General features: G+C 38.6%; 2 protein-coding genes across 2 annotated transcripts; one reads left to right on the top strand and one right to left on the bottom strand.

The window, feature by feature from the left end:
- Positions 1-548: 548 nt before the first annotated feature.
- Positions 549-31070, top strand: LOC139722027 (GATOR2 complex protein MIOS-like; the record flags this gene model as incomplete). Its single annotated transcript, XM_071633351.1, has 20 exons — positions 549-740; positions 1840-1909; positions 4052-4117; positions 4915-5016; positions 5753-5889; positions 6921-7044; positions 9265-9300; positions 9969-10093; positions 11467-11607; positions 12671-12746; positions 13457-13688; positions 14792-14863; positions 16252-16367; positions 17545-17708; positions 19410-19595; positions 22671-22804; positions 24666-24834; positions 27988-28135; positions 29172-29271; positions 30665-31070. Coding segments are annotated over 20 exons (2490 nt in total), but the record flags the coding sequence as incomplete, so codon positions are not given.
- Positions 31071-37161: 6091 nt separating this feature from the next.
- On the bottom strand, positions 37162-49605 carry LOC139722026 (uncharacterized). Its single transcript, XM_071633350.1, has 7 exons — positions 49479-49605; positions 48608-48702; positions 47522-47658; positions 44919-45064; positions 43927-44181; positions 42192-42275; positions 37162-38823 (listed from the first exon to the last, which is right to left on the bottom strand). Exons 1-7 carry the CDS (start codon positions 49603-49605, stop codon positions 38774-38776), a joined length of 894 nt encoding a protein of 297 aa, XP_071489451.1. The 3' UTR covers positions 37162-38773.
- Positions 49606-51330: the final 1725 nt, after the last annotated feature.

Below are 51330 nucleotides of genomic sequence, written 5' to 3'. Positions count from 1 at the left end.
AGACACTTAAAGAATGTCTTAGAGATGAGTGAATTCTTATAAGGTCAAGTATAAAATTTCTGACATCTGCAGACCTTTTGATCGGGACTGGGGCAGTGCATACAAATTAGTTCAATTTTTCGGATTAAAAGTTGTTGTGAAATCTTGCAGATGCGTCAAGATGACAGTGTCCTAGTCGTTATGGAAATAAAACACTAAGCTCATAAATCAAATGATTTACTACCTTTCTCGAATAGATGTCAGTTCAATTGTAATGTGTCTACTTATGGTTCACTGCAATTAGTTATGCATAAGTGAGTAGAATGTTCCTACCTCCAAAATGAAGGAAAGTTATTGAGAGGATATTTTGCATTTCATGTCTTTGTTATATGGCTGATGCAGTATGACTTGCCATGAGACACTCTCTTTAGTTGTGACTCATGGGCAAAACAGATGGAGCGTCATGGTTATGTATGATCCTGTCATCCCCATTGCCAAATTGTTTGTATACTGTATCAATGGGAAATTTAGGTGGTGGTTCCTAAAGGGTTAATGTCCTTGTTCCCCAGTGCTTCGCTGTCTACCCCAAGGAGATGCCAGAGAATCTACTGGCGGTGGGTCTGTCCACAGGAAAGGTCATGCTGACGTCCTTCGTGTCGGACCCACATAATGACCCCGGGAACCTGATCGGGGCTGCCTTCCCTCCTAAACACTCCAGACTGTGCACAAACCTGGCATGGAATGCAATGGACCCAAAACTGGTAAGATAACTTTCCTTTAGCACTTTAAGAAAACACCTTGATATGATTTGTTATCAAACAGTTTAGATAGTTTATAGCAATGTAGGGTATTTATCTGATGAAAAAGAAAGAGAGAATAATTGCTCCTAGAGTATTGACAATACAAGTCATTTGTGAACCCCAACTTTATTCGATGCTTTACTTTATCTTCCCTCAAGGAGATATATGGAGTTGATGTTTCATGTGTTTACATTCTAGTTGCTGCTGTTGTGAAGTTTTTCCTTTTTTTTTTCTTTAAATCACAATACTCAACCAAAGCCATGCATATTAGTTAAGTCAATAGAGAAAGGAATGTTGTAGTATGTAAAACTAGATAGAGAAAGAGGCGATTTTGTTTTTTTAGGAAAATGTGCACCACTTGTAATTCAACTGTGAGTAGTGAAGTATGCAAATTCAACATCAATAGTATTGACTGCCATTTTATACTTGCAATTTTATACCATGCCTGGCCATGCATTGTAGATTCTGTTTGACGTATGGGAGATAGAATGAGGGGGAAAGTCATTAACATAAACCTATTAATCAGGATCATATTAAGCAGACCGCCCAACCATTCTGAATTTGGAGGGGGAAAAAATCTGAATTTGACCATTCCTAGCTCTTGTTTCAATAGGAGTTTCGTATTTTTCTTGATGAATTCTCTAAATACTATTATGGGAACTGCTCTTTACTTTCTTTGCTACGTTTTGAGCTAAGTCATCCCTATTTTTCAGTCAGAAAAGTTGGGAGGTCTGTATCAAGGTTTGATGCATGCTTCCTCACAAAGTTTTTCATGGCAGTTGTAATTTCTTACCAAGGCTTTCTTTAGTCCTACTCTTACCTGTCTGAAAATATATTAGCTGAAGTGAATAGTAGAGCAACAAGGATTTAAAAAAAAAAAATCCACCAACTTTGATGAATTCTGATGACATTTTTTTATTATTAACATGCCTGACTTTGAATCATTAACAAATTGGTCCATCACAGATCATTAGAAATTGAATCTTTGTCATATTTTATGCTGATTCTAAGCTATTTTGTGTATCAGTTAGTATTTATTCTCCTTTGATTATGATCACAGTTGGCCGTCAGCTTTGACAAGTACCGCACTGACTGCAGTTTGTTAATATACGACGTCAACGCAAGACTAGGTATGTATTCTTTGCCTATGCTTTAATTCTCCACAATACTTAGTCATCATCATGTTTGGCATGTATTCAAGTAGCTAGTGACCATGACTGGTAATTAGTTATGCACAAGATATCTGACTCCTACTCATCAGTCTCACACTATTACACAGCAAGTATATTGATAGGTGTTGGAATCACTTTCTATCTGCATGTCTACAGTGCATGTGTCCAAGCTACCTTTTTAACCCTCAATGAGAGTATTTGTCAGAGACTCCAAACCCAAGCATCTCTTGTATGGGAGATACTCCCCCTTGGACCTCTTTAGCAACCTGGAGACTGTGATCATATGAACATGTGCATAATATTATGACGTACATGTTTAGCTAGAGTTACAAAATTCGAACTCCAGTTGGAGAGCTGGAGATTTTTGTGAAAATGACCTCAGAGGAGGAGATTTGGAGTCTCTGATTTGTGTATTTGTTTGAATGGAATTATTGTTGAAATATTTTAAAAAGGGTTATCATGTGAATGGATAGGAATATGGCTGTTTTCAAAAGACATTGGTGACTGTGCACTTCAAAACGAACATAAAGTCGCACACACTGATTTTGCGTGAGGACTGAAAATAAGTGAAATGGGTCAACCTAGCTGAACTTGACTTTTTCATATTTTCTGAAAGAGCGGGTCTTTTACATTATGCTAAAATTTGGTATCATAAAACGGGCAGGAAAGTGTGTTTTTTAGCAGTTTATCTCGAACATTTTTGATAGAATAGTGTGATTAGGTGTGTCTTTAGAATCCCTTTTTCATTTCTGAAAAACCTTGTCCACACTCTTCACTTTCAACTCTAATAACTTTTGAAAGGATAGTGCTACTGCTTTGAAAGTTGGCATTAATTATGGACAGAATGTGTTAATGAGGCATGCTTAATTTCAGTTTAATCTGATAATCCCTTCATTGTTGTTACTCTGGCGGTTTACTTCCTGTTTTTTGTCCCATTCATCGCACAGCCAGCACGGTTTGAATAGACACTGTACTTCAGAGCCTCTTTTCTCAGTTCACACTTTTCCTGAGTTTGTGCTTTCTTTCCAATATTTAGATAGCTTAGGAGAGTCCATTTGATTTGAGTTATACATCATTTTAAAGCTTAAAGTCTGCTCTTTCAGAATATGGTCTTAACTAAAAATTAATGTCTGATGACTTTTTGTTTGTTTTTAGGTGCAGGGTCACATATAGTACCGAGTAAATGAAAAGAAAACACATGAATTTTTTATGTAAAATGGAGTCAAAAGGGGCCTGAGCTTTCGTCAGAGGCAAAATGACAAACAAGCAGGGAAAGCAATCACATATAAGGACTTCACACAACAAGATCAGTCAGGGACAGGCTGGGTACACAGAACAAAGGAAACAAAGAAGAGGGTGGGAGGTCACAGGCAAGGAGCCCAACAGGTAAAGAGAGGGGGATTAGAACAGGAGGGTGGACAGACAAAAGGCAGAGGAGGGTCAGTAATGATCATGAGGATCATGGGGGCAACCACTGAAGGTAAAGGATGAATAGGGAGGCAACATCGAAGAAGATGAGGAACACCAGAAGGATAAAGAGAGGGAAAGAGTGATAAAGCAACAGCAAGGGGAAGGGGGTGGGGGCAGTGGGGGGCTGAGCAAACAGTGAGCCCCCAAAGGTGTACCAGGAGGAGGCAACAAAATGAAAGTAATCAAACATATCAAAGTATACACACACAGTAATGATAATAATGATAATTTTTGATGTATCGTTACTTTTACTATGCAGCTCCCAAGTAGCACAGAAAAAAAAAAAATTGGCAGAAGATTGCAGGAGAGGGAAAACATAATTAGTAAAGTGATGAGTGACCCGTAGATAGAGCCTTCCTATGTAACTGCCATGACATTAAGTATTTAATTATCTTCCATGAAAGTGTTTTTAAATGATCTGACCGTGAATAAATCTGTTTATAATGTCCAATCTCTTGAGCGTTATGATGCTGCCCATGAAAATGTAAATGCAACAGATTTGTTGTTGTCGGCGTACGTAATGCTTCAGTTCCGATGTCCATCCATGTGACTGCGTAGTTATTCTGTAGAGTTTGCAATCAAGGGTGTCTGTGGCAATTTAGTCTCACGTTTTCTCTCTTCTTCCTTCAGGAGCTGGTCAGTCGAGACCTCTTTCAGTTGGCAGTGAGCGCGACAAGAGGGCTGTTTCAGAACTAGGTATGCTCCTCTATCTCTGACTTGTCTGCTCTTACTCTTCATTTCATTGTTGTGGTGGGAAGGTCACTGATTCAGTGGCGGATCCAAGCGGGGGAGCACCGAACGTACCCTCCCCTTTAATTTTTGTTCAAACAAAAGAAATAAAAATGAAAAAATGGGGGCGCGTGCACACCCCCTTTCACAGAATTCCTTGATCTGCCCCTGCTGATTTGACTGAGGGACTGTTCTCTGCAAGAAGTCTATGAGATGAAAGATAACACAATCTTGATACAAGATGAATGAAATGTCAGAGAAACATACACATTAAAAATGTACTCTATTTGATGATTTCCCTGTCTTCTTGAGAATGCCAGACAAGCTAGTTACATTTTTGTAGATCACTCTATGAGGGGGTCATTAAAAAGAAAGAATGTAATGAATCAAACTTTAAGCTGGTACATCTTATATTAGCTGGGAAATAGTATAAATATCACCAAGTGTCATGACCCACTTTTACCGCATCATTTATAGTATATTACTTTTGCATATTTGATCTGCAAGATGAGTGATCAACTGTGAGTTAAAGAAACCAATAACTATTCATGGTATGCCCATGACAAAGAATGACCCAGTGAAAACCTTTTGCCATTACCTTTGTACCTCATTCACAGTAATGCATGTTTGATACACGGAAAGGACTATAAAAGATATAACAGTGATACCCAGCGTAGAAATTGGTCGATCAATACAAAGACGAGCCAACTGTAAGCTAAACCAAGGCTTCATGCACGGTGTTGTACACTTGTCTTCCAAACCAGTGAACAGTGATGCCCTTCACTCCATGTCTTGGATACCACACCAACACCACAGCATCATTGTTGGAGTGGGCCAGAAAAACCTCAGGCTTTATGACATAAGGGGTAGGTATCTCCTTCGTTTATGTACTTTGAACAGAATGTTATTTTAAAGTTAGATGCATCGCTCTCATGTTCTCACATTCTACCAGTTGACAAAAAGAACAAAGAAAAGAAGAGAAAAAAGATATGATAATGGTTTAGTTGTAAGAGAAACTGAATGTGATATTTAAGACTTCCTGCCTATACCTGTGGCATTTACTTCTTTGAGTACCAATGAAATAATATAGTTGTAACATTACAACCTGCATAATCCACCAGTTACATTGTAGTTGATTGAAGAAAAGTGCTGTCAAATTCTAATGGCACATATATATTTGCTATAGTTTGTGTAATATTTTGTAACATGGAAATGTTCAATAAAGTTTGTATGCCATTATTGTTACACCGATGGTATTGATAGTCAAAATGGTAATAATTTTGATCCGGTATACTTGTGTACTTTAAAAGGCTTATCTTTATGGTAAAGACCACTGCCTCAGTTTCTGCACTAAATAGAGAGAGAGAAAAAAAGATATCAAGCACATTGGTGGTCTATGAATTCACTTTTGCATACTGAATTGAAGTAGAAGTACATGTACTGGTAACCACAAATCACTTATCATGTACAAGATGATGTCTTGATCAGATAATTTGTTATCTGTATATGTATGTATTTGTAATGCAAGCATACCCTTAAAAAACTTGCATTAAAGCTATTTATATAGTAGATCATCTGTGTGTGTGTACACTTGACTTTCAGATGCATCAAAGTACAAGAGCAGCACCATCACCAAGGCAGTGTATGGAATATCCGTGGACCCCCTGTTTGAGCATCGCCTTGCCTCTTTTTACGAGGACCAGACCAGTATTTGGGATCTCAGGCACTTTGAAAAACCAGTATGTCCTTGCTTTATTATTGATAAATGAAATAAGAAAAATTCGAGCATTGAGAATTTAGGGTTTCTGGGACGAACACTGAACTAGGGCTTTCTAAAGCTCAGTCGGTAGAGCACCGGGCTAGCATCTGGAGGTCTTGGGTTTGAATCCCGATGGAATCCCATTTTCTTTGCTCAATTTTCCACTAAAATAAATATTGATGGATATATTTTGGTGTTTGTCAAATTCAGTTTAACACTGATATTCTTATCTAAATACAATGCGTACACTGTATATCTCTGAATGATAATTATGTAGAAGCAGAATGTGCCAAGTAATACTTTGGGTACTGTAACTAATGTAGCATATAGGAAGCAAGATTTGAGAAGAGGTGTTGAAACTGGCTCTGACATCAATGTTGAAACTGGCACCAATATCATTGCCTGATTCTCAATGAGTCTACAATGTTGCACAGTGCACACATGCAACTGATGAATGTGGAAATATGAGATATGTGACCGTGATATGCATGTTAAATCTTAGGGACCAGTATGGTTAACATAAAATCAAGTGTGGCAGGGAAAAGTAGTTAGTTTATCAGGTGGCAAAAGAAAATTTATGGCCAAGTATTCACAAATTGTGACCATGTGAGATACCCTTTGCATGAACATTTATGCCTTCTACCTCTGATGCTTCTATTTAGTCTCCTTTTCATTTTTTTTTTCTTTTTAAAACTAAAGAACCTGTATAGGTATAAGTATTAACAGTTTCTGATCATAAGATTAGGATGAGGGTTGTTGCATTTTTGTGACCTTTCTGAAATGCAGTTCAGATTGATTTGTATTTTTCAGATAGATTACAAGGGTTAAGATCCATCAGTTACACTGACTGTACTCCTTTGAAGATCAACATGCAATGATTCAGCATGTAATGACAATGCCAGTTGGCTAGCTATCCAAAATCTGCAGAGTTATAGAATATGATATCGCAGTGTAGTCATAGCAGAAACAGGAATGAAATGTTATTACTTGACTCAATTGTTGACTCTGTAGGTACTCAGCTTTAAGGAAGCCAGGCCGGTAGTCAAGCTTGGTTGGTGTCCGACACGCTATGGAACGCTGGCATGTTTGACAAAGCAAAGCAGTGTCATCAAGCTCTACAACATTCAGCATGTTGGTGAGTCCTTGTGTACACCACATATTGTTTTCTACCTTTTGCATGTCAGGGGAAGTCTTCCAACACCAGTTGACATATGTGGGACTGAAATGAAATGCATAACTATATTACATAGCTACTTTCCTTTGATGGAAACAGATGTGATGTCACAAATACTTTATTTGTGTGTGTACATGCATGTGTGTGTGTGTGTCTGTCTGTCTGTCTGTCTGTCTGTTTTGCATAGATGCCAAGTTCAAAAAATATTTATGAGTGAGATTTTCATGACTCAGCATCTCTGCGCGCGGGCATATGTGCGTGAGCGAGGGAGCGAGGGGAGGGTGTGGGAGGGGGTGTCCGCCCTCCCACGTTATGGAGCTTTTTCAATTTTTAGCTCTTAATGGTGCAAGCTGGTGCATACTTAAGTGATTATTTTTCACTTATTTTGGAAGACAAAAGGGAAATATGCCTTCAATTGCAACTTTCACTTTAATCCTTAAAGGGGGTATCTCACTGAGCGGCGAACGTTTGCGAACGTAGCGAATTTCGGAATTCGCCAGGGTTCGTAAACGGTTGCAAAAGGTTCGTTAACATTCGCAAGAAAGTTCGCAAACGGTTTTTATTGTCGCAAACAGTTTTTCTTGTCGCAAAGAAATTTTGAACATGTTCAAAATTTCTTTGCGAACCTTTGCGAATTTTTATTTTCGTTAACAGTTGCAAACGTTCGCAAACATTCGCAAAAACTCGTAAGAATTCGCAAACGGTCGTAATACGGTGTCGCTAACATTTTTATATGATTCGCCACTGCTAGCGAACAAGTAACAACATGGTTCCTATATAAAAGCTTCTGAAACAGACAAGGTTCCACTCTAAGAAAGTTCTTGAAGCTCTTGACATATCCATCATGATTGTAATTGCTTCAAAAGCTTTTCATATAGACTAAAGTCTGTCCTCTGCAACCAGCACTCTCTGACTCTCTTTCTTTTCTTCTTCCTTTCTTGTTTTTCTTTATTTTATTTCTCTTATATGCTGCACTATTATAGCTGTAGCAGCAGCCTGACAAAGCAGCTCTTCAAGGATAGCAACACCTTGAGCCTCTTCTCGGCAGAAATTTATTTCCATATCCTGGAATTCCATCTTGAACGGTTGTCAAAAGAGATCTGAATTCAGTGGAAGGTTTTATGTCGTTTTATGGGTCTTACTATACACAATCGCCTGGTACTTTTCTAGGTCCAAGAACATTCGCAAAATTGTCGCAAAGGATTTGCAAACAGTTGCTAATATTTGCAAAACTGTCGCTAACATTTGCAAAATTGTCGCTAACATTTGCTAACATTCGCTAATAGTCGCCACCTGTGTTCGCAAACACTTTCGCAAACATTCGCTAAAGTGTTGCTAATTGTCGCTAAACATCGCTAAAAGTCGCTAACTGTCGCTAATGGCAGAAGCGAACTTTGATTTTTCGCAAACATTCGTCAGAAAAGTTGGCGAATCTCAAATTCGCTACATTCGCAAACGTTCGCCGCTCAGTGAGATACCAGCTTAAAGCTATGCTCCCAATGCATGAGAAAAATGGGTGTCATGCGTGAGATTGTGAGACAGACCCTAAATGTTTGAGTCTCACCCACAATGCGTGAGACTTGGTAGCTCTGGTTTTGTTCCTTCAATCAGAAAAAGAGAGAATTACAAAATACCATATTGCCCAGAGGCTGTTATCTAGTCAAGCTAACTGCTTGTTGATGACAGTCTCTGATATGATGTATGTTCATATGTACACATAACTACAGCTATTCCTAGTAGTCTTATTTCTATTCTTGAATGATAATGTTTTTGATTTGTCCTAATTATTTCATATGTACAAGTAAAGAAATAAAATAGACTGAAACTGAAACCGTTTTTAAATACCAGTGTGGTATAAAAAGGAACTCCTTTCTAGCATATTATTCATAATGCTGTTTTTCGCATTTCTAGTTAAGTCACACTTATGGTGCCTGACATTCCCAAAAGGGACAATCTGCTTTGTTTATAATGCATATTTTGCATACAGAAATGATCACTTGAAGATTTTTGTTGTCACTTTCAGATTTTTATATAGATTGGTGATATGAAGGTGCATGTCAACGTTCAATTTGTTGTGCTTAGGAACCTGAAGGAGCAAAGAATTGATCTGTTTTATTAAATGTTTAGGAGACAGGTGATCACCTTGAAAGTCTTACATCTATTGATTGTTCACAATTTCAGGTCAAGATTTGGAGTACACAGAGAAGCATGTGAGACGTAAGTCAAAATTTTCAATTATTCCAGTCTTGTTTTATTTAAATCAAGTGCTGTGTCACACTCTCTTACTATGCAACAAATTCTTGTTGTATCCATCATCATTCTTGTCAGTTCTACTCAATATCATTGTCATGTTACCCAAAAATCTTCTTGTTTCTCGTTCAATTTTTTTTTCAAGAAATAAAGCCTTTTGCTACTACATTATACATGTTTGTATGGCAGTACAGTGTATGTGCAAGGTCAGATAACCTTTATTTGGAAAGTTATGTGTAAAATATAATTAAAAGTTATGGTGAAATGTCAGCAGTAGAAAATATACAATAAGTGCCAGGCTTTTTCATCACAATTATTGTGTGTGATGGAGAGATGCAATACATGTAGACCACAGAGACACAACAGACACGAAAGACACATGCATACACACATACACACCCTTGGAATACAATGTACAGTCATATTTTTTAGTTGATATATTCATATGTGAAGTATCCGTAGTGCTCGAGTATCTGTTGCATGACTGCTGATGAATTATGGCACCTGCTTGAACATCACTCTCTTGAACATGTTGAAGACTATTCCAGAGTACACTCGGGCAGGTGTCTATGGCAAACGTATGATATAGCAAAATCAACTCGTCCTCAATGTGTTGATATTTTTCTTCCCTGCAGCCAAGCACTTGAACCAGCACCAAGTAGCAATGTTTTCATGGCATCCTAACCAGGAAAACAGAATGCTTGCCCTGTCACCAGGTGGCGCTATGCATGACATCACCATCTACGATGCAATATCACTGGTTAGTATTGTAGAGATGCGTTTAGACGTAATCTGTATAGGGTGAACTTTTTCGGTTGAGATGAGGCTTCAGGTTTCTAAAGTCTTTGGTGGGATAATGAGAAACCTCATACGAAATATGAAAGCGCATGTAATTCTAAGAAGGATTTGAAGTTGATTTGATGAAAATTGGTTTTAAAATAGCTGAGATATCCAAAAGAAAGGGATACTTTCAAGGGTGTGACTCACCTTTAATTAAGATTGCTTTGTTTTAGTCTTTTTTTTGTTGGATATCTCAGCCTTTAAAAAACGGTTGGCGTCAAATAAACTTTGAATTCCTCTTAGATTGTATGCTCTGTGACATTTCATACGTGATTTCTTAGTATCTTGCAATAAGTTAAAAGCTCAATCCTCATCTCAACCAGTACTATTTCATCCCTTTAAGCTACTGGTCACTTCTACAAACTTGCTTCATCTCAGTATGTGATGCTACTGCCTGGCAAACAGTGAATGATAAATGAATATACCAGGTGGGTTCCTTCTTTTCATATGACTGTTATACAAATCAACCAATACAATCATATGTGACCCTGCATCACAAAACCATCAAAAACTCGCCAGACATGGATTTTAGTTAAGGGCAGATTCTGCAAGAGCAGACTATAAGCTTTAAGATTATGTTTACCTCAATCCAAATGGACTGTCCTAACCCATCGATATATTGGAAAGAGTGCACGAACTCTGGAAAAGTGTGAACTGAGAAAAGAGGCTCTGCAGTAGAGGGGCTATTCAAGGGCTTAATCTTTACCAAACCATGCTGGCTGTGCTGTGAATGGGACAAAAAACAGGATGTAAACCACTGTAGCAACAACAATGAAGAGATTATTGGATTCAACTGAAATTGAGCAGGCTCTGTTAACACATTCTGTGGATGATTAATGCCAACTTTCAAGGCGGTAGCACTATCCTTTCAAAAGTTATTAGAGTTGAAATGAAGGATGTGCAAAGGATTTTCAAGAAATGAAAAGGAACCTCTAAGACATACCTGTTCACACTACTCTGCAAAAAAAAAAAAATTAAAGGTTGAAGAAAAACTGCTGAAAACACACTTTCCCATTCATTTTATGACCTAAGACCTAAGAATAATGTAAAAGAAGAGTAGCTCTTTCAGAAAATATGAAAAACTCTAGATTGACTTTGTTGATCCATTTCACCTTTTTGGAGTCCTCACATAAAATCAAGGGTTGGGACTTTTTGTTAGTTTTGTGATGCACAGTCACATGATGTACTTTGACGCCGTGCATCAGTGATTAGACGATCTCTTTGTGAATGTAATTTCTTTATGATCTGTATTGTTGTTTGAATGAGGACAATGTGCTGATGTGTGTTTTCTAGGATTGGTCCCCGCACACTGTGTGTGCTGTGGCATCAGGGAGGCAGCTTTTCTATTGTAAGTCAACCACCGAGTCATCAGACACTGATGAGGACATATCAGCTGTCATGAAGAGGAGGGCAGGCAACGGCTATGGCATGGAGGTGGGTGGAATACAGCTAGCAATAGGTCTACACACAAATGATTGATGAGTATTGATATGAGCCTATACAAAATTGTGTTATATTTCCTTTCAAATTAACATCTTGTCGTAAAATGGTACATGAGAAATATGCGTTCGTTGAAGTCTTGTTATAATGCGTACACGTTGCCTCTAGCATCATTTTCTGTTAACTCATGATATGACACTTGAAGAATTGTCAGCTTTATATACATGTATGTATAGAAAAATCTGTTTATCTCCACCAATAAGGTTGCACTTTGTGCCTAAAGCAGGGCTCGACATTAACAGTGGCCCGGTGGCCCAGGGCCCCAAAAAACGCACATCGGGCCACCAAAATTTCAGAAATGAAGAATTTGGTGGCCTGATCGGGCCACCAAAAAAGGTCGGATGTTTGCCTTTGGGCCACCAAAAATAAAAGTTAGTGTGGATCCCTGCCTAAAGTATAACCATACTTATTTAAGCCGCACCTATCTGATGTACAACATAATATATGCTGCCTTACGAACTGTACAGGAGCAAAATTATGTGTGAAAGAGACCTTGCAGATTGCTGCCAATTGTTTAATTGACATTTATCGCCGAGACACAGCAGTTTAGCAGTGCGCCTTACAGCTTGTACTGAAATTTTGTACCAGAGACAAATATGTGCTGTGTACTATATATATTTATGTAATAAACACAAATCAAGTCATCAGTCTGTCTATAGTAGGTACCTGTTTTTACAGTTCACCTTTGAAGTTTACCTTTAGTAACCACTGTAGGCAGGGTTGACTGCACTTTCACACAAGAATTAAAACAGAGTGCTAGTTTTGGTCATTGTAGCAGACACATTATGAGGAGAGTGGTTTTGTGCCATATAACTGCTCAATTGACAATTTGTTAACATCAGCATGATTGTAAACTGATTATTTCTCATATTTTTGGAGAAGCAGGTAACTGGAGTATTTTGTTGATATTTGTTTGTTGTTTTAGTCTTGCTTTGACAGAAGTCTAAATGTGTTCTTTTGCATGGGGGTTTCACTTGTGTAATTTGTCTCGTTTCAGTCAGCTGATTTGAGTAAAAATGCTGCCCTCGCTGGTGACGACCCACATGTACAGAAGCTGTGGCACTGGTTACATCATATCCTTTGGAACTCATTTGAATGCCATTTCACTCTGCATGGTTATGGGGTTTTTCATTTAGGGCATTTAGGATTTGAAGTTGTGTGAAAACAGTTATTTTTTTCTATCAGTTGAGATATAAATGTCAGTTTGTGTCGTTAAGTCCTCAAATTATATTGTGCTTGGTTCAAAGTTCCAATAGTGACCTTTGCTGTGATAATTTTCATAATGTGTACTTTCATCTTTGGTATCATCATTGAATATTGATAATACATTGTTCAATTCTGTTTAATTGATGTTCCTTGTCACGTTAGTGCTAACAGTCTGGAAAAAACAATACAAACTTGGGCATTTTACTAAGACCTAAGCTAAACGTAATCTTATTTCATGAATATTTAAGTTTTTTGTTTGTTTGTTTGTTTGTTGTTGTTGTTTTTTTTTGTGTGTATGTGCATTGTGAAACCCTAAGTATGTTCAACATGTAATCCTAGATAACCATAATATGATTTTACATAATGTATTAAGTACATTCATATACTTTTTACTGGTATTCATAGTTATACTTCAACAGACATTTATACTCACACTACATATACAATGTGTGTATGGATGTGTGTGCATATGTGTCTATGTATTTTTATCAATCCATCTGCATGTATCTGTTGTGGCAATGTAAATTAGATGAAAGCAACTCCTAGTACTTACTTTTCCTTGACACCCTGGTCGTACGAATCAAAGCGCTGTGCCTCGTCAACCGCTCTACCTCCTCGCTGAAGTCGTCGTCCAGCTCGCTCTCCTCCTCAACGTCCTCCTCCGGGGTGCTGGATTTCTCCGGGGTGAAGCACCTGATGTGCAAGGAGGGGCCAGACGGCGTGGGGGGACTGAGGAGCAAGGTGGAGCCCCTGGCCTGGGAAGGGGTGGACGGTATCATGGAGTCTAACGTGTACAGGAACAAGGAGAGGTGAGTGTGTAAAGAGAGAGAGAAGAGCCAGACTGGGTAGTCATTGCAATAAGCTAATTCATATTTCCACTTTGCAGCAGAAAACAGTCAACAGGAGAGGTTGATACAGAAAGAAACCTGTGGTGGCTAATGGTCAAATCAGGGCTCCACATAAGCGGTGGCCCGAGCCAAAAAAAAAATTGATGTCGGGCCACCAAAGTTTAAAAAAGGCTTTAATTTGCAGGCCTGATTGGGCAACTAAGATTCAAAATGAATTGTTACTTTTGCTTTTGTTTCGGGCCACATGCACATATCTTTTCAGACCACTAAACTTTCAGATTTAAAAATTTTAGTGGCTTGAACAGGCCCCCAGAGGGGAAAAAAAAATGTAATGTCATTATTGTCAAGCCTTGGTTGAATATGTTTAAAGACATGAAATTTATTGTCTGCTGTGATGCAACTGTTATATACCGGTATACATGTATATTTCTCCCAAAGTTTATTACTCTTGATTAAAACCAGAGTAGAGAATATTGAACACAAAACAAAACAAAAAGTGGAGAGTATGATTGCACATGTTTTGTGATGCAGCATACATGATGGTTCCACTTTTAACTAGTAGGGAATCCTGTCTGGCATTAGTCCTCCAAAGAACTGAGCAGAAGAAATTGATTATCTGTAATATTGAGACTCTTTCATGACTTCCACATGTAATTTATTACATGATATTCAATTCAATTCAAATTCAAATGATTTTATTTCCATATAAAGTAATTCAAAGTAATATACACAACACCTATATGAGTTTACATGTAAATCTACAATTCAGTCTGACAGGGCAAACTTATAAAATCAATAAAGTATGCATTAACAATGCAAGAATTATGAACTTTCCTATGATGCATACAGGGTATGCACGACATTGACCTTTATTCTTTTTCCTTGAGTGTGCTTATTGTTTTTTTCTCCAATATTGTATTCCTTCATGCTCTTTGTTAAGTTGCTGAAGTGGCTGAAGCTGGTACTGTTGTTGAGTAAATTTGTCAGATACGATGATGCAGTATTGAAAATATTGATGTTTTAATATTGTGTTGGCATATTTTGTATGTCTCACTGTCAACTAGGTCTCAGGCTCTTGCACTGTGTGGTTGGGACTTTGATGGGGATCCAAACAGATTAAGAGAGTTTACACAAAGGTAGGTAACACAATTTTGTTGTTTTATCAAAATCACGAACACTGTTGCTTCATTCAGATTATTTTAGACGAAAAACAACAACAACAAAAAAACCATTGAATAAAATCACTATGGTGTTGCTTATGATGATGATTTTCATCATGATCATACTCATAAAAATAGAAATATTATTATCGTCACCATTATCACAATCTTTTTTATGATCATTCATTTAGAAGGATGGAAAGAATTAGTTAAAAATCTGTGCAAATAAAACTAAGTTGAAGAATTGCTGTGGTACAGTACTCTCCGCGTAATCGGGTATCGCTTAAACGGGTACTCTGTTTAATTGGGTAGTAATTTCAAAATCAGTTCCAATGCACATTAAAATTACCTGATAATCGGGTTGCCTCTCCGCATAAATGGGTAAAAAAATTTTTTCTAATCTAATTTCTACCCACATATTATCGCAGATATAACACTTCAAGAAATCATGAATGTCAAAATTTCCACGGCTAATCGCATTCTCTGTTTAATTTGCAAAGAAGACCTATCATTTGGGGAGTGATTAAACATGAAAACACATGTGCCAGTACAGACTTGCCACAAGTAAACGAACATTACACATGTAGGTGGCACTCACAATTACTTAGACAGACATGAGTTGAACAAACTTGCGCTCCTCCCTTGCTCCGCAACAAAATTCACAATACGAGATGTTTGCAAAGAAAATCAGGCCATGCACCAGCTCCAAAATTTTGCTTTAATTTCCCCAGTCACTTCTCGAAAAGTAACCCGACGTTCTACATGACTAATGCACGCAAAGAGACGTGTTCATTTCGGAAAACGCCTGCGTGTTAGCGAGGAGTCCATAGTCAAGCGACAAAGTTTTCTGAAGACACATTGTCCATAAAAAGAGTGTAAATTATTGCTCGTAACTGAGCAGGTGTAAGGTATGATTAATGTGCCGTGCAAGCACACGTGTTAAGCATACAGTGTAGATGTTTGGTGCACTGTACAATGCATGTACATACACATTGTGTGTGTCAATTGTGAACGAGACGTGTTCTTCTGTTAATTGGGTACTCCGCTTTATCGGGTAAGAAAAGCTCTGCTCGAGCCTACCCGATTATGCGGAGAGTACTGTATTATTTCTTCTGTGTGCATTTCAAACTTCACAAAGTTTAATAGACAGGTGTAACTAGTCCCTTGGTATTGCATGACTCAAATATTTTGATTGCTGCATTTATATCATGTAATTTCTTGCTTTGAAGTTTAATTTTTCGGGACTCCAGATGCTATTCATGTAAGAGTGAAATAGACATCAGAATATGCAAAATCAACATGAGTCCTTCATTATTGATAGGTGAGCATTAAATTGTGAACATGTTTTTGGTGCCTTCTCAAAGGTTGGAGACTGAGGGCAAATTTGAGCGAGCCGCAGCAATCAGCATCTTCCATCTCAAGATCCGACACGGCATAGACATCCTCAACAGAGGGGCGGAGTATGCCAGAGGTGGGAGAGATATTCAAATTGATGTTATTTTATGATTTCATGATCAAAGGATGGTTTGATGATGACTTAATTTTTCCATGCTTTTCACCAAATCCCTCCACATTACATTCTGCTTACACAAGGAATCCCTCAGGACCTGATATTCTGTTCTAGTGTTATCCTTCTTTCTAAATTTTGTGACTGATTTCTGTCTTATGATGTACAGTGCTGGTTAGCTCCTAAGTAGAACTCCATGTAATCCATGTGAAGATTTGACAAACAGTATGTTTTTATGATGTTAAGTCAGTCCTTTTCTTCATTATAGTTTCGAAAATGTTTTCTGAATGCTATTTTGTAAAGTGAACTTTACAAACAGAAAGCATTTTCTCAACTATAATGAAGAAAAGGACTGACTTAACATCATAAAAACATACTCTTTGGCAAATCTTCACATGGATTACGTTTCAAATTTGAGTCAGTATGGGCTAGTTTACCATATTTGAAGCCAAATGTGATTTTCACCTTGTGAATATTCTCATAATGTATCAGTACGTTTTTTGATCTGCGAAGGTTGGCAGCCTTGTGGTAAGGTAATATGCCTATCAGACAGTGCAGTCTTATTACTAGGTTAAGACTCTGAACAAAGGGGAAAGAAATGAGAGCAAGAAGGTCACACAATGGCATGTGGCCAGACCTTTATGTGGCAGCTAAAGCTAATAACTTTACATGTGATGAGAAATGTAAACCGCCATGAAAGTACTGAGAGACAGCGTATCTTGTTACATCATTTTTGTCGAGCCTACAAAAACTTGAATAACTCTCTACTGAGGACTTTACTTTCAATAAGTTTCAATCAAACTTGGAGGGAAGAGTGGTTATACAAAGTTACACATTTTGCCAAACATGAAGGTCACCTCAAGGTCAAAGGTCACAGGCAGGGGTCAATGAACTTTAGGGCCCAATGTTAAGTTTTTACGGCGCGTTTCGATTATGGCTCATAACTTTTGATCCATATGTCTGTTTGTGACCAAACTTGGCTGGTGAATGTCCCTTGGGGAGTTGAAGGTCACCACAAGGTCAAAGGTCATAGGCGGGATCAATAAGCCTCCGGGAATTGGAAAAACATTAATTTCTTCTACGCGAATGGGCGAGACACATTTTGGCACTTGCCTTGTTTTCATTCTGAACTTGACAGAGAAGGACAAACTGGATCTGAATGCCGTTGCCATGGCACTGTCTGGCTTCACGTGGGAGAAGGACACCCTCTGGTGCTCGATGTGCAGCAGGCTGTGCTGTCAGCTGCGCAGCCCGTACCTCCGCGCCATGTTCGGTTTTCTGACGACCACGGACGACAGATACGAAGCAGTGGTGGTATGTTTGATGAATGGGTTTCCAGGAAAAGTGCTACATAAAGTCTGGGAGCAAGTTTGACTGCTTCTTATTTCTTGCAGAAGTGGCTGAGGGTCCATTACATGTAAATGTTTCTCCTTTGTTTTTAAGGCTATATGTTGAGTAAAAATCTCAGCAGAACAATGGAAAGAAAACTATACCAATTAAAATGTAAATGAATGAAATGTATACTTGAATTCATCTTGATCATGAAAGAATAGATCTATTACTGGGCATCTAAACATGTAAAGATGCATCTCTGTGACAAGCTTTGATCTGTCATCACACACCCCCCATTTTTTTTTTATGCCTCCGCCACGAAGTGGTGCCGGAGGCATTATGTTTTCGGGTTGTCCGTCCGTCCGTCCGTCCGTCCTTCCGTCCTTCCGTAATGAATTTTGTGGACAGGGTAACTACCAAAACCTTTTGAGGTATCCTAATGAAACTTGGCATGTATGTGTATTAGGGGGTGAAGTTGTGCCTATCAACTTTTGGGTGCACATGCTCAAGGTCAAAGGTCAAAAGGTCAAGGTCAAATGCTTAAAATTTCACTATTTCCCCCATATCTATGCAATGCCTGAAGATATTTTATTGAAACTTAGTGTACACATGTATTACCAAATTAAGATTCTCTGGTGAAAGTTTGGGGTCATGAGGTCAAAAGGTCAAAGGTCAAAAGGTCAAGTAAAATGTTAAAATTTCACTTTTTTCTCTGTATCTTGGAAATTGTTCAAGGTATCTTCATGGAACATAGTATATATGCATGTACTGACTGGCAGTGGTTATCTAGGGAATTTAGGGTTCATGGGGTCAAAGGTCAGGGGTCAAAGGTCAAGGACAATACTTCAAAATTTTACTATTTTCCTTATATTTATGCAATGCCAGCAGGATTATTTTTTTTAACTTGATGTATGCATGTATAACCCAATAGAGATTCTCTGGGATTTTTTTTTTTGCCAAGAAGGTCAAAGGTCAAAAGGTCAAAGATCAAGTGAAAGTGCTGAACTTACTTCTTTCTCCATATCTCGGAAGTGGCTCAAGTTAATTTGAAACTTAGTACATATTTATGTATGTTCTGCCTGACAGTGATTCTCTTATAAATCAAAGGCCAGAAGAAAATGATAACAATTTACTGTTCAATACAGAAATTGCACTTTTTCTCCATACCTTGAAAATTACTCAGTGCATAAACTTATGAAAGGGTCAAAGTCAAGTTAAAGTTCTTAAATTCCCAAATACATGCTCTCCTATTCATCCAATTAAACATAGGTCAAGGAAGGTAAACGTTCAATACATTTGTGACAAACATGTCATTTTAATATTTTGCCAATTTTGTGAAAATGTAATCACACATTGTCCACATGTACTATAGACCTATTAGGAGAATCATGCATTATGGCGGAGGCATACCAGTCGCCATAGCGACATTTCTAGTTTTTAAATGAACCTTCCATTTTCTGTGAGTGGCTAGTTGTAAAGTTTGCAAAGGGATGCACTGCTGAACAAAAAACATTCAGGGAAAGTCATCAAGTGACCTTGATATTGTCACTGATTATATGCAATGTACCTGGTAAGCTGATGAGCTGCCCACAAAAAGCATGCGGTCCCCTTTGTCAAGTCAGACTGAAAATGTAGATTTGTGATACCCAACATCACAGCATGTCATTGTTTCTTTCCATACAGCGGGAAGCGGAGATCAGCATCGAGGATCGCGTGGCCTTCGCCTGCGTCTTCCTGAACGACACCCAACTGGTGACCTTTGTGCAAGAGCTGACATCCAAGGTAATCGAGGACGGGAACCTAGAGGGCGTCCTACTAACGGGACTGACGAGAGACGGTATCAACCTCCTTCAATCCTACGTGGACAGGGTGAGTGAGATGGCTACTCATGTGACCAATTTTCACACTGGTGACACATTAGCCTGTTGAGGACGAGTCCCGAGTGTACTCGGGCAAGTGTCTATAGAAAATGCGTGTTGTGGCAAAATCAAACCGTCCTCAATGGGTTAAATGCTTTTTTATAAGTCATGGGTGAAAGATCTGATGTAGACATTATCATATCATCATTATTAATTGGCACATTTGAGTTTTACTGTATAGTGTGCCCTTGAGAAAAGTTTAGAGTGAACAGGTGATAGTCATTAAATCTGCACAAAAATCAAAAAGAAAGTTACAGAACTATACCAGTTGAAAGAAAAAGAGGAACTTGAATCTCAAAATATAAATAAAGGAAAAATGTGCTGCCAGGTTAAGACTTAGTTTATGAATATATTCAGCAATGAAGCGACTTTTAAAAAAAAACTTTATAATTAAAAGAACAGTTTTTAATGGACAACAAAGAGCTATACTATAGCAGTATTCTCTGATTCTGTAATAAAAATTGCAAGAAAATGATACATAACACCAAAACCACAAATATGGTTTCTTAAACTAGATGAGTTTTTGTGTCAAGTGTTCAGCTGCATATATTTAGGGGCCCCAAATCCATGTTCAAAGTCTAGTTGACATTCTTTCTGACATCAAAAAAGAGTAATTCTTTGGCAGTATTCCAAAGTTTGGGATCATAAAACGAATGGGACATTTTGATTTTTTTGCATTTTTTTCTGGAACACTTCTTTTTTTTTAAATGAATAGTGTGATACTCACTGTATGTATGTCTTTAGAGGCCCCTTTTCATTTCTTAAAAGCCCTTAACACACTCCTCCCTTTCAACTCTGGTATAACTTTTGAAAGGCTGGTGCTACTGAAGACAGTATGCTGCATTTAAAGTTGGTATCAGTCATGAACAGAATGTGCTGAATGGGCATGGAAAATTTCAGCTTAGTCTGATAATCCCTTTATTGTGGATGCTACAGAGATTTACATCGTGGTTTTTGTCCCATTCATTGCAATAGAGCACAGCATGATGAGATTAAGCACTTGAATACACCTTGTAGACCCTAAACTTGAAAGCCTCCGTACTCAGTAAACACTTTTCCAGAATGTGTGCTTTCTTTCCATAATAGGAAAGTCTGTCTGTATCGAGTTATACACCATTTTAAAGGGATCATACAGTTTTGGTTGAGACCTAATTTCGGGTTTCTAACATTTTTTGGTGAGATAATGGGACACCTCTTATGAAATATGAAGAGCATGTAATTCTATGAGGAATTCAATGTTTATTTGATGAAAATTGGTTTTGAAATGGCTGAGATATATCAAAAAAAGAGCGATTCTAAGTGGGGACCCACACTTTATTACGATTGCTTTGTTTTACTTTATTTTTGGATGTTTCAGTCATTCCAAACCCGATTTTCATCAAATAAACTTTGAATTCCTCTTAAAATGGTATGCTCTGTACTATATTATAAGTGTTTTCTTGGTATCTCGCAAAAAGTTAAAAGCCCAATTCTCATCTCCACCAATACTGTACCATCCCTTTAACCCTATTCTAACTGGGCTATTTGAGACCACGTTTTTACTGAGGGGGGGTCAATTTGACCCCCCCTTCAGATCTCGGCCGCCGATCGCGCGATCGCCGCGAAATTTTGCCTGAAGATAGAGCTGGATGTCAACTACAAGATTACATGGTCATACAATAGAAAAATATTGCCTTTCTATTTTTAATAAATTAATTATGCAAATTTGTGCATGAAATCATATTTTCACCTATAACTCCATTAAAAAGACTGGAGGATTAATAAATTTTTGTGTCAGAATTCCTCAAGACACATCAAACAATTTTCGTGTAAAAAAATAGCACAATCGATATCAATTTCTTTTGTTTTTTATTGTTTTGTTAATTTCTTATGTATTTTATTGTTTTTTCGACCTTTTGTTTTCTATTGTTTTTTTGCCAAAATTTGTTGGAGGCACTTTTTCAGGCTTATCTACACTAGAATTGATTAATTTCAATGGTTAAAAGCTGAAATAATCTAATTTATATCAATTTAACCAAAAAACACAATTTGCATTGGATTTGCACACGATATCATGAATTTGAGCTGTTTTTTGGTTGACATGCATATGCAAAACATTACGTAACTTCAAAACGGTGTACCCGGACGTCGCAAATTTGGTCTCAAAATATGCGGGAGACTTCAATGAAAAAAGTCGTGAAACGACGCGGCAAAATCTTTGCGCGTTGCGAAATCGTGGCGCGAAACGTCGAGGGGGGGTCAATTTGACCCCCCCCCCCAGTTAGAATAGGGTTAAAGCTTAGAGTCTGCTATTTCAGAATCTGTCCTCAATTAAAAATCTGTCAGGTAACCTTTTTGTGTTTTTGTGATGCAGGATCACATGTGCTCTCTGTACTTTTTTTTTTTTTTGGTGGTGGTGGTGGTGGTGGTGGTAATTTGGCTGATTTTCAGTGAATACATAATATCCTGTGTTTTGCAATGATATTCAATGTTGTACTTATTACTACATCAACTCTACTAAGTTTATCCTGTATAGCTTTGTCTCAGACACAAAATTTCACAGCCATTTTAAAGATAATCACACATCATCCGTTTGACTTTCCAGTTGTTTTCGGTATGATTTGAGAAGATTCTGTCTTACACATGTATGATTGCATTTACATCATATGTGTATATTCAAAATCAGTGCTCACCTACTTGGTCAACAAACTTCCACTGCTCAACATTGTAGGCTGCCTGTAACATTGCCTCTCTAATACCTTGACCTGTAGACGGCGGATGCCCAGACGGCTAGCCTCATAGCCGTCCAGGCCTTTTCTGTTGATCTCTGCAGAGCTAATCCAAACTATAATGCTCAAAATCTTCAGCTTGACTTTTCATGTATTTTCACTATGATTACAAAAGGTTCTGTTGGCACATGCTTTGTCATACAAGCACTGTATTATGACATCACAGTCAGGGCTTGCCACACTGGTCAACAAAACTTTCATTATTCAAAGTTGTGCACTGCCTGTATAATGCCTCTCTATTTAACCTTGACCCGTAGACAGCGGATGTCCAGACGGCTAGCCTCATGGCCGTCCAGGCTTTGCCTGTGGATCTCTGTAAGGATGAGAGTGTGGCTAACTGGATTGATAGCTACCGTGGTCTTCTCGACACGTGGAGACTATGGCACGAAAGGTCAGACATCACCCAGATTTTACACTTCACTGAAATATCATACCTAAGCCATTCTGTCTCAAAATTTGGCAATTCCTCATAGTTTCATTATGTCTGGTAAACTTGTTTCTGTAAGCGATGGGTTGCATTTGCAGTTGTTAACATTGCAGCAAATTAGTGTGAATAGCATCAATGTCTGAGGTTTTCTATGCTGTACAACTGGGTTCATAAGCTATTTGGCTGACAATGATGAATGTGCATTCCTTTAAGAAGGGTCTTAAGGTTTCATCAGTGTCAACTGATGAAATGCATGAAACATATGCACCTAAAATCTAATAAAGCTGTTGTTAGATTGGTAGACAGTTAGGTATAAAAGTACATCGATTGAAGTCAGATAGATGCACAGACAGACATAAAGAAACATGAGTAGATACATGTTATTATGAAATATCGATAGTAGATAGGTACATAATATCCATATCTTTTCTTGCGTGATTACATAAAAAGTATGTTTCATCTTGGCAGAGTTGATGCCCTGTTTGTCGGCTGTTTTTATTTTTGTTTTTGGGTGTTTTTTTAGCTCACCTGAGCCGAAGGCTCAAGTGAGCTATTGCGATCGCTCTTCGTCCGGCGTCCGTCGTGCGTCGTCCGGCGTCCGTCGTCCGTCGTGCGTAAACTTTTTACATTTTCCTCTTCTTCTTGAGAACCCCAACACCGATTTTCACCAAACTTGGCAGGTAGCATCCCTAGGGAGATTGGATCTCAATTTGTTCAAATGGGCACCATGGCCCACCTGGGGGGCCCCAGGGGGGCCCAAACACCCTAAAATTAAGGAATCTTTAAAAATCTTCTTCTCTCGAACCAGAAGTGATAGAACTTAGTTAATACTATGAGTTAGTACATTGATGACTGTAGTTTCAAGTTTGTTCATGGGGGAATCAGGAGTGCCCCCCTTGGGACCCAGGGGAGGGGAGTGGGGAGGGGTCCTAATGGGGCCTAAATTGTACATTTTCATCTTCACTTTGATATCCCCTTGTCTGATTTTCACCAAACTTGGTAGGTAGCATCCCTAGGGGGATAGGATCTCAATTTGTTCAAATGGGCACCATGGCCCACTTTAGGGGCCCCCAGGGGGGCCCAAACCCCCTAAAATTAAGGAATCTTTAAAAATCTTCTAGAACCAGAAGTGATAGGGCTTAGATAATACTATGAGTTAGTACATTGATGATTGTAGTTTCAAGTTTGTTCATGGGATTGGTGGAATCAGGGGTACCCCCCCCCCCCCCCCCCTTGGGACCCAGGAGAGGGGATGGAGACAAGTCCTACAGTTGTAATGAGGCCTGAATTGTACATGTTCATCTTCTTCTTGAAAACCTCATGATGAATTTTGACCAAACTTAGCAGGTAGCATCCCTAGGGGAATAGAATCTCCATTCCTTCAAATGGGCACCATGTCCCTCTTGGGGGGCCCCCTAGGGCCCTCCCCCCCCCCCCCCACCTTAAGGAATATTTAAAATCTTCTACTCTAGAACCAGAAATGATAAAGCATAGTTAATACCATGAGTTTGTACATTGATGACTTTAGTTTCCAAGTTTGTTCATTCGTTCCAGGGCTGCCTGCCCCCCCCCCCCCCTGGAGTGGGGGGGGGGGATCCATATGCAGACCTAAGTTTCCAATGTTCTCAGGTAAGAGTGTGCAAGAATGCATGGAAGGTGAAATTGCGATACTCAGGTGAGCACGTGACCCCCGGGTCTCTTGGTTTTTTTTTTTTGATGCGGAAGAATGACATACAAATAACACTATAACCACTTTGCTTATATATGGGTAATATCGATTTCCAAGTTGACCTTGCCCTCCTGCTTGTCCCCTCTCTCAACACAGAGCCAAGTTTGACTTGGTCTACCAGGGCAACGCCAAGGACAAAGTGGCCAAGCAGATCTACGTCACATGCTGCTACTGCCAGAATGCCATCTCACCCAGCGAGCTGGCCCAGGCTGGGAAGTCTCGCAGCATGGCCTTTGCCAGAGGGGGCAGTGGTCAGCAGAGAAGGGTGAGGGATGAGTGCTTTTGGTTTCATAGAGTTCTTGTGTCCCTGTTGCAACACTGAAAAGTAACCCTTCTCCCACCGGGTTTTCTGAGGGACTTGAAACCACCGGGGGGCCTTTTTGGCCCCCCCCCCTTCAGATCTTGGTCGTAGATCGCGCCATCCTCGCGAAAATTTGCACTAAGGTAGAGGCCAGTGTAATCTAGAAGACTGTATAGTTAGATTTTTCAAATGTTGATTTATGTATTTTATTTTAATTAATTTATGCTAATTTATGCAAAAATAAATTTTTGGCCTATAGATAAAAAAATGAAGCTCCAAGACTTCTAATTTTTGTCTCGCCCACCGGAGGTGAAGGCGAGACTAAAGGATCCAAATGGCGTCCGTCTGTCGTCCATCGTCCGTCCGTCGTCCGTCCGTCGTCCGTCCGTCGTCCGTCGTCCGTCACAAATGTTAAAGTTTACCTGCAAGACTCTCTTATGATGCATAACTTGGCAACTGTTACAGCAATGGCAACCACACTTGGGTGATAGAAGCACTAGGGGTATCTTCATGTTATGGTGTTGTCGGAGGTCATGTGATGATGTCAAAGGTCATTTGAGGTCATATATTAAAGAGTATGTTCAAGACTCTCTTTTCTATGTTAAAGTTTACCTGCAAGACTCTCTTTTGACAAATAACTTCACATAAGTTGCTTGGAATACAACCTAACTTGGGTCATAGATGCACTTGGGGTACCTTCATGTTATGGTGCTGTTGGAGGTAACAGGATAAGGTCAAAGGTCATTTGAGGTCATACGTTAAAGTTTACTTGCAAGACTCTCTTATCACACGTAACTCGACACATGTTGCTACAATGGCAATCAAACTTGGGTGATGGATGCACTGGGGGTACCTTCATGTTATGGTGCCGTAAGAGGTCACATGATAAGGTCAAAGGTCACTTGAGGTCATACGTTAAAGTTTACTTGCAAGACTCTCTTATCACACGTAACTCAGCACATGTTGCTACAATGGCAATCAAACTTGGGTGATGGTAAATGTCTCTTGGGAAGTTGAAGGTAACCACAAGGTCAAAGGTTACAGACAGGGGTCAACGAACTTTTAGGGCCCAATGTTAAGTTTTTAGGGCGCATTTCATTTATGGCTCATAACTTTTGATCCCTTTGTCCGTTTGTGACCAAACTTGGATGGAAGATGTCCCTTGGGGAGTTAAAGGTCATCACAAGGTCAAAGGTCACAGAAAGGGGTCAACAAAATTTTTAGGGCCCAATGTTAAGTTCTTATGGCGCGTTTCGATTATGGCTCATTACTTTTGATCCCTTTGTCCGTTTGTGACCAAACTTGGATGGTAAATGTCCCTTAGGGTGTTGAAGGTCACCACAAGGTCAAAGGTCATAAGCAGGTCAATTAACTTCTGGGAGTTATAAAAAATATTAATTCCTTGTACGCGAATGGGCGAGACAATTTGGCGATTGCCTTGTTTTGTGAACATATTCTTTTCAATATCCTCAACAATAATATTGAAGCAAAAATTTGGCTTCATAATTATTTCTTATGTAGTTTATTGTTTATTGAATTTCTTATGTGTTTCTCTGTTTTGTACTTTTTGTTTTTGTTGGGGTTTTTTCGTCAAAATTTGTCGCAGAAACTTTTTAAAGCATAAGCAGGCTAAGATTAATCATTATCAGCTATTGAAAGTAAAAATATTTATTTTTATATGAGTTAATTGCAAAAACACAATTTACATTAAATTTGTACACAAAATCATGTTTTTGAGCAATTTTGGGGTCGAGGAATTTTTTTCAAAGGTGCATGGCTTCAAAACAGGGGTCTCAAAAGTTGCGCGATACTTGAAAGAAGAAAGTCATAAAATGCCGCGACGAGAGCATCATGCGTTGCGGAATAATCATGTGAAACGTTGAGGGGGGGCCAAAAATGTTCACACTGCAAAAATTTTCACTTTTACAGTATTCCATGCTTATTTCTGGTGTAGCATATCATAGTCTAGTGATGCTGTTTATGTAACTACACATGGGTGATCACAGAAACATGCCCAGGCATGCACACCTTCCCACATATGCATTGATAACACAGTAAAACACAAATAATATGCTGGTACAGTACTCTCCGCGTAATCGGGTATCGCTTAAACGGGTACTCTGTTTAATTGGGTAGTAATGTCAGAATCAGTTCCAATGCACATTAAAATTACCTGATAATCGGGTTGCCTCTCCGCATAAATGGGTAAATAATTTTATTTGTATCTCATTTCTACCCCCATTTCATCGCATATATAACACTTTAAGAATTCACGAACGTCAAATTTTCCACGGCTAATTGCATTCTCTGCTTAATTTGCAAAGCAGACAGATCATTTGGGGAGTGATTAAACATGAAAGCACATGTACACGTACCGACTTGTCACACGTAAACGAACATTACACATGTAGCTAGCACTCACAATTGCATAGACAGACAGGTGTTTAGTGCAGTGTACAATGCATGTACATGTACATACACATTGTGTGTGTCCATTGTGAATGAGCCGGGTTCTTCTGTTAATCGGGTACTCCGCTTAATCGGGTAAGAAACGCTCTGCCCGAGCCTACCCAATTATGCGGAGAGTACTGTACTAATAAAACTAGTGTGAACCAGTTCTAATAACTATGTTCGAACTTACAAACCCACTTCTTGTAACCTTTAGCAATATTTACCAGTCATTTCCATGTGTGCTGGTAATAAAATAAAACCCGACCAAAGTCACATTTGTTCAATTTTATGTAAGCGCTGATGCCAATTCATACCCTCTGCAATAAAACACACACACACAAAAAAAAAAAAACACACGAACACTGGTATGTTGTTAGTTGGGTTTATTTGTGTCATATGAAGTGTTTTGTTGCTCTAATGAGTATATGTCCTGGCGATACAGGCAGGAATGTTACTGTAAATGTAGAAATATTAATTGCTTTGGTGAAATTTTTGTGCACTTTTGCGTGACATGAAACTATCTGGCATAAAGATAACTGTCCGAGGATGAAAAATTAATCTCACAAACTTTCTGCTTCTACAGTATAAATAAATGGAGCTAAATGAAGGGGAAAAAGAAAGATTGTTATGAATAAAACGCATACTCTTTTGTCTGGTATCACACAGCCGCACACATGCTACAAGTGTCGCAAGGCTCTCCCACGGTGCGCTCTCTGCCTAATGCACATGGGGACAAGATCGGGGGAATCGGAGCTCGGTCCACAGCATCGACACGGCAGGAGTGACCGAAATGATGAGATGTCATACCAATCAGGTTTGGGGAACTGTTGCATTCTCTTCTTTGACCTCATACTAGTCACAGAGTAATTCTGCCACTGCCTTCTATCATCAGCAATAAAGCAGAGTCTTTACATTTTTACCTCCACCAAGGGAGGAAGTTATGTTTTCATCAGTGTTGGTTTGTGTGTTTGTTTGATTGTCTGTGTGCAAAATAGCTCAAAAAGTTGTGAACAGATTTCAGAGACTCCAACCCCAAGCACCTTCTGATCTGGAGATTCTCCCGCCTGAAACCCCTAGCAAACAGGAGACTCCAACTTGATGTGCGCGAAGTTCCTTGCCGGCTCTACGTTTCTAGATGCTCTCTCGTGCTATCTAAGGCTCAACATACGATGACACTAAGTAAGAAATCATTTCAAGCAGGAGACACAGAGCCAGGACGGGAGAAGTTAGATCTCAAGCGGGAGAACGGGAGAATTTGCAAAAATGGGCTTTCGGCGGGAGATCTCCCGTCGAAAGCGGATGGAACTTACAGGAAAGGTTGAGAATGACATAAGGAACTGATAATTAAGTTTTGGTAGTGATAAGGGAATTTTTGTGGATTTTATGAAGGGACTTTCAATATTTTGGCAGGTAGGGTCAACCAAAGCAATACCTGTGACAGTGTCCCAATGAGAATAGCGATGTAAATAATCTGCGCATGATAACTCATGATCTGCACTGTCTAGCCTAACAAGGAAGTAAAGGCATCAGCATGCGTTGTCAACCCATCTCCAAGAAAGCACCGCACTAGATCAACTGTCCCATTTGGAACCGAGTAAGGGCGCATGGATTACAAAATGTGAGCATTGTTTATTATAATTCTTGCACAGTGCTTCATCGACAGGCCTGAAATTGAGCCCCTGTGCCAAATGTCACATGATGTTTGTATTTCCTCCTCGCCCCCTTTTTTTGTTTAGTTTCTTTGGTGGATAATCTTGCCTCACTTATAACCCCACCCCCCCCCCCCCACACACACACACATACGTACACTATCTCACCCCTCCTCCCTTTGTGCCCCTCTCCCCATCCAGACCAAGCCCGCCTTAAACAGACAGACTTTGGCCAGTGGTTCTCCTGGTGCCAGACATGCAGACATGGCGGTCATGCCGATCACATCACCGAGTGGTTCAAGTAGGTGGAGAGACGAAACCTTTCTTGCATTAAAGGCATTATTTACCATTTGCAGATGAAACAAAAACCCAGCTATAGTGGTTCAAAATAGTTCTGAAATGTGTGTTAGGTATAGAAACAACCAATGTAAAAATGTTTATCAGTATAATCCATGTTAACTATTGCTAATTATGCAAAATGTGAATAGTTATCTCCGCCAAGGGAGGAGGTTATGTTTTCGTTACCGTTGGTTTGTTCGTTAGTTCGTTAGTTAGTTAGTTTGTCCGTGTGCAAAATAACTCAAAAAGTAGTGAACGGATTGGGATGAAACTTGCAGGAAAGGTTGAGAATGACACAAGTACCAAACGATTAACTTTTGGTAGTGATCCAAGAATTTTGGGGGAATTTATGAAGGACTTTTGACATTTTGGCAGGTAGGGTCAATGAACTTGGGAGTTCAGGCTGCGCGTATTTGAGGTTTGCCTGCGCGGACTAAAGTGCGTGCTCTAGTTTCTGCTGGGGTGAGGCATGCCGTGCAGCTGAGTGTTTATGACGTAACAAAGGCTTCTATATTGGGAAATCTGGCAACTTTCAGCACACTACGTATAGGTGGAAATCACTGATATCTCTACGGAAGAACAAGATCAGTGGTGAAAATGATTTGCATGCTTGGCGGAGGTCTGCGCTCTCAGAGTGCATTTCTAGTTTACTATAGGATTGTTTCTAGAATAAACCCTCTACAGTAAGTTATGTTTGTTGAGAAAAATAGTATAGTAGTATGTCCTTGAATATAATTTAGGGTTTATTGTGAAATTTTAATGTGGTAGGATTTTTGTGAAACAACTGACTTGTAATACACATATGCATCAAATGTGATAACTCGAACATTTCTAAAATCAATGCTCCCAAAGGTAAACAATACCTTTAACCATGCAGTGTCTTGTCTTTCCATGAGGCAACAGCTTATGTTTGGTGTCTTTTGGTGCACTGAGTTTTGCATGATGTGGTGGATACATGCCATAATGAAAGAGCCTGCCGTAAAAGTGGAAATTTTCGCACATTTCGTGCAACCAGAAACTAACGCAAAGGTAAAAAGCACACAAATATTTTTGCTTGCCATACGTTCCAATACTTAATGCCTCGATTCCACGGAATTAAAAATATGCGAAATTCACATTACCTGGCTGAACGCGAAAAATTACTCACATGGAAATATCCACTTTTACAGTATTCAGACTCAAAAAAATTAAAGCTATCTCAGCAAGATTTGTTGCAAAGGCCCAGTAAAGACAATGCCTATAAATGTACCAGTAACTAACACCAGTGAGAAAGTAATGCATATTTTTACCCTCTCTCCTTTTGCCAAGCCAGTCTCACGGTCAACTGATCACCTCTCATGTTTCCATAATTCCAGGACACACAGCGAGTGTCCAGTCACGGCCTGCAGCTGTCCCTGCATGCTACTCGACTCAGTAGCAGCCGTCTTGCCATCCTCAGAGCTTTCAGTCATGTGATCGATCACATGATAACATCACCTGATGCGTGGCAGATTGTGAGAACGGTATCATGTGACTGAAGGAGACTCCCACATATCATGCTCCTGTTTCTTCCGAATGGAGTTGTGCTTGTGTCTTGCTTCTACCCATAGGAATCCGTAGGTCAAGAAACACCCATGGAAACTGAAATTATTGTATGGAGGACATCATATGTGACCGTGCACCTCAAAACGAACATAAGGTCGCACACACTGATTTTGCGTGAGGACTAAAAATAAGTGAAATGGGTCAACCTAGCCGAACTTGACTTTTTCATACTTTCTGAAAGAGAGGGTCTTCTTTTACATTACGCTAAAATTTGGTATCATAAAACGGGCAGGAAAGTGTGTTTTTTTAGCAGTTTATCTTAAACATGTTTGGTAGAATAGTGTGATTAGGTGTGTCTTTATAATCCCTTTTTCATTTCTGAAAAACCTTGTCCACACTCTTCACTTTCAACTCTAATAACTTTTGAAAGAATAGTGCTACTGCTTTGAAAGTTGGCATTAATTATGGACAGAATGTGTTAATGAGGTATGCTTAATTTCAGTTTAATCTGATAATCCCTTCATTGTTGTTACTCTGGTGGTGTACTTCCTGTTTTTTGTCCCATTCGTTGCACAGCCAGCACGGTTTGGTAAAGATTACGTGCTTGAATAGACACTGTACTTCAGAGCCTCTTTTCTCAGTTCACACTTTTCCTGAGTTTGTGCTTTATTTCCATTATTTAGATAGGTTAGGAGAGTCCATTTTATTTGAGTTATACATCATTTTAAAGCTTAAAGTCTGCTCTTTCAGAATATGGTCTTAACTAAGAATTCATGTCTGGCGACTTTTTGTTTGTTTTGAGGTGCAGGGTCACAGAGTTGTGGATACTCCCCACAGTCAGTGGCAGTCGTAGGCAGCTACATCTGTTGTGTGAGTGAGGAGATGCCTTGCAAAGCAAAGTGGAGAACATCTCACCAAAGATTAACTACATGTACTGTATACGCCATATATTTCGCGAGTCTAAATTTTCGCGAATCGGGAATTCCCGACAGTTTCGCGAGTGCTTAAATTCGCAATCGTGGAGTCCTGTACTGAACGGAAAAATGTACACGCGATCAGAGTCAATATTTTCATGTGTCTTTAATTTCGCGAATAGCTCCTGACTCGCGAAATTCGCAAAAATAAAAACCTCGCGAATACAGAATGTCGTGCACCGTCCACTTTTTTCTTTTCTGTTTTGAGAGCAAGTCACTACTAGGAAATCGTGCAGTATGAATGAAGCAGGAAAGCAAGTGCAGGGTGTCATTTTATCATGGGTAAGGGTGCTGCTTCACATTTTAATGGTCAAACAGAAATAGAACTCCAAGATTCTCGGCAGAGTTTCTAGATTGTCTGATTCTCAGTGTGCAAGCTCTGTCATGCTGTGCTGTTTGAGAAAGTTGTCTGCTCTTTGTTTTGTGTGTTTGTTTTTGTAATAGACTTCATAAATTGTAGTGACAATTTACTGTATACGCCATATATTTCGCGAGTCTAAATTTTCGCGTATCAGGAATTCCCGACAGTTTCGCGAGTGCTTAAATTCGCAATCGTGGAGTCCTGTACTGAACGGAGAAATGTACACGCGATCAGAGTCAATATTTTCGCGTGTCTTTAATTTCGTGAATAGCACCCGACTCCCGAAATTCGCGAAAATAAAAACCTCACGAAATATTCGGCGTATACAGTAGTTGCAAAACGACAGACAAAAAGCATGCAGCTAAAGCCCTATTAGCTTTAGTGGTAAATTTTGATTACTGTTATTTTGTTGTTGGTTTTGTTTGTTTGTTTGTTTTGCATATCAGCAATTTCAGCATTCCTGTGCCATCATACTGTCATTTGACTCTGATGAAAAAAGGTTACCATTACTGTACTCTATTTAAAAAATGTACATGGACAACATTCGTCGACATCTGAGGTGTTGTATGAAACAAGTAGTCGTGCGCACGAGCAGTGGAACAAAATTTTGCATTCTGTGAAAGATGAGGAGCTTTAACGAGATGAATCTAGAGTTTATTTAATAAAGTGCCTCATCTGTCACCTCATGCAAAATCTTGAAACATTGCACTCATGACCATTCACTATTTGTACACTAAAATCTTTTCCAAGTGCAGTTATTAAGAGGTGCTGGTGTAATCAGGACAAAAGGGTACTCTTGCAGATGTGAATACGTTGTACTCACAAGTAATGGCTTTGTCCCTGTCACCTGAGAAAGTGTGTTTTTGTTTGTTTGTTTGTTTGGGTGTTGTTTTGTTTTTAAGATTTACATAACTTTGTGCAATATTTGGTCCCATTGCATAGCAAGGTATGCTAAAGAAGTGTGGAATCTGGAATATAAAGCGTGTTATGTGTTTCACAAATATTTTCTTACACAGTCTTTGTGTTAATTATGTTCAGAAGGAAAACGTGACTGGCATATTGCATAAAATCTCTTTATGTGTAATACATATATGTCTGTTTGAATGTAAGAGACTCACAGACACACTCACAATTGCACACAAACAAAGTTTTTTTGTAAAATAAGTGAAGACTTTCGTATTGTTTTTTGTTTTCTTAGAGAAATTGTCAACAGACTTTCTTTGAAATGGTTTGATACACATGAAGTGGAGCATCATTTTAACAAGTTAGATATGACAAATTACTGATATAATTCAAGCAATTTACAGGTCCCAGACCTTTTATATTCTGTTTTTCATCCCTGATACAATATTATATAATGAGCTGTCAAATACATTGAGAAACTGTCATGTTCCCAAGCAGCTTGTTATAGTGAGGTTCCCCCATATTTCCAGATATTCTTGATCACACAATGAAGATTAATGTGAAATCAGAACAAACTAACTGCAAGAACTGTTGATTTTTGCTCTAAAATGGTCGCATATAGAAGTGTGTGAAATGTGTCGGTTCAGTGACATTTGCTCCTGCAACAATCATTCCCAAAAATATCTGCATGCTAAACCAAACATAGATTCTACCCACAAATATAACCCTAATCCTAATCCCCAGATCAAACTAAACCTAAAACCCTGTCACAACTCTTAACCCTAACATATGTCCTTGGAGAAAATAAGACATTGGAGCAATTGTCGCAGGAGAAAATGCTGTGTCTCAAATATTGTGATATTAGCCGACAGTATTGTAACCTGAGAACATACCCTATCGTGGCTGCTACATAGGTTTATACAGTGCACTCCTGTTATTACAAACACGGTTATAACGAAATTCCAGTTACAAGAAAGTAAAAATTCAGGCCGCAGCATCATCGGCTCTCTGTTTTATATCTTTTATTCACACGGTTATACAATGTAACACGATTTCAATGTCACGCAAGAAATATGCTGGTCCTGAGGACTTCGTTATTATGGGAGTCCACTGTAATTGATTGATGGTAATTGACAAATCGGGCCATAGCAGTACAGTATGTCCAAAAAAAAAACTTACAATTCGATTTTTGCATTGATAACACCCAATATGATTAAATTGTCTAAATGCTACTTCAGGGTCTTAAAATGTAACATTTTAGCTCTATTTTGCGGAAAACCCCATTCGATTTAGTTAAGCGGTCACAGAGAAATGTGGATTGTTGTAAAGCATATTGTGAGTCTGATTCTTCGAAGTTTAGCACTTTGATGATCTTGTGTGTGGATACAATAGACAGAACTTGGAGGGAAGAGATTCCCGACATCCTCTACAAAATTCCTCATTTCTCTTTGACCACAGAAGCAAATCGAATGGGGTTTTCTGTAAGATGTGGGCAATGAGTTATAGTTTCATACCCTGTAGTTGTATTTAGATTGATTCTATAATTTTAAAGATATCATTGCGGAGGGTCCCGTTGTAATTTTTTCTGGGACATACTGTATACACCAATCTTCCACATGAGAGTGAATCACATGCAGCTTGTTGAAAAATGGCTGTAGGGCACAATCAATAATCATGCAATGTTCTACCTACCTACTACTGAATGGGGAGGGCTCTTCTGGAATAAAAGTAATGTACTATGATAAAACTTACTGAGTGTACACTTTTTTATCTAAAAAAACCCCCAGGTCATTATCCTGGCAGATCGTGTCAGCTAGACAAGTTTCTTTGCAGATCCTTTTGATACACTGCACGCAAATGCCTGATGGAATGTGAATTTTGAGCCCTTTTGGGAACTGTGTTTTACCACGGAGCTACATTGTAGCTTGTATCACTGTGAGTTTAAAATGCTTTATAGTCTGAAAGGAAAATAAAGAAATATTGTTTGTACGTCCAGCCTTCTTGGCTGTATCTGTGACTAGCTGAGAATTCCTGCCTATGAGGGGTCAGGTGTACAGTCCACTCAAGAATCACACAATGTGTTGAAAGTTTAACATTTGTATGTAGCTACAGTAAACCTTGCGTCAGTGGACACACCAGATTGAAGAAAATCTGTTGACTTGCAAGAAAGTCAACAAAATAACGAAACAAGATAAAACACAATTTTGGGACATATCCATTGTGCTGACGATCACGATTTGTCGACTTAAGTTTACTAATACACACTTGTCATGGGATAATAATATATGGGTTTGTCAGATACCACTTATACCAGTCAGCAATTCAATGAATGTGATCATGTGATAGTGGGCCATTTGTTTCCCACGAACAAATTGACAAGAATAATAAGCTTGAAATGTAGAATTGTATGGATACAAGAGTTAACACTAGATGGAAGTCAAAGTGAAATATTGAACACACATACATGCTGAATAATCACTGGTTTCCATGTTTTTTATTCTATCAATAGGGCATGTTAAGGCATGTTAACATTCAAGCAAACAGGAAAAAAAAAGCAATGGAAATATATTAGACATGGCAACTGACAATATTGTGTTGCCATAGTTACCAAGAGTCTTCATAGCCACTCTTTCAGAGAGCAACTACAGTGCACTTCTGTTATAATGGACACGGTCAAAGCGTTATTCTCGTTACACCGGAGTGAAAATTCAGGTCCTAAAATTATCATCTATATATCTTTATACACTATACACTTCACTGTTTGGCTATAATGAAGTTTCGATGTAACGAAAGAAAACCGCTGGTCCCAAGGACTTTGTTATAACGGGAGTGCACTGTACTCAAATTCAATGTACATTGTATTCAAGTTGCTGCCATAACCCTGACTGCAATGTTGTCACTACTGAGTGCTGTACTGACAGCCTTTTGCTAAGTGAACTGAACAGCCATACAAAAAAGGAATGAGAAATCAGCACAGACAATTAATAAAGGAACAAGATGATACATTTCTATGTGTGTCTTATAGCCATAGTGGACACTTTTAGGCCAGTATGTACTTTGGAATTACTTTAGGCTTTCCTTCACATTAAGGGGAATAAAGTAATCTTAGGATTAAATGCAGGAGGGAATAGTGAGCTATACAGTAGTTGGAGATAACAACATCGATTGTGACCCTGCACCACAAAACAAACAAAAAGTCGCCAGACATGGATTTTTAATTAAGGCAGATTCTGAAAGAGCAGACTCTAAGCTTTAAAATGATGTATAACTCAATTCACATGGACTCTCCTAACCTGTCTAAATGTTGGAAAGAAAGCACACACTCTGGAAAAGTGTGAACTGAGAAAAGAGGCTCTGAAGTTAAGAGTCTATTCAAGCGCTTAATCTTTTCCAAGCCACGCTAGCTGTGCCATGAATGGGACAAAAAACAAGGTGTTAACCACCGGAGCAATAATAGTGAAGATATTACCAGACTAAGCTTAAATTAGGCATGCTTTATCAACACATTTGTCCATGATTAATGACAACTTTCAAAGCAGTAGCAGTATCCTTTCAAAAGTTATTACAGTTGAAAGTGAAGAGTGTGTACAGGGTTTTTAAGAAATGAAAAGGGGACTCTATAAGAAACATCTAATCACACTGTTCAACAATAAAGTGTTTGAGAAAATCAGCGAAAAACACAGTTTCCTGTTTGTTTTATGATCCCAAACTTTAACATAATGTAGAAGAAGACTTGTTCTTTCAGAAAATACGAAAAACTCAAAGATTGGCTAGGTTGACCCATTTCACCTATTTTCAGTCCTCACACAAAATCGCTGCGTGCGACTTTTTGTTCGTTTTTGTGATGCAAGGTCACAATTGTGTACGTAGAAAGCTCTTTTGCTTTCTCCACATTTTTCCCACATATCATTGTTCAATGCTGAAATGTTTGTGTGTTTGTGTTTATTCAGATAGGCTACAGTAATCACTCAGGAAAAACATGTACAATTGTACACAGTAAAGGCATGCAAGAGGGAAAAGAAAGCAAGGCATAGTATATTTGTCATATCAAAAGAGGTTTTACTGCTTTCTAGGCATTTCGTTTGTTTCATTATGCAATGATTCATTGCTTTTTTGTTATTTTTTCCATATAGGTATTCATTTATGAAACACAGCATAAAGGCAAGTGGGAGAAATAAAAGTAAGGCATACATTAAGATTTAACGTTGAATAACATATGTACTGTACAACCTTTTGTACATACAAGACAAATTTCATCATAAGTTCATAGGCTAGAAAGTGGAAACTCAGAGTTAAGATGTCCTCTTGACCGTAAAATTTCTTTGAATTGAGGAAATACACAAATATATTTCTTTGTGTCAGCATTTTTTCTTCAGTAGCCTAAAAGAAAAAGAAATTTTTCCATTGGCACAAAAAAATTGTCATATCAAGTATTGATTAATGCATCTCATAGCTTTTTAACACTTTGGATTGTACATCTTGAAGCAATGCAAAATTGAGAATATTATGTATTGATGTTGCACATTTTGACGGCCTGATATTGACCCACAAAATATGTATAGCTTTAATACTCTGCATACATCCTTCCTATGTCTGGTGCACAAAAATATTCCTGGGAAAATATCTATAAACCCATTTCATTCAAGTTTCCTTTAACTGATAACATCTTTACAATATACATGATTGTACCACAAGGTATGGCTCATATTCACTCTTATTACAGCAGATGTTTCATGAAAAGCAAGTTACAGTCGATGCTCACTGAAATTAATTCTTTGGGATCAGTGAAATCATGTTGCTATATTGAAGTTTTGTTATACCACGGTTTGAAAAACAGCAACATAAGACACACTGAACTTTGCTGCAAGAAATATCAGTGTTCAAACAAAAGGTTTGCAATAACAGTGCTCTTATATCATAAAGCAATGCTGCTTACAATATCATTTGATTTGATCGCAGTATTGACTGGGGCAGATTATTTGTCAATACAACCTCATTCATTTTTTTTTTCTTTCTTCATAAACAACAAGTTCTTTCAAAAGAACAGTTCACTGCACTTTGGCTGACTCCATAAGTTTGATCACATGTGATGGTCAAGAACACTAATTGTGTTTCATGTTTGTTTTGTCCATGAATCCATTAAAGATCAGATGAGTTTTTTATGAATATAGCCAAATTCTGGGCACAAAGCCACGACATGCACAAATTTGATAGTCTACATGTCATCTTTTCACCATGAACTCTATATAATTTCTGTTGCAAGAATAAAGAAGTGTAAAAAGTACATGAAGTTCACACAGTACATCAGACATTAGTATCACAATTTATACAACGATGGGAAAAGAACAGCACCTGATATGAAACCTGAATTTAAAAGAAAAGATTACATCAAAGTAAGACCTCAGAATATCTGATGAATTATAGCTGAGATTTAGTCATTTCTCTGACTAATGACGGCAATACAGGTTGATGTGCATGGCAAGCGTGGAATGCATATTCATATACATCCTGAACTGCGCACAGACTGTTCACTATACTCATGCACACATGCAGAGCTATAAAATGAAACATCACGGTAAGTCTGTGTATTCTGATCACTAGAGTTGCTGAACACACTGCCCTATAATGACTACATTGGCACACATGCTTGGGTTATCATCCAGCAGATTGCACAGCATTTGGGAAGAACTGGCACCAAGGAATCAGTCACTGTCGCTGTCACTCCCTGATTCACTCAACTGGAGATCTTCACCTGCGGATAACCAAATAAAAGAACAAAATCTGACCTTATTATATCTGGAAACAATCTGCTTGTCAATCTGCACTGTTAGTGTACTTGTTATTTTGTTCTATCATATTCATTGACTAAATCCTGCTGGGTGATAACAGCATCTGTTTACCCATCTACCTACATACATGTATATATCTGTTTGTTGGCAAGTTTCATTAGCAAGCTTTAGATCAGTGATGTAAATGCTAAGACGAAATGTCGCTTTGGCGACTGGTATGCCTCCGCCATAACGCATGATTTTCCCAATAGGTCTAGATAGTACATGTGGACAATGTGTGATTACATTTTCACAAAATTGGCAAAATATTGAAATGACAAGTTTGTCACAAATGTGTTCAATGTTCACCTTCCTTGACCTAGGTTTAATTGGATGAATAGGAGAGCATGTATTTGGGGATTTAAGGACTTTAACTTGACTTTGACCCATTCATACATTTATGCATTGAGTAATTTTCAATGTACTGGTATGGAGAAAAAGTGCAATTTCTGAATTGAATAGTAAATTGTTACCATTTTCATCTGGCCTTCGACCCTAAAATTCATAAGATAATTACTTTCAGGTAGAACATGCATAATATGTACTAAGTTTCAAGATAACTTGAGCCACTTCCGAGATGTGGAGGAAAAAGTTAGTTCAGCACTTTCACTTGATCTTTGACCTTTTGACCTTTAAGGCAAAAAAAGAAGAAAAGAAAAACTTTCCAGAGAATTGCTATTAGGTTACACATGCATACACCAACTGTAAAAAAAAAATAATAACCCTGCTGGCATTGCATAAATATGAGGGAAATAGTACAATTTTTAAGGGTTGCACTTGACCTTTGACCCCTCACCTTTGACCCCATGAACCCTACATTCTCTAGATAATCACTTCCAGTCAGTACTTGTATATACTATGTTCCATGAAGATACCTTGAACAATTTTCCAAGGTACGGAGAAAACAAAGAAGTTTTAATATTCTTACTTGACCTTTTGACCTTTGACCTTTGACCTCATGACCCAAACTTTCACCAGATAATCTTAATTGGGTAATACATGTATACACTAAGTTTCAAGAAAATATCTTCAGGCATTCAATAGATATGGTGGAAATAGTGAAATTTTATGTATTTGACCCTTACCTTTTGACCTTTGACCTTCGACCTCATGACCCAAACTCTCACCAGAGAATCTTAATTGGGTAATACATGTATACACTAAGTTTCAAGAAAATCTCTTCTGGCATTCAATAAATATGGTGGAAATAGTGACATTTTATGTATTTGACCTTGACCTTTTGACCTTTTGACCTTTGACCTTGAGCATGTGCACTCAAAAGTTAATAGGCACAACTTCACCCCCTAATACATATACATGCCAAGTTTCATTAGTATACCTCAAGAGGTTTTGATAGTTACCTTGTCCACAAAATTCATTACGGACGGACGGAAGGACGGACGGACGGACGGACGGACGGACGACCTCACGGTGATATACTTGTGTGTCTACCCCTTTGTTCTCCCTTTTGTTAAAATAGACACACAAGCAAAAATTTTAGCCACACAAGCCTGACGGAATAAAGGCCATCTATTGTGCACTATTGTTCTCCTAGCCACATAAGCATACTCTCGTTAGCACGTACGGACGGACGGACGGACGGACGGACGGACGGAAGGACGGAAGGACGGACGGACGGACAACCCGAAAACATAATGCCTCCGGCACCACTTCGTGGCGGAGGCATAAAAAATGGTGCCTTGCATAGGCACCAGACAGCTGTTTCCATTATCCAACCAGGAAGGCGGCGCATCATGAGCATTAACGTCACAGATTTGAAGCTTGCTAAAGATTGTGTCCTAAACTCTGTGTATTGAATACTATGTGTAATACAACTACACACTAACTGCCTTCTCTCTGCGTTTGACATTTTCTCTTGCCCATACAATGACAGGAAAATCTGACATACCCTACCTACAGCATACAAGTCTTTTCATCAAGTATTAGTCCAAAATGTTAGCAATTTGGCAGTCTTCGGCTTAAAGTGATAAATATGGCGAAGCACACAAGCATGCCTTGAAAACTCTGGTATCCACCATAATTGGATTATCAGATTTACCTTTGAAGTTTGCACATTCATTAACCACACGCTATTCACGATACTTTCACAGTATCAAAGGCACAGCCGACTGGCATTTGAAGTTTCTGTTGAGGTTTCATACACATTTTCAACTGTCCTATTGTTGGAACATATCGAAATCCACTCCAAACGAAAATATATAGGCCCCTAAAATCTATCAAAAAATCTTAATACATGTACTTATTTCATGCTTCCAAACTTGAGTTTGCATTAAAAAAGAGTTAGTAATATTTGGTTTTAAATAAAAAAAAATACCCTTAACCCTATTCCAACTGGGGGGGGGGGGGGGTCAAATTGACCCCCCCCCCCTCGACATTTCACGCCACGATTCCGCAATGCGCAAAGATTTTGCCGCGTCGTTTCATGACTTTTTTCATTGAAGTCTCCCGCATATTTTGAGACCAAATTTGCGACGTCCGGGTACACTGTTCTGAAGTTACGTAATGTTTTGCATATATGCATGTTAACCCCAAAACGGCTCAAATTCATGATATCGTGTGCAAATCCAATGCAAATTGTGTTTGTTTTTTTTAAACTGATATAAATTAGATTATTTCAACTTTAAACCATTGAAATTAATCAATTCTAATGTAGATAAGCTTGAAAAAGTGCTTGCAACAAATTTTGGCCAAAAAAAATAGAAAACAAAAGGTCGAAAAAATTATAAAATACATAAGAAATTAACAAAACAACAGAAATCAAAAGAAATTGATTTTGATTTCGCTATTTTCTTACAAGAAAATTGTTCAGTGTGTCTTGAGGAACTCTGACACAAAAATTTAGGGATCCTTCAGTCATTTTAATGGAATTATAGATGAAAATATGATTTCATGCATTAATTTGCATAATTAATTTACTTAAAATAGAAAGCCAATATTTTTCTTTTGTATGACCATGTAATCTTGTAGTTGACATCCGGCTCTATCTTCAGGCAAAATTTTGCGGTGAACCCGCGATCGGCGGTCGAGATCTGAAGTGGGGGGGGGTCAAATTGACCCCCCCCCCCCCCCCCCCCCCCCCCCCCCCCAGTAAAAACTTGGTCTCAAATAGCCCAGTTAGAATAGGGTTAAAGCTCAAATTGGTAAAAAAATTATTAAACTTTAAGGCCTACTGAAAACGACACCCATTGCAATATTTCTGTGGAATAAGTGAGGTAGGGTCACATGTTTTGATTAAACGCCATACATAAAGAAGTGTAAAGATTATACTGACTGAGTTGTATGAACTGTGGGCTGACGGAGTGAAGCCTGGACTGGGGGCTGGGCTGCATCGGGGAGGGTCTACTGGCTGCTCCTGCTCCTGCTCCTCCTACTGCTCCTGGGAGTCAAACATACAAGTGGTGGGTATTGATGGATAGATGGATGGAAGGATGGAAGGATGGATGCAAAACTTGGCAATAATATCACATTCACACACAAGACTGTCCTCAACAGTGAGAAGTACTTATTTTAAATACCCTTTTTGGATTTTTTTCTCTCAAAAGTCCTCCACTGTGTGATTGATATTATAACCCGTTGAAGAAAAGCCCCAAATATACCCGGGCAGGTGTCTATGGGAAACAAATGTTACAGCAAATTCAGCTTGTCCTCAATGGGCACTTTGGCACTTGCCACATGAACTGTCCATTGTGGTATTTTCAGCCAAGGTGGCTAGAGTTGAAGCCTATCATGACGTCAGAGCTACACTTTCACCTCATGCAGTCTTTATTCTGAGAAGACGGATCAATGCAAAGACCTACTTGATCACCAACTATAGAGCAAGACATTTTGCGGCATGAAATCTTCATGAATTGGAGCAGGCAGCCTTTTTGGCAGCATGAAATTTTTGCAAACTGCCACTGGCATTCAATACACATAGTGTAGACACGAACTTTCATGTGCATTTTCATTTCGCGAATCTTGGCTCTTGTGATATTCACGAACTTAAAACGCATGAGAACATTTCAGGTTTTACAGTACTCATTTACAACAACAAATCATTGTCACTTCAATCCATTCAAAAACATTTAAATCAGTACTGTGACTGACTTTTTCACCTCTAAAAAAAAGGACTACTTGATCTTGATGATGGCATGGGGCATGCTAGAGGCAGTTCACATGCTTCATGATCAGATTTGACAATAATCATCCTTAGAATAGAGAATGTAATTACTCAAAAGGTACCTGGGATCCTGATGAGGTTTTGGGGCAGGGACTACAGAGGGGCAGAACAATGCAGATTTTAATCATCTCTTCATCCAGTACTACAGGTAAACTGTACTACATATACATCTTTGTATAGATAAAGAATGACAATTGTTTGTGGAGATACTAAATGGGATTGAAGAGGTGGGTCATTCCTCTTCAGTAACTGGTACAGTGAAATCTGTCTCTAGCGACTGCTGTCTATAGCGGCCGCCTGCCATACACGACTATCACAATTCTCCCCAAGAGAAAAGTCATGTTAACCCGTTGAGGACGTGCTAATATTTACATAACATGCATTTCCCATAGACACCTGCCCGAGTATACTTAGGACTCGTCCTCAACGGGTTAACGACCCTGTCTACAGCAGCCACTTGGGGTTTTTTTTTTTGTCTCCCCTGGATGGCCACTAAAAACTGGTTTGACTGTATTCAAATTCTTGCTGAGGCACCATAAAGAGAAGTAGTCTTATTGTTAGAAATCCTATTGAAATCTGAAGAAATTCCTGAATTCTTGTCAGATTCCACTGTGAATAATTGCAAATGTCTAAATGGACTTGAATGAAACTGCTGGATTCAAACTTGATTACTATCCGTCTGGGGAATTTTCCTTTAAAAGCACAACACTTTATTGTAAAAGTAGTCGTCCAGTAGTTGATGCCTTGATTCCAGGGAATCAGAAACACGCGAAACTCATCTTACTCGGCCGAGCGTGAAAAATAAGTTGTGCAAAAATATAGACTTTTACAGTACCTCTTCCGTCACTCTGATCGCCGTGATGGGAGGGTCGTGTCCTCTCCTCCTTCTCGTCCTCCTCTTCATCCTCCTCTTCATTGTCACTGGAGCTGCTCTCACTGCTACTACTGCTGCTATCGTCGTCGTCGCTGTCGCTGTGAGACATGTAGTTGTCCGACGACTCGTCGCCCTTGTCCGCCTCGGCGACGCTGGGCACGCTCCCCGGGGCGGGGGAGGGCTGTGATGTGGCGAGAGGAGACGGCTGCGGGGCAGGTGACCTTTCAACTGGGAAGGGGGTCAAGTAAGGTCAATTCATTGTATATTGATATCAAATTAGAGCCTGTTTCTGGACTTATGTAGTACAATGACATCACATGTAAATCTTTACCCTCTGAATGAGTTTTAGGGTCTGGTGCTCCCTGTATTCAGCAATTAGAATTTTCACCTTAAAATTACCCTTCATGGGTCAATCATCCTGTAATAATTTTTTTTTCAAACAATCTTATTTGTATAGGCAGAATTTGAACACCCAGTACCACACATGGGGATCAAAACGTAAAATATCACTCTCCTTTGTAAATTTATCAGTATTGAGACAATGCTGGTAAAAATTCTATTTAATGCTTCACTAAAAACAGTGAAATTCCACTACCGCAGTCTACACGCATGTGGCCAAGTTGTTGTCATTGTCTTAATCAGTTACTTCAGAAGGGTACCTGGGATCAATGTTTCCAGAGTGCACCCTTACAGTATATCAACAAAATTATCGACACCAGATCATTTAGATTAACTTGTTAAAAGTGTTTCGGCAAAAATCATGCATTTAAAAAAAATACATATTGAGTGGAAAAAATTGGAGGAAAAAGAGAAGACTATTGTTTATAGAAAATCCACTTGAAACAGTGTTCTCTGTGTGACAAGTTTATCTAAATCATGGGTTTGTGGCTGATTGCCAATCTGCTCGTCAACAGTGAACACACACTGCAGGAGCATCACCAATATGAAGATATCAAGAGACTGACCTTTGACCTCTAGAGGAGCAGCGGGTGAGTGTGTTGGAGTGATAGTCTCTTTTTTCTTGGAAGATGACCTCGGGTTTGGTGAACTCTTGGATGAGCTGTGCAGGGGTCTTGAAGGTGGCAGTTTGGCCTTGCTGGTTCCCTCTTGCCTTCATTGAGAATTGGGGAAAACACATCAACAAAATACACATGTGGGGATGGTCAGGTGGATTTGAGTATAGCTTTTCGTAATGCCTAATGCCTGCAATGAGCACAAAGAAAACATTACCCGGTGTAGACACACACACAAACACACACAATTGTCGGGATTGTTATCTGAATTCATAGCAGCCAATGGGCATAGGAGAGAAAAACACAATACAAAAATTCACATATGACAAAGTCATTTAGATTTTCAATAGCAAGCACAGAGAAAATATTACACAAAAACAGTTGATAATATGTGGAATGTGTACAGTATGAACATGAATTAACATTGCCCATTCAGTGTATTGGTATTTCACACTAATAATATTCAGTGAATTTTCTTTGCTTTATATACTGTGTACCAGGAAGCTGTGAGAACTGATGCTCTTCACTAAAAAAAATGAATATATTGCATGGTCTTTTAAAACCCACACAAAATCAGTTTAAAGAGGCATTTTGCTATTTAACTAGCACTTCTGACCAGCAAGTTGCACAAACATAAAGCTAAGTTATTCACAAAGCAATACAATATAAATGCATAGTCACTACACTTCAGTCTCCATTGACAGCCAAGCATAATATGCTTCAGTGACAATAGAGACAATTACAATAGCTGATCTAGAATCTATTTCCACTATGGTGACAGAAACAAAAGAGTTTCAACAATCTCCTGCACAGAAATGTCTAAAGGCTTCTTTTACTCCATTTGTTATTCTCTTGGTCTGTCCACACCATGCTTAACTATGAGTGGGGATCCCCGCAGCTCACTGATAGAGCACCTACCATGAGATATCTCATGGATAGCTATCTTCGAGTTAACTTCAAGTTAGCTATCAATGAGTGTGTCTATATATATATGGTGCTTAACTACGAACTTATCCTTAAAGATAGTTATCCTTGCAATTAGGGATGACCGTCTGAACATAACTATAGACTGAAGAAGGAAAAAGTCAATGCATATCATCTGAGCAATTCCAAATATTGTATATATATGCCATATATTTCGCAAGTCTAAATTTTCGCGAATCGGGAATTCCCGACGATTTCGCGGGTGGTTAAATTCGCGATCGTGGAGTCCTGTACTGAACGGAGAAATGTACATGCGTATGTCACATTCACATAGGGATCAGATTCAATATTTTCGCGTGTCTTTAATTTCGCGAATAGCACCCAATTCGCGAAATTCGCCAGAATAAAAACCTTGCGAAATATTCGCCGTATACAGTAAACAAATTATATCTGACACTGTTACCCGCTCCATCACATCACAAACGCTATGATTATACAGTGATGAGACATTTCCACCATCCACTTTAAAATTGCATGTAACAAATCCATCATTTTTAAAACATAGATTCTCTTCCTGGCCAAAATTCAGATGGAGCTAACTGCATACAGTGCACTCCCGTTATAACTAACACAGTTATAACAAATTTTTTTGTTACAACACAGGAGTAAAGTTAGGTCCCAAATCTACCATTCATATATCTTTATATACTTTTATTAATTTGGTTTCAACCCTAATCCCACCGGGTTTTTTGAGGGACTTGAAACTACGGGGGGGGGGGGGGGGGGGGAGGCCTTTTTGGCCCCCCCCCCCCCCCCCCCCCCTTCAGGTCTCGGTCGTGGATCGCGCTATCCTCGCAAAAATTTGCACTAAGGTAGAGGCCAATGTAATCTACAAGACTGTATAGTTAGACTTTTCAAATGTTAATTCATTTATTTTATATTGATTAATTTATGCTAATTTATGCAAAAAAAAATTGCCTATAAATCAAAAAATAAAGCTCCAAGACTTCTAATTTTTGGTGAACATATTCTTTTCAATATCCTCAACAATAATATTGAAGCAAAAATTCGGCTTCATAATTATTTATGTATTTTATTGTTTATTGAATTTCGTATGTGTTTCGTTGTTTTTTACTTTTTGTTTTTGTTGTTTTTTCGTCAAAATTTGTCGCAGAAACTTTTAAAAGCATAATCAGGCTAAAATAAATCCTTATCAGCCATTGAAAGTAAAAATATTCATTTTTATATGAATTAATTGCAAAAACACAATTTACATTGGATTTGTACACAAAATCATGTTTTTGAGCAATTTTAGGGTTGACGAATTGTTTTCAAAGGGGCGTGGCTTCAAAACGGTATGCCCGAGAGGGACAAATTGGTCTCACAAGATGCGCGATACTTGAAAGAAAAAAGTCATAAAATGTTGTGGTGAGAGCATCACGCGTTGCGGAATAATCATGCGAAACGTCGAGGGGGGGCCAAAAGTGCCCCCCCGGTGGGAACAGGGTTAAGGAAATTTCGATACAACAAAAGAATATTGCCGGTCCCGAGGACTCTGTTATGACATGAGTTGCCTGTAGGGGGTTGCCAGCCTCTCTGCTGCATTGCTAAATAGTGAGTCACAAACATACCTCTGCCTCTTAACTTGGATGTTACAGCTGAGGCGTTCCAGTGTGAACTCCCCGGTGCGGTGGTCAAAGATGAGCACGCATTCCTTCTGGTACGGCTTCTTTGACCCGCCGAACACAGTGCTCTCTGGTCCCTTATTCTGAAATGAAAAACGAAAATGCTTGATTGTTGACCGGTATAGAGTAGTCACATGGCATAAAAATTTGACACTCTGAAACCAAGTGTTGAGGTGATATTTTATGACTTTTGGTGGTGTAATCATTGTGTACTAGTCTTTAAATAAGGTTGTGAGTTTCACACAGGCATGCCTCACTCAGTTAACTAGGATATGGCACACATGTTGATCCGGCTACATAAACTTGTACGGGAAGCCAGAATCTCAACTGTACAGCTGACCTAAAACACCCAGAAGTATTTAATACCAGGGATGTGCGTGATTTTTTTTTCTTTCTTTTTCTCTGGCAGAAAGCTAGTTTTGGGACTAATATATTTAACATTCTTATGATCATGTTTCAAGTGTAAGACTGTGATTGTGCAGTATGAGTGAAAGTCTTGAAGAGGACATCTCCTCAAGTTTATACAATGTATAATCATACTTGCCAACTATACTGTTTGGACAGAAGACAACTGCCCAGCTTAGACAACTTACAGATTTTAGCTGGCTACCGATTTTTAACCCTAATACACTTGACTTTGTAGCAAACAAAATGAAAATTGCACTGCCCCTTCCCTGTGCACTGATTCTCTCGAAAACAGTTGGAATATTATGTCCATGCACCAAATTGTATATTTTGAGGTTGAAAAACAACAACAAAAAATCCCCCACTAGGGCTCGGTCGCTTCACTCCCTCACAAATCTACCCTTTTAGCATTTCAAAGTGTTGGCAACTATGAATAATTCTTATGCCTTTAGTCAAATTATGTCACTGTGACAAAATACTGTTATTCAAGGTGCCAATGAGCAACAAGCCAAACAGGCCACTGAATGTGCCATTTTTTTTTTTTTCAACAAAGCACTTTATGGGATACGCACACAGTATACCCTATTCTTTTTACACAAGTACTAGTGCTTGGGACTGCAGAATTACCTCAATGTTTGGGAATGTTATGTTGACTTCGCTGTTCTCTCCTACGTCAAGTGCAGCCTCGCGCGAGTGATCGACTGATGCGGGCTTGAAGTCATCTGAAAAAGAAAGTGACAAAAATAACACTATGCTGGCTGAGTTTACAATTTGTCTTTAACTTGGCCAGTGAGAACAAACCAACTATTCTTAACCCATTGAGGATGGACTGATTTTGCTACAATACGCACTTCCCATAGACACATGCCCAAGTATACTCGGGACTCATCCTCAACGGGTTGAAGGGGTTATTTGTGCATGATATTTTACAGTCGTAGTGACTTCAGGTATTAAAGTCATTGCCCTATATGCATGTACTTATACATTGGGAACTGATTTCTCAAACATTTTTATAACAGTCTTCTACAGAACCATTGTCCCAAACAACAATTGTCAAACAGGAATAAGTCAATAACATTCTGGAGTACAAATTTACTTTAAGTGGGATGGAGAAGTAAAATAAGAAAAAACAACATACAGACTGGAAATAGTTTCCATAAAAGGGTCACACAAAAAGAGTACCTCGTATCTTCCAAGTTACCCTTCCCTTGAGAAAAAGAGTTGGAAAATAAAAGAACGGCAAATTACAAAGCCTTTCAATATTTAAAAGAGATATTATTTTAAAAAAGTCAACGAGAATTTCTTAACATCAAGATGCTCCACAGTTCAAGAAGAGATACTTAACTCCCAATTTCATAAAATTTGAATTTCCGTGTTTGTTCAAAGTTTCTTAGATATATATACAAAGGGACGATACATGCATACAGAACAGCTAAATTGAAGGTGTCTCTATAACTGTACTCATGACATGCTAGCAGCTACAATTTCCTCTTCTTACATCGGATGGTATGGAATCCACAGCTGTTCTCCTGTTGGAAGCTCTTGCCCAGTTTAAGCTCATGTGTGCCCGATCCAAAGATTGTAGCGGCCGGCTTGTGGCCCTTCTGACTCCCCTCTCTATCCATCGTCAGTCCAGTCCAAGCTCCCTAGATGGAAAAAAAATATTAAGCATCAAAAGTACAGCCTCGCAGCATTAGTTATCATTCATCAGGAACCACTTACTTAGGAATACACTTCATCAGGAAAGTGTACACTTGATGCAGTGTATGTGTGTTTGCTCATTCTCAGTATCTATGACCAACCTCACAATGAGTTGAAACAGAGAGGAAATGGTTACTATAAATGCAAAATAGGCATTTTGAAAACATTGCAAGAGATATTATGCTTCATCTGGTTTTTAAATGCGTAAGTTTTTGTGATCTATTCTTGCATCATGAAATGCAAGCAGATCACCACTGAAGACAGTGTTGCTTTGTAGTGCCAATCCTTGTAGAAGATGTGACTTAAAGGACAAGTTCACCTTCATAAACATAAGGATTGAGAGAATGTAGCAATATTAGTAGAACACATCATTGAAAGTTTGAGGAAAATCAGACAATCCGTTCAAAAGTTATGAATTTTTGAAGTTTTTGTGCAGTACCCGCTGGATGAGAAGACTACTGCAGTGTATGAATAACTTAGATGTCACATGCGAACAACAATATAAGGAAAACATAAAGAGACTTTCACAAAATTCCATCTTTTGAAAAAAGTACACATTCCCCTGACTTGTTACCGACAAATGTTATGGGTAATATTATTCCCCCTGCCTTCAGAAAGAGGCAAGTCAAGTGCTCTTTTATTATGTGAAAAAAGTGAAAATATGTTGAATTTTCTTTTACATTTTCTTTATACTGTTGTACGCATATGACTCACAAGCTGTAGTAGTCTCCTCATCCAGCGGTTCCAACACAAAAATTTAAAAAATTCATAACTTCTGCATCGATTGTCCAATTTTCCTCAAACTTTCACTGATGTGTTCTACTAATATTGTTGCATTTTCTCAATCCTTATGTTTATGAAGGTGAACTTGTCCTTTAATGTCTTTCAAACTCATATAATTATCTATGCTTCAGAAAGACTTAATATCATTAATTCAGCCAACTTTTGTTGATCATATTTTCATTGAATTCCTTGTAGAGGCTGCCATAAAACATATCAATCATCAGGTATATTGTAATGTCTGCCTACAATGTACATGATACTGAAAGAAAAGTAATAATCTCATGAAGTTTCATGTAATCATTATTTAATATGGAACATCTCCAAGACTGCAAGAATTTTTTGTTGTTGTTGAATACTATAACACTAGTTTTCTTGAATGTAACCAAAGATCGATATTACAATACAAGTCTAGACCTAATTCATATGGAGTAACGTTAGGGCCCTTGCACACGAGGAAACAAATAATTGTTACCCTTGGCCTTAGAATCACATTCCCTATCAAATTGAAAATATTTTGTGCCCCAAGTCTTTCATGATTTTCCAAGAGGCATCCAATCAATTTGTTCAATCTCATTTTTGCTCAAATATACGTTCTCTCCATCCTTCTTATACATTCTTATAATAATATAGTTATATTTTTCTTATATTGTTATATTTTTCTCAAGCTGTGTGTGACTTATCTTTTTCTAATCGAGCCACACAAGCCGATCCGATGGCGATGAAAATGATTTTCTCCGCCATACATAACGCATTGCGTTGCTTGGTATTATTATGGTATCACTATACACAGTGAGTGTTTATCACTTCAAACAACATCAGACATTGGAATCAAGTCAGACAGAGAGAGTTGTCCGATTTAACGTTAG

The sequence above is a fragment of the Diadema antillarum genome, unplaced genomic scaffold (assembly GCF_040938485.1).
Source record: "Diadema antillarum isolate AM-2024a unplaced genomic scaffold, OU_Dant_1.0 scf00000155, whole genome shotgun sequence".
Classification (NCBI taxonomy): Eukaryota; Metazoa; Echinodermata; class Echinoidea; order Diadematoida; family Diadematidae; genus Diadema; species Diadema antillarum.
This window is presented reverse-complemented; position numbering and strand designations above follow the sequence as displayed.

What these genes read in the sequence shown, in the direction of transcription:
- LOC139722026 (XM_071633350.1), bottom strand. Translation starts at nt 49,605, where the DNA reads ATGGATAGAGAGGGGAGTCAGAAGGGCCACAAGCCGGCCGCTACAATC. An exon ending in CTCCCATCACGGCGATCAGA is followed by an intron (nt 42,276 to 43,926) that starts GTGACGGAAGAG and finishes GAGGAGCAGGAG; the next exon opens with CAGGAGCAGCCAGTAGACCC. An exon ending in CCCACAGTTCATACAACTCA is followed by an intron (nt 38,824 to 42,191) that starts GTCAGTATAATC and finishes GGTTATCCGCAG; the next exon opens with GTGAAGATCTCCAGTTGAGT.